Here is a 72,089-nt window from a genome sequence, read left to right as displayed (position 1 = left end):
GAGGGAAAGAGAGGGAAAGAGAGGGAAAGAGAGGGAAAGAGAGGGAAAGAGAGGGAAAGAGAAAGAGAGAGAAAGAGAGAGAAAGAGAGAGAAAGAGAGAGAGAGAAAGAGAGAGAAAGAGAGAGAAAGAGAGAGAAAGAGAGAGAAAGAGAGAGAAAGAGAGAGAAAGAGAGAGAAAGAAAGAGAGAGAAAGAGAGAGAAAGAGAGAGAAAGAGAGAGAAAGAGAGAGAAAGAGAGAGAAAGAGAGAGAAAGAGAGAGAAAGAGAGAGAAAGAGAGAGAAAGAGAGAGAAAGAGAGAGAAAGAGAGAGAAAATATTTCTTTCATTAGTATTTTGCCCTGTTGCTTTTAAGGCAGCCTCATCTTGAAAAAGATGCAAAAAGGCTGAAGCAAAATTGTTGCCTTAATCTGCAGCTAAAATATTTCGTGGGCAAAACCTCCAGCTGTTTCAGGAGTGATTGCTGCTAACATGTCAGGGAAATCTAAAACAGTCCACCTCAAAAATACAAATTTATAATCATTTGGGCCTCAGGCAATGCAGTCTAGAAAATTTGTAGCAGGACCTGACAGAAAATGTCATGCTGCTCTGTGTAGGGAGAACAACTAAAAATAAAGTAATATCAAAGCTGAGACTACTGCGTCATGCTTTTTGGATGTTGTTTTGATCCTCCAGTGCACCAAAAGTAAGGCTCATAAATTATAGATGTTATTGTGAGCAGCATGTAAATACCACAAGATAGAAACAGGTTATTAGAAAGAAAGCAAGGAATAAAGACGGAAAAACATTGAGATAGCAGGGGGAAACCAGTAAAATCTGTTCTTGGCTACAACTGTTTATGCAGAGAGGTTTTATTGGAAGAAGTAGCTTTTTTTGTCAAATAGAGTGCTGTGTTGTCATTGACATCCCACCAACAAATACAAATGCATGAGTCAATGCTCTGAAAAAATGCAGGGCAGATTAATGTGTCATTATCTCCTACAGACCTCCAAAATCATGCAAGTGATCAGAGAAGATGAGATCTTGAAGCCTCCCTCTCTAACTTAGGTTTCTCCTTCTCCTTTCTCCCAGCATCATGACCATCCTTTCAGCACTAAGATCTTGATTCAGAGGTGTCAAACTGCCACAACAAAATTATGTCCATATTGTTTACATTATCAGCAACAGTTTCAACCATTTCCTGGCTCAAGAAGGCTGTATCTTGGCTCAATCTAGCAGGTAGCAAGGAGAAGGAAAATCAAACCAGAAACCACTTGGTGACACTTTGGTACATATGAGTTCTTTGACTCCTCATTTTGACCACAAAGGGACAGCTCAAACTGCTGATCTAAATCTACTTCCTGCCATTTCACAAAGCTAAAAGTATTTGAGAGTGACAGGAAAAAAAGGCACATAAAATTATGAGCTATCATTATTTAATAGCATTTTACTAAATAGCCTAGTAATGAAGAGTCCACTTTTTTTTAAAAAAAGTAAATTCTAAAAGCCCTTGGCTTCAAGAGAAATGAGCAACTGTACTCTTGAAACAATGTCAAAACCCCAAGCTGTCACACAGGGCCAACTGCAAAAGTTTTTAGCTAATAATACAAATTTAAATCTGAAAGAACAGATGATTTAAAAAAAGAAATTTAATTTAGCCCTAAATAAAGGTGATTCAGTTTTTCTGAGGATGCTAAGAAAGGAAAGCAATGCAGAAACTGTACAGCTATCTGTAAAATTAAGAAAATACAGTAGCAGTTGATAGATATTTCTCTGCTACAGAAATAGGTAAGAGAGCACCAGCTCCTAGTATATGGTGATGAAATACCCTCTGTTATAAAAATAACAGGCGAAGGTTAATTAAAGCTAATGTGGATTCAAGTTTTAAAAATAGTTGTCCAAAGAGTTGTTTAGATCACTGAAGCTGAATCTTGAGACCTTTGAAGATCCAGGAGAGGGTAAGAACAGTTTTATTGTACCAGAAAGGCACAATTTTGACCAAGACAAGAGGATGGCTGGTGTGGGACTGGAACTGAGGTCACAGCTCTTACCTTTCTGCAATAACTTCCCTCCTGGACCAAAGAACGATGATGGTACTGACCCATGTGGCTCTGAACCTCGGCAGATATCAGATCTCCAGCAGGCAATACACTTCCAAACACAGGTGGGTTTTTGTGGCATTCTGAACAAATGGTCCTCACCCAGTGTTATCACTTTTTGTCAGCTGAAGCACAAACAAAATCACTCTTGATCCAGGGTTACAAATGACAGAGAGATCTGAGGATCAGGGAGGAAGCAGGACAGGCAGTGATGGCTGCTGGTCAGAACTGCTGGTGAGCCAAGAACAATCTCCTGCTCTGGGAGAGGTGACTGAATGGCTCTGTACCCCTGAGGGAGGGACCCAGGCCATGCGCACAGGGAACCAGCAACTATTAAAGAAGGCTTATGTTGATGGCATTTTTCAAACCAGTGTGACTTACTGTGATCAGCATAATCAAAGCATGCAAACAGGGGAATATCAAGAAGCCAAATAACCTCTCATTTGGCACTGTTGCAGCTACTGCTGTGCTGCATTATGCTATCCACATGCCTAGAAAGCAGTCAGGAAACTGTGACGGGTTCAGTGGATAATGAAAACAGTTAAAGCTGGAGGGATGTACACAACTTAGTCTGGAGCATTTGTGGGGAAAAAAACCAAAACATTGCAAATGTTTTTCTCACAGTTTAATCACCAATTTTCACAACTGTCATAACTAATGGCTCTTACATTCAGCAAACAAAAGTATAGTGGGAATCAACTGATGGAAGATGAACCTAGGCCAATTCATCCTAGAAATAAAAGACATAGCAGGAGTGGAATGACTGATCATTAGGATCATGTATCCAATACCTTGTGATGGATCTTCAGTTGAGGAAAAAAACCTTATCATTAAAAAGCTATGCTCTAGACCAGTTCTGAAGTATACTTTGTGTTATCGTTAAATCTGGGCAATTTTTCTGACCTTTGCAACACCTTTGCTTCTGTGGTATCCCATGACCTCACAGTAGCTCCACATGGATAGATGTTTGTACATCTGTTATGTTGATTGCTGAAAGAGTTGTTTCTCGGAAGTAGAAGACATACACCTGAAAGCCAGGCTATATATTAACCTGTCTCTTACCTATGATATTCCTCAGTGTGATGATGAAAAGAGTAATTTGGTTTTAGAACTTGAGAAAATGCTGCAGATATTTATCAAACCTTATCCATAATCACCACTGTCCATAAGTGTGGTCATTCTGAGGAATAGGTGGATAAACTACCTTTCAGGAGGAAAAGAGCTCACCACCAGCCTGCTGCAAAGTGGACTGATTCTGAGAAAGGTACAGGGAAATGAGGATCATTTTGCAATTCCAGACAGGCAGAGCCTAGAATCAGGTTATAGTCAAGAACTATAAACTCACCAAAAGAAACCAAGCAGGTGAGCATCTCTCTCCAAAAGTGCCACAAAAGGGTGTTGACAAGACAGTGTTGTCTCACTGCTATGGATTTGTCCATGGCAAATTTGTCCATACCTCTATCCATGGCAGACCATGTCCTAGCCACAGTTTGCCCCTCTTTGGTCTGATTGTCTGCTGAAATAACTCAGCTGAGTATTTGCCTTTGGGTTGCTGCAGAAAATAGGAGGCTAAAGCTACCATATAATTGTAATCAGTAAAAAGAAATAAAAAAATTCAGGATTATTAGTTACTTCTAAAGGGTTAATTGGAGATCTTAAAAATCAAGGTTTTGCGGGCAGGAGGAATAATCTAGAAAAGAAGACTCTAGTTGCTTTATTTCTATGTGTGGAAGGGAGAGCAGTGTCTTCAAAGGCTGCCAGTTTAACAGGGGTGTGTCCATTTATATGCACAACTCACAGCTCTCAAGGGTCAGGTATGGGCAGTGTGAATGGCAATGGCAGAGATTTCATGTACACACTCAGCCTACTGCACAAAAGTCTCCTTGGACACTGCAAACAAAGGGGAAGGGACAGTGGATAAGTAATCACTGATCTCTTCTTGTACTATTAATTCAAGAGCACACAGTATGTTGGTTTTTCTTAATGAACTGTCTCTATCTATTTTCTGTGCCCACATATGCTGTTTCTTCTTTTAGCAGGTTGAATTCCTGTCATTCAATCACTGGGAGGGATTTGCCAAGATAGACCCAGCAGACATTTCTGTAGTCTGAAGAGGGAGAAGATCAGGATTCCAATCCCCATTTTATAGTGGTGCTTCTGCTATTTTCAGAGACAAGAAACAGCTTTATGATTTTCTAAGATCACCACAAAGAGAATTCTGCTCCAAATTTTTATGGACTCTGCCCTGTTCAGGCTGCAAAATATGCCTTGTATATCCTCTGATAGTTCAAGTGAATTAAGTCCCATTTTACAAATGGAAAATACATCAGTCAGCAAAAAGGATGAAGCATGCATTTTTATGTAAAGCTTAATTTAATGTCCTTTGAAACCAATGCAAAGCACTGCATTGACGTCAGAGAGCTCTCAGTCAGATTCATACCACTGTAAATGTAAATTCAAGCTTTCCAGTAGTAGAACTCATGTAATAAACCCCATTTTTGATGTATTGAACAGTGCCATCAGGCTCCCCTTTGATCATCCGCCAGCAATCTCCTTCTATGGGTTTTAAAGTACATTATGAAGGAGGAAAGCAACATCGGCCTCAATTTACAAGTGAGAAAGAAGAGGCAGGAGGAGACAAAATGATTAGCAAAGCTGGCTACTATGTCAGTACAGAAATGAGAACACAGCACATGCTTCCCGACACCAAAATGGGCTCTTCTAACATAAGTAACACTGATAAGAGGATCTAATTTATTACTGATATGTTAAACAATCCTTTCTCTTTTTCTTCCTAAACAGACCTTTCTGCAGAAATGAGCTCCAAAAGCTTCCAACACAAATTCCAATTGATACGGGGGTCAAAAACCCCCCAACCAAGCAAAATGAACCAAGAAAAAGGGACCCTCCCCAAGTCATAAACAAAAATGAAACACTTCAGAGTCCTTGTAAAATAAAAATGAAAAATTCAATTTTTTACTTGAAAATTTCCATATTGCTTTGGTCAGGTTTGACTCTGTGCTGGCCTTATACAGCTCACAGGTGCAAAGAGGACTAAAGTTTGGTCCATTTTTAATTTTAGGTGAAGCAAACACACGATTAACCAGTTCTTCTGGAAATCAGATTCATTCAAATAAAGCCCTTATCTAATATTTTATGCACGATTTCCCCTGCTCAAAACCTACAGCACTGTCTTGCACCACTGACAGTGACTAGCAAGTAGCTTGATTTCCCTAGATTTCAATGGACAGCATGAAGATAGCAGTATCATATTGCTTGCCAGAGATCCTCATCATTTATGCAGAGAAAAGCTTGAGTAATTAATCAGTCTTTATTTAAGCACAGAAGAAGGAAGGAAAGCGGAGATACACAGGCACTCCAAAAGAGACTCTGTAAGGAAGTGTTATTTTTAATATAAAAGATTGGCTCACAGTGCAGTGTTCAAAGTCAGAATGACTTAAAAAACGCCTTCTATTTCTGTGAGCAGAGCAGTCACAGTCAGGAGAGCTGGAGCCCACTGCTGCTCAAGCATCAACAGCAAGCCTGTTTATGTAAGCTGCCAAGCATTAGTGTACACAAAACCACAGTTTGTAAACAGGCAGGGAATGCTGTGGTGCCAGGGACACACACATGCACATCCTCCAGCTCCTCTCCAGAACGAGTGGGAATTGCTGTGCGCTGAACTACCTGAACTTGGCATTCAGAGGCGCCTCCACAAGTCGAATCCAAAGCTGCCAGATAAATGTTCCCTTGGATGAGTCCCCGCACATTGGTGTGACATCTCCTAGCAGGTTCAGTTAGGCTCAAGTGCTGGGTATTACTTATGTCCTCCCCCTGCAGCACCACAGCTCCTGTCCTTCCCCCTCTCCCAGGCCATGGAGGAGAGCAGCTGCCTCATCACAGTGAGCTGTGCTCAAGGCAGGATCAGTCAAGGGGTTTTCATATCCTAATGAAATTAACCTCCTGGGTTAATTAATATCTCCCTTTTCTTGTTTGGTGGGCAGATGTACCCCTTTTGTAATCTCCTTGCCGGGGGATGGAGGCAGCATGCCAAGCCCTCCCTGCTGCTCTGCCAGGCTCTGCAAGGGGACATAGGGCACTGCCATACAGATACCCAAACAGCAGTGCCTTTTTCCATGTTGCAGGACATATAGCACATGGCCAAGCTACTCCTACAGTCCCATCCCCCCCACATCTCCAGCAATCTGTTTCTCTAAGGTGCTGTCATGTTTATCCCTAAAATCCAGTCCCTTTCCTTAGCTATTTCCTATTCATCTAGATGACCACAAGCAATAGGATTCCTCTGTGTCAGAGGAAAACCTTCCTTTAGATTTTTTGTGCCTTGCCCCAAAGAGGGTCTCAGATGGCTCAGAGACCTGGCTGACAGCTTCACTGGCATGAAACACATGAGGATTTTTATGTAGCTGGCATCTGAGATAACACTGTCTGTTTGGACCTAAGGAGGTTCAAAATCTTAAACTATTTTAAAAGAGGTTGTTCAGATGCAGCTAGTGGACTAACAAAATCTGGGGAGCAGGCCTATGACCCTTTCTTGCTGGGTGGTGGTGATGGGGCCTGTTCACACCTCACAGATGAGCAATTCCTACATTAAGACAAAAAATTATAAAGGGCATCTGTATTTATTTGCAGCAGCACTTTCATAAGAACTGCCTGGAGCAATACTAGGATTGTGTCTCCACAGAATTTAGTAATCATCCATAAAATACATATGTTTCTCCCCTGGGACTCATTGAGAGAGCTGGGGGTAGATGGGGCTGAGCCTGCCCTTCTTCTTGGTAGGTTGGAAAGGGAACTTTGCCTACTGGAAAGGCTTGGGAATCACTGCCAGAGCAGGCTGTGATTTAATGCTAGGAAAAACTGTATCCCCTCAGTAAATGTACTTGGACTAGATTTTATATAAGCAAACTCAGAAAAACCTTACTCATTCTTATGTCACTAATCCAGGCACCTCATAATTTGCAGAGGGTGGGGGAAGGAGAGGAAAACTGACACACTGCTGCTTGCCAGCCACAACACAGCACTGATTTCCCACTGCTCAGATTTCATTAATTTTCTGTAAGACAACAGCAGAGTATCTACTAATACACAGGAAGCCACACACACCCCCTGCAGGCATTTATTGCCTTTGCTCATCAATAACTGCTGTGTCTAACTGGACATCTGTGCTCAGGCAGGTGGAGGGGCACAGTTTTCATGACATGCCACATTTTAATGGTCATAATGAAAAGAAAGCATGCCAGTGGCTGCTCTTAGAGACATCATCTCTCTAATTTCTGTATTGTTGAAGCTCAAACATTTTACAGATCAGAATGTAGTGTCTTAATGTATCCTAGAGACAAGTCAATCTTCCTCTGCATCCCTGTGCCTTCCCAGCTCTTACCAAGACAGCAGAGTCATTATCTCCTCCGCTTTTCTATCCTTCCCTCTTCAAACAACACACTTCAGAGGCATTGAGTAATTCAGGCACCAATTCTCAGGGCTGCCTCCTTACCCGCTGTGAGAGCATCCTTCTGAAGAAGAGGGAACAAATTCAGAGTGTCTTTGAGGAAGCAAGACAGCCTGAGTGCACAAAATTTAGGGTTTCTTGATCAGCAGCAGCACACATGGACCGAGCCCCACATACCCCAACACACACCAGACCAACAGAATCCCACTCAGGGACTTGGTAAGCTTCAGCTTCATGAAGCAATGGATGTGTTTTTATTGACCACTGGCAGGACCCAAAAACTGTCTCTGCATGAGCAGAAAAGTAATCAGTTGCTAAAACCTTTCCCAGGAACCACATTACCCTCAGACACAATGACCTCATCATGCTGGTTGCTGGCTTTGTGGTTCTCCTTAACAACTCCTGGTTCTCTCACTACTCTTTCCCTAGGAATGCTGCATTTCTCACACACAGGCATGTAATTGTCAAGGCCAAATGCTGACATCCACTCTGTCCAAAGTTATTGCTCCACAAGCACACCACCATGTCATGAAAAAGTCCCAACACCCACAAATCTGTCTCATTTCTCCTTAGTCAGGCCCTACAAGACTTTAGGACCACAGACAGCAGGAAGGAACTAAGCAAATATATCCACCAAGCAAGCCAAAACAGAAATATTCACCAAAATGTTTCCAAATGTTCTCACCTTTGGAAACCTTGGTATCAAGCTGGACACTTACCAATTGTGGAAATTAAAAGAAAATGTCCTGACCTTTCTGCTCCATCACTTGGTGTTTGGTCAGATGGTCTCCCTGCCTCTTCAGCAGGGAGCAGTCACCAACCAAATTTTGCTTTAGTGACTTCCACACAGAGCTCCCTCTAACCAGCATCTGCCTCACCCATGCAGGGGTGGGAAATGCCTGTTGTCCTGTTCACAGCAGCATTTTCACTCAACATCCACAGCATTCCAGCTGGAAACAGCAGAACCTCCTCCCTCCAAGGAAAGGGGAAGAGGAAGGTGAGAACTCCTCACTCTCTGGTCATATCCTGTTATAACCCTCCAGAAAAACCCAGTATAAGTTCAGGGGAGTTCACCCTGCATATTTACCTGTTTGGTCTCCACTAAGCAGGGGAAGATGTGGACTTGGGATCATGAGAACCTGAAGGATGGTGACAAATGCTCCCAGCTCTGCCCAGCCACAGCCAGAAAAAGAACAAGCAGAAGAGGAAAAAGTCACTTTGGACATCCTCTCGAGGAAGCCAGCTCCTTGTTTTTTGGTGTATGATCAAACCCCCAAACCCAGCCCCAGTAAGTCACCCACTCCTCTCTGTCAGGAATGTTTCACCACGGCTGCTGCTTTAGCCATTTCCAGCAATGAATGCATGAACACTGACAGCAAGTTTCATGAGCTTTAGCTGTGCTATGATTCACACTTTCCTGCAATTATTGTAATTTAATGATATTGTTATATTTTTAACCCTATTACATCTAATTAGATGAGACAGGGCCTTATGATGAGACTGTACCTCACACCAGTCAATAACTATTTAGTTTTAAGTGACATCCAGCATTTTAATCCACATTTAATTTCAGCTTTACTCCAAGTTCATATCACACTTCTAATGAAAGGCTGGATTCTGGTCTGCCTTTAGGGCTCCCAGTTATTTGGCCTGGGGCACACAGACCCCTGGGAGCAGAGGCAGCACAGGAGTCACATCTCACCATTCTTTGTCACTGAGGTTCAAGTCAGGAGTGTCTGCAAACTTGGCAGGGGACAGCAAAGTGAGGACATGGTGACACAGACTTCAGTAACTCGCTATTGGCACCTCATATGTGCATAAAACAGTGTCTTACCCTCACTGCACACCCCCCTTTGCAAGGGAAGCCATCAGGCATGTCAGGATCTCTTGGGAAAACCACCATTACGTTAGAATGAACTAGAACATTTCTCACAGTATCTGGTGCAGACATTCTCGGGCAAAGTACAGATGTCCTAGACCCAAGGCTGTTTCCAAGTCACTGTTTAAGCTCTGCATAACAATTCCATCAACCCATCATTTCCTCCGGTGGAAATTTTCATTCCCAACTGCCCACTTCCACTCTCTCCAATCAGTTAGAAAATGTTATTTCTTGAGCAATCTCAGCCATAACCTATGTCCTCGTAACCAAGTCCCCGCTTCATTATCAACAAGGGACAGATGTGCAGAGAGAATTGTGGTCCTGCTTATTATCCAGAAAGCTACTTATTCTTTAAATGTCTTAAATTTGCTTCTTTTGAGGTATTTAATTCAACTTTTTTCACCCCAGATTTTATGCTACAAAGAAACACTATTCAGTCCTGCCTGGCAGCAATTACTACGGCCCAGTTTACTTCAGGATTTATGAAAAGGCTTCTATAGATTCTGGCAGCAGATTTTTTTGATATTTTTACGGAATACTCATAGACTGCAAGTGATCACTGCAAGAGTGTTACTGCTAAGGAACTTCCTTCAGGCTGGCAGCAGCTCAGTTTCCCTGCCCATGCACACAGACCAAGAACAGCAATGCTTTTAAATTGAGACTGTGAAGACTGAGCTGCCAATCATCAAATTCCTTACAAATAAAAAAAAAAAAAAAAAAGAAGAAGAAGAAGAAGAAGGAAAAAAAAAAAGCATATTTGAGTAGAGGACTGCAAGTTCCAGCCCCCATCTGGGATTTAGTGATGATTAAATCTATTCACTGCTGGCACATTTTTCATATGCCACAGGTATCTCTCAGCTTTTAGGAAAGTACCTGGCAGGACTGGATCTGAGAAGTGACCTGACAATACAGATGGACTTACCCTGTCACCCTTCTGCCGGGCCACACAGTCAACAGGAGATCCAGAGTTAACACTCAAACTCAACATCAGATTAGTTTCATAAGGACAAATTTAAGACTATGCTGTCTTATGGACTTACCCTGTCACCCTTCTGCCGGGCCACACAGTCAACAGGAGATCCAGAGTTAACACTCAAACTCAACATCAGATTAGTTTCATAAGGACAAATTTAAGACTATGCTGTCCACTAGGGAGGAAGGAGACCACAGCAAAAAGATGCTTCAGAAATGAATTTGTCAGGTCAGAATAGCTTAGAAGTCAGGCATAAGTTTTACTTCTTTCTGATTAGAAGTTAACTTAAGTTGTTCACTGGAATTTCAAAATCCAGTGGTGCCATCAGGACTGTAACGCATTAAGTATATAAAAACCTCAACACAATTATGGTAAAAAAAGTCTGTAAAGTATGTTAATAAAATAATTACATTAAATAATTATCTCTTTATTTGCATTCAGAAAGAAATCCTTTAAAGGTTTACTGAATAAAATTAAATAATAGAAATAAAGTTAGTCAATCAGCCAGCTAGGAGGACAGAAAATAGGCTGGCTAAGTGCTCGTGGAGGATTATTTCCGTGGCATTCAACCTCAGCATCAGGTAAGGAGAAGACGATGAAGGAAGAAAGCTGAGCAAGTGCATAATAAACAGGATGAATTTCCAGTAGTGGGAAAAATACATTGTCAGTGGATTGAGGTGGGTCAGATTGTGAGCATGACTGATGCTCACCACCAGCCATGGAGTCAGGGACTACAGGAAAATGATAAAAAGCTGGTGCTAAACATGGCAACGCTTAAAATCTGGATTTATTAGTAGCCACTTTCAAATAGACAAAAAGATCTTTGCACAAACTGCCAACATTAGTGAGTAATTTTGAAGGCATGGGTACAGAGAGGCAAATGTATTTTGTAATAACTCCAACACTGTGATTTTGATAACTAGATTGGAATTTGAACGTTCACTGATTTATTTTCTGGGTTATAGAGGGGCTGATAAGGAAGAAGAAAGGCCATCTCTGAGAAATATTGCATCCTGCCTGGAACAGGATAAGCAAGTGGTCAAAACATAATAGGGGGGAAAAGGGGAAAGGAGAAAGATCCTTATCTCAGAATTTCCATTTATAGAACACAGAACCTGGGGAGAAGAGCAAGAGGAACCAGGTGTGTGGAAAGAGAATAAAAACTTACAGGTCCTTGAGAGCTGCAGCTTCAGGCAGCACCTGCAGGGCTTTTGAGATCAGACATTTGAGAGGGTTTCACTTTGCAGAAGCTTAGAAGCATTGGGGACCTCAGCCCCAAAATAGTAAAAACAAAAATCAAACATTTCAAAATAGGTTAAAAATTTACTCAAACTGCTAATTGCAAGGATGCTTTTGAGTAAATTAGATTGCTTAAATGCTGTGATGACAGGTCCATAAAAATTTTGCTAACAACTTCTAAAAAATGCCACAAATCTCTACAAAATAATTCAGAGGAACCAACCTTAGTATCGTCCATGAAAACCAAAGCTGTGCATACAAGACATGAAATTCTGAAATTTTAATAAAGAAAAGTTGCTGAAAAGTTATTTAAGATAATACTTTTTACGTCATCAGTGGAATTATCTGCATGAAATGAAACCAATGTCTTTGATACCTGCCCTGCAGTAAGGGGGTAGATGCTTTTATAAGAAATAAAAGGTAAATTACCAACTAAATTATATATCTCTCTGAATTACCAAAATGTTAAAATCCCTTTGAACCATAATTTGCTTGCTTCTAACTCAACCTTAGATGGCAGGTTTTCACAGGATAATGGTCTTATGATAATTATGAACCATTTTGCTCTTTCCAGCACATTTTGGGCTGATTTTCTCACAGTGTGTTGTGGGTCTTTCTACTAGCTTTTACTGCTTGTTCTCCTTTACCACAGAGAAAACAACTTCCACGTGTTGCTTTCTTCCCTTCTTGACTATATTATCAAGCCTCCTTTAATTCAGCACCAACGTTCCCTGGTGAATACTTAAACCCCTTTGCTTCATCTCTGAATGTTCATGCTCTAATAAAAAGCATTCCCACCCCAAGACCTCATGCAGCACATCAGGTGTTTTCAGGGTGAATCCAGAGAGCTGCACCAAGGCAGGAGTGGAAATAGACGATCTTTAACATCCCTTCCAACCCAACCTGTTCTATGGTTCCATTATTTGCTTCTAAGGCCACAGCTTCTCTTGAAGGACTTCCAACCTGTCTTCTTGCACCCACACTTTCTGCAAGCAGAACTGAGCCCTGAGATGTATTTCCCTTCCCTCATAGAACAGACGAAATGCTGAGAGTGAGAATTAAGACCATGCTTTACCACATAAATGCCTGCCTGCTTGTCCAGAAAGAGGAGCAGAAACAAGTAAACCTCCCCTGACATGGGTGTAAGGTGACATTCCCAGGTCAGGGAGATCAGCCCCAGCTGTCACCGCTGCCCTGGCTGGTGACCAGCCCTGGGTCAGGAGCTGTTTCAGGAGCCCACATCCCTCAGAGTGTGGCACAGCATTGCTACAACCACAGCAGCATCACTGGCTCTGTGGTTTGCTTTTGATATTGGCTTGGAGTTGACAGTTTCCATGGCCTCCAGCTGGGCTAGATCCTCACAGGGATATCCAGCAGGGAATGTCCAGCTCAAACTCAGTCTCAGCTCAACTGCAAATGAGAAAGTTCACTTGTCAAGACTGCAAACATAAAACTCCCACACCCATAAGTCCTTCTCTTACATTTTCAGGGTATCAAGTGAAGGATTTTCCCAGTAAGCACAGCTGAGTGCTTCTAGTCTGAGTCCTCCCCCAGAGGGGATCAGACAAGCATTAGGAAGGAAGAAAATAAATACCTGCATAAAGTTTGTTTTTAGAAACCATCATCTAGAAGGGAAGCTTTACTTCCTTCAAAGTCTGGCAGGCTGAAGAGACTGAAGTTTTGTTTGGGAAAGCCTGAAACTCTGTGGAGTCTCTGTAAGTCAATATTTTTTAAGATCTCTTATGAGCATGAGAATATATCATGATTTTCTATAAAAAGAATTCCACCTTCATGTTAAGACCCAATTCAGAGATATGAGTCTACTTGTACCCCTTTTGCTGCCATAGTTGTTCTTGGTAGAACAAATACATTGCCAACATCCTCCAGGGAAGGCACAGAAGCCTTGCAAGTGCTGCCCACCACTGACACAGACATTTTCCCATTTTCCTTTCCCACCCATAGCCCCATGAGATCTGATTTAGCAGCAGCACAACTTCAGAGTCCATGCTGCCTGAAGACAATACAAACCCAACACTGGAGCCCCTTTCTGTGTTTTCCCTCTCACCATGGCCAGGCTGGACACTTCACACAGTTGAAACCTTGGATTCCTCTGGAAGAGCAGCAACCATATTTCAGGATGTCAGCACACCACTCTGACATCCTTTACAGACCTGGGTCACACTCATGGCACCAGTGCTCCTGCTGGTGACCCACACCAGCCCCTGGCCAGGCACCTCCACACCCTCAGGGGACTTCAAAGACTGTGAAACAACCAAGGCAGGCAGACAAAGCTCCCCTCTCTCTCACATTTACTATTTGGGATTATGATCCACTGGGAAATGTTAGCATACCTTATTGGAAGAAACACCATAGTTTCAAAAACTACCTACACCAAGCCATTTAAAAAACTGTTCCTTCCCAGATGACCAAAAAGTTTTGAGGAAAGCCAAAACTCGTTGGTCAGTTCTTTTGACCAACAACTTGATTTCATTTTAGATGTGCATTCAGAAGATGAAGCCCTTTTAGGGGGTGAGCAATTGAACAGTTTCATCACTAAAAATGTTAAAGTGACATATTCTGACCTTATCAAAAGGTTTCTTTCCAATTATTTTCTAAACAAAACTCTTAAGAGAATTATGCATTCTATGCAATGTCTTGCTGTTAATGAAATTCATAATTTTCCTAATGAAATTTAAATTATTTTAATCTTCCTCATGAATAAAATCCAAACATCTTATTCCAAGCACTCTTATCAGTTCAAGTTAAAAGAGAATTACCTAAGAATACAATGGAAATAGATTAAACCAGCTTCAGATGTTCATAAAGGGGTGCTTAGCCTTGGCACCTACCCAGCATGGAAAATTTTAACCTCAATAGCTCAGGTTCAGTCAAATTACAAGGAACAGACACCTGAGCCTTCTCATGATAAGTGCAAGGAAGCCACAGTGAGACAGGGTGAGCAGGGCAATGACAAAGTGCCAAGTCCCTTTCGTGAGGACAAAGAATTTAACCTTTACGGCAAAAGGGCTGCAGGGAAGACAAGATGGACCTCAGGCAGGAAAATCTGCCAATGGCTGGGCATCCAGACTTGTCTCCCAGCATTAGGATGCCTGTTGGAGCCAACCAGCTTTCAGCCAGCTGGCCCCAGGCCCATCCTGGTTCTCAAACCCTTGAATGGACACACAATTACTCCACTGCCTTCTTCAGGTGCCTGATCTCAGCCCAGCTATCACCACTGCCCAGAGCAGGGACTAAGGGGGACTTTTGGCCACTCAAAAACTCCCTGCCTATCTGGTCACTGTTTCCATCCCTGTGAACCAGGCCAATATCATAAACAAATGAGTGAAGCAAAAGTAGTGGGGTTTGCTTCAGCCCAGCTTCTAGGACTCATTTCTATCCCTGGTCAGCACCTCACCTCAAGAGGTCCTGCTATCAACTGCCAGAAGTGGCATTCCCAAATCCCCACCATTTAAGAGAGACCTGTCACTGTCCCTCAAATCTGGGTGATGGGGACTCTCACTTCTGTGCCCAATTTTCCCTGTCCATGCCTTCCTCTGTTTCTTCACATCTCCCTTACTTTTCATCAAGGTGATTATGCCTTTTCCACCCTTCAATCATTAAAAGACTGTTTGGTTTTTTTTTTTCACCTTAAGGGTAAAAAAGGAAGCAAAGAGAAACACCATTTCCAGCTGAAACAGAAAGGAGAATTTCAATCAGCAAATCATCATTATTCTGTGGTGCGTAGCCTGGAATGCTACTAGAGGCACCTGACAGAGAGAAACGTAGAATAGGAGAGGTTGAAGAAGCAAAAATACTATAGTAAACTTCCTTGGGATGTTAGGTTGATCCAGAAACCTTTTTGCTGAGTTTCCCCATATGTGACCCTTACTCTGACAGATTGCACCAAGCCATGGTTCCTCTGCTTCCTCATGTACAATGTACAGTCACCCCAGTGAAAGCAGGGCAAAGGTACCAAGAGTTTATTTACTTAATTCCCCAGTGGTTTGTCCAGCCACATCCAGCCCAGCCACCTCAGGAATTCAGCTGGGAGGGCAGTTAGGTTGGATGGTTTTCAAGATGCTCTTGGCAAGGTGGTGAATGGAGAAGGGCTCAGCTCTGCGGGTGCCCATCTTGAGATGTGCTGGCACTGACCAAGTGGTCCCAGCCAGCTATCAGCACTCAGCTGACACATCCCACCTCAGCAGTGTGCTGTAGGATGCTGCTAGCTCTGCAGCCTTCAAAGCCAATACAACATGCACAACTAAAATGAAGGAAAAAAGATGAGGAAAAAACTCACACCTTTCAACAGGCATTATTAGCCCATCCCCAAAGCAAATCTCCTGCCTGCACCATATTTAGCAACCTGCACATCACCCTCTGGGCCACAGGAGATGCCAGGGCAATGGTTCACCCCTCGCCAGTGGCAGTTAACGGTCAGACTCAATCTCAGAGGACTTTCCCAACCTCAGTCATTCTGTGATTATCTGAGTGCCTGCACTGCAGCACCTGCCAAAGCAGCGCTCTCCCTCAGCCTAAGGTCAGGGTTGCGCAGACGTGTGTGCACCCTGGCAGCCTCCCGAAACACCACAGAACCCCTCATGCCCTGGGTCATCTCTGCTGTGGATGGTCAGCCCAGCCAAGTGGAAGTCCCTTTGGGGCTGTGCTGGAAGCTGGTCTTTTCCAAATACGTCAAAAACAGAAGGCCAGGGCTGGATGCAGGTTTGCTGAGATCAGAGCTATTCTGGTGCAGACAGGCTATGTGCTGCTGATAGGGAGGATTAATGAGCCAGGCTGCTCATCCATTGCAATTAGAAACAACACTACAACTATTTTGGTGCCATTTCTCTGCTGAGCAATCAAACAGCTTATCAGCTCCTTCTATATCTGCATGTAATCACAGCTTTGTTAAATATGGGAGGGTAGCAGCCATATATACACGCTGCTCTGCCCCTGGAGCTAAGGTGTGGGGGACCACTTGCTAATGCTCATACAGCACTAGAGAGAAAGTGAGAAAGGGGTTTGGTGAATGGCACTAACAAGTGCCACTGTGGTGAACGGCACGATGAATGGCACTAACAGTGTCACTTTGTGGCAGCTAAAGTTCCTCCGGCATTTTCAGTGCTCATAGGACAGCTGGACACAAGGAGCACCTAATTTGCTCCAGCTGCAAGGAGAAGCCCCCAGGTGTCTGAAGCTGTACCTAATCACCACATTTATCAGCATAAGAAATGGTTTTGTGACATTGATAAAGGAAGAGGGATTCTAGCTCCTGCGCTCTGTCCCTCACTCTGACCATGGAGATCCCTCTCATCTGCCCCAGCTGCAGAATGGGAGAAACAGCACCTGTCTAAAGGATGAAGTCTTGCCTCCTGCTTCCATGTTGTTATTTACAAGTGTGGGTGATACTTCAAGGCAGAGAGGACTTCTAAATATACCAAATCCTTTCTTATGTCCAACATACTATGTTTCATACATCTCCTATGGAGCAGTAAATGTTTCATCTGCCTAGATTCCCTGACAAAGTTTATGTATTTGTGACTGTGAATCCAATCGTCAATATGCTTCAAAATTCAGGGTAGGAAATGGACTCTTCAAACTTCCTGAGATTGTTACTGTTGCTACACGCATCAGAGTTCAGCTAAGTCAGCTGGAAGAAATAGCTCACACACAGGGCACTGGAGTTTCCATCTCAGGTACTGTCACAGATCCCAGCCCAGAAAAGCTAAGCCCAGAGGAGTTTCTCCAACAGAACACACTCCAGCAGGTGAACAGCCAGACTCCATACCATGTCCTGATGGTCACCACAGCCCGCACCACTCAAGAGGCACAGCTGAAAACAGAGGAGGAAAATAATCCATCAGTGTGCCCCTCGGTACCTGTTTGCCTCACACTGGAAACAAGTCCCTACAAGCTACTATCAGTAACTGCAAAAGTTCAGTCACAGGTGTTAAAAGGTTACAAGACAGAGCAAAACATTGAGGCAGATGCACAACACTGCATCAATGCTGGATGCCTTTAAAGAGCTTCCAAATGGGTGCTAGCAGGGCAAAGCTTGGTTCAGGACAGCCAGACCTTGTTCAGATCTCTGAAAATATGAACAGCTCCTTAGCCACCTGCCAGTATCTGTTTTTCACACCAGAATCCTCTTCCATCACCCCAACAGATTTTAACAACCAACATGCTCTCATTGAAGCTGCTGCCAATGCCTCTGAGTAGACATTCTGTACCTGCATGTGTCCTGGACCAGAGAGAGATTCTAAAACCCAGCAGCCCTCTACCCAGAGTCCCTGCACCACAAACAAACCTCTGCCCATCCTTATAGCAACTTACTATGCTGCTCGACAGTGTGATCTTCTTTAAATGCTCCACTGGTGTCTGCCAGAAGCGCAACTCGATATGAAGCTTACAAGTGCCAGACAGCTCCTTCATCCCTCCATGACAAATAAATCTTCAGGATAAATCCATGCTCTCCAATGTCACTTCTTATATATAGACAATCAAAGAAACTAAGGTACAGAAGTGTGAAGACAAGGCATATGAGTCAAATTATATTTAACCTCTCATTTAGTGATTAATCTAACAGAAATAGCTTGCTACATTTTTAATTTTACTCTCTGGTTCACATGAAGGTTTTTTCAAGTGTTTCATGCGTTTCTGTACCGTGCTGAACTTTTCTCCTCCAAGATACAGCCATTCTTATCCTCAGGAATAAACCTTTAGGTTATTTTTCCTTGCCAATGAAATGGACCCAGCCCTGAAGTAGGAGCTCACAGGCTCTTGGCTCAGTGTGACAAACTCCCGTCACATCCCGAAAGGACACTGAACAGATGGGCATCTCACAGGGCAGGATTTAAGCCAGACTGGATCCAGCCAAATTCAACAGGACCTCAGACAGCTTCCAAGGCCAGGGAATGCATCTCCACATACTGCAGGATACAGGATACTGACTCCATAAAGATGCAAAGAGCTGGGCAGCTCAATCACCAAGTCAGCAGTAGGGTTCCTGGCTGCTCCTTGGGTAAGTTCTGCTACTGTTCCTCACTCCAGCTCACCTGAGAGGCCTCTCCACTTGGGCAGCACCAAATAGAGATGCTCAGCAGGTGATTGAAATACGCGATTTTGCCATCCCAACAGTGCCCCTTGTTTCTAATAAGGAGGCAGTTGCAAGCTGGAATTGCTGCAGGACATCTTGAGCTCTGGGTTCCCAGGAAGAGTTGCTGCCTGATAATAACCGAGTCACACCAGAAGTCCATCAAGATCATTGCAAACATTCATCCTGCTGCAATGCCTTAAAAATGACTGACTTTAAGTCGCTTTCCTCCAGTCTGAGGAATCACAAGACTGAAAAAGATGCAGAAGACAGCTAAAGCAAGACAAGAAAGAAGCCTGCTCCTCCAGCTTATGCTCCACTGGGAAAAGGGCCAAACAGAAGGAGTGGAGACAGCAGAGACAAGAAACCCCTCAGCAAAAGGAGCTCTGGACTGAGCAGAGGGATTAATACTGCACCCAGCAGTGGGAGGATGATGGGGGCTGGAGCACTGAGGATCACTCTTGGGAACACAACAGGACCTGAACTCTGTTTCCAGCAGCTGTATACTCACTGGGAAAACAAATGGCTCTGATTATCAGCTACTGATCTCAGGCTGGCCCAAACCATTTGAAACCTGCTTATTAGTAACATCTCTGTGGTACCTACAGGAACAGCAGACAAACAGGCCACAGGAAAGCAGATACCTGCTAAGGAGCCAGCCCTCAACTACTAATTATCTCTCTTTGATTCCATCCTTAGCTCAGTCGAGACAGAGCAGGCTTTATTTTTATTCTCCCTACTGAATCAGCATCTTCAATTCCCAGAGGCTTTTTTGTCCTCCTTGCTGAATCAGCATCTTTAGTTCCCAGAGACCTTCCTGCTGCTGGTAGCACACATGCCAGGAGTCAGCTTCACCAGGGCTAAGCAGGACTGGAGGCCAAAACACTCCCCCTATCTGCCTTTTCCCACACTCCTTGTGGCTCCTCAGCCTTGTCAGCTCCTGCTTATGCTTTTGAACACACCTCCCTGCAAGGAGTCCTTGGCAGAGCTTGTGACTATAAGACACCAATGCAATTCCCACACGTTTGCTTCAGCTCAAAACACTCCAAGTCTGTATCTGTCAAGAGAGTAGGGTAGGGACCTTTCATCTTTCTTTTTCCAAAGGATGCTGGCACATCTGCGAAAGATAAAGCCATAGGAAGCCTCAGAAAAACATCTGCCAAGACAAGAAGGGGGATTCTGTTATCCCCAGTGTGATCAAGAAGAATAAAGCATATGAGCTGCTTAGCGTGGAAAGTTAAACAATCTCTTGGCTCTGGAAGTCCAACCCTAATTCAGGATAGCTTTCAAGATGGATTAATTGAACAGTTTTACCTTTAACAGAGCTTTATAGCAGGTCTCACACATGGCTGGGTCACCATTTGTAAAGAGAAACTAAATTCCCAACAACAAGCAGCACTTGCTCACAATATCTGCCTTGCTTTGCAAGATAGATTTCAGGGAGCCACTCACAGGACCTGGGCAATATTCTCAGAAACAAGAACTCAGGGGAGAAATGGAAAATGAGTTATGAAGGAATCAATTTTCCAGAACCGTGCCTATTTTAGCACACTTCACACAAGAGCACAATGCTGACGCCAAGCAGGGAAAAGCGGGTCTTGGTCTCACTGACACTCATGTGTGAATAAAAGGAGTGATTTTCCCTTTTTTTTTTAACCATGCCTTATCTTGGAGTGGCTGACAAGGGTGTCACAGCCATCTGTAAGAGCAGGGGATGAATGATCAAGCCTCAGTTCTGTCCTTAAAGTCCTAAATACCTTTCTGGTGTTCCTGTGCCACAGCAATAACAGTACCTGTTTAAACCCTATCACTATTCTGGCCCCCATCCCTTCAGCCTTGCTTCCTCCCAGAAATGAAGGCAGATCTTGAATTTTTTCCAGCTAGAAGCATGTAGTGCTCAGGCAGAGGCTTTCGACTGACACGCAGGCGCATATTTGCAGTGCATCATACTGGGTAGCAGAAAAGGATCCAAAATGTGCACACAGGCAGGACTCCTCAAACCCTCACCAAATTTCTCCTGCCCTTAGCAAAAAGATGCTATGTGATCATTTACTAGCTTCAGTAAATTCTGCCTTAAGAAAAAAAATCAGCATTACCCTCCAACCTGTTCCCTGGTGAAGCAGTTCTCATTTCCCAGCACTGCCTTCAGTGGGACATAACCCTCCAGAGCTCCCCTCCAAGGAATGGTCTGCACAAAGGAGGGGTTTGATCAGCCCACGTCCACTATCAACAAACCCACAGCAAACTCTACTCACTCACAGCCTTACACTGCCCTGCCCCATCATTTCCAAGACCATCACACTAGAGAATAAAATCAGGCACTGCTCCTCAGAGTGACAAGAACAGGCTGTCAGGGCTCCTGCACCAGAAACTCCAGCTCCACACCCATGCATGGAGCAGCAGCAGCCAAACTGCTGAGCCTGACTGAGGCAAACACATCAAATCCTCTGCTACCAGGAACTCACTCAAGGCTGCAAGAGCTACTCATTGGCTCAAATAAGAATTAAACACCAGTACTTACATGTCTACAAACTTCATCCTAATGCACTGAGCATGCAGTGACCAAGGCTGAACCAAAGAGAGGATGCTGTGAGTCGTGTTGGTGCAGCACAACCTTCCTCCCTGTCAAAGTGTTCGAACAAGAAAAGGACTACCATGGAAGATAACTTTGAATCAAGTCCTCCTTCCCTTCATGCTGGGTCCCAAATATGCAGCTTGCTTAACCTCTATGCAAATATGCAGCACCAGCTTACCTCTGGTGAATAACACAGTGTTTATAGCCACAAACAGGCTGCAAGGACCAACTTTTCAGCCAGCCTCCAGCCCTTCTACTTTTGGTTCTCTGGTAAGAAAGGTTTTCTAATCTCCTCCCTCCTTCCTAACCAGGGGCACCTGCAGCTCATGGAGAACAGCTGGAAGAGGTTGGGCCCAAACATGAGGAAAGGGGGGAGGGAGGGAAGAAAAGTAGCTTTGCTAAGGGACTTCCTTCCTTCCCAAAGCACAAAGGTTCCCAGCCAGCAAATGGCACCCTCTCTGTCCAGCCACACTCTCCCTTAGCTCCAGGAGCAGTCACAGTTCAAGAAGTTTTGCTTCCTGGGCAACTATCACTGCCAAGGATGTTTTCAACAAAAGGACCAATAATAATCATAGAAAAGAAAAAAAAATTAAAATTCAACTCCAGTAGAAAAATAATTTAATAAAGGAATAAGTTTCAAGAAAGTATCGGTATAGTAACAATATTTTAAGTAAAATGTCCACAAAAATATACATGTCTAATGTGACTATACATTAAGTTTTCCAACAGGTCCTGTTTTACACGTGGTTCAGTCCATGTAGGTTTTCATCTAGAAAAAGCCTTTACTGCTATCAGCCTTCCTGGGATAGATCAGTTTGCACAACAGAATCACATGAAAAATGTTTTTTTAACTCCTTTTAGGGTCATACAAATAAATTTTAGAGGTGGTAACAATCCAGAACAGATCAGGTCATACCATAGCATTAAAAAAAAAGTGAGTACAAACAAGGAAAGTGTAAGTCAGCTGCCCAAGGGACACAGGCAGAAACATTAGCCCTACAATACACACCACACAACACTGACACAGCTGGAAAAGGAGTGGCATGAAGGGAAGAAGGGCAAGAGGGAGGGGAAAATCCCAGGAGGACAATTCCCAGGAACTGTGGAACTGCTAAACAAGGGGGCTATAGAGAAGCCAGGGAAAAGAACATGTGACCAACATATGTCTAAAAACTGGACAATTTTGTAACATAGAAGACAAGCTAACTACAGGAATATGAAAAGGAATCAGTGGAGATTGTTTATTTCTTATTTTTCCAAATGGCTACTGAGCTGTAGAAATAACAGGTCTGTTCCAAAAAGCCCTTACCAATAGTGCTAATTCAGCTGAACCAGAAAGAAAAACCTGGTTATAGAGAGATGGAAGAGTACAGCAGAAAGTAAAGACAACATGTTCCACCAGCAGAGGACAGGAACACAACGCTGAAGGGGAGATGCCAAACAAGAGAGATCAATGTTGTCAATGGGAGAGGTACAATGCCACAAAAAAACAAACCAAAGGGAACAAAACAAAAACCCCATCCCATAGAAAGAAAATGGAAAATGGCTAAAGAAATAAAAGGACACACACTTTCCAAAAGATTTTTTGTTTTATAATCAAATTTCTTTTACATAGACAACTGAAACACACCAATATTTTGTGCGAAAAATATTTTTAAATAAACTTTGCTTGTTCTACATTTTTGTACATTCTGATATACATATGTAACAAGGTTTATGGCACTGTAACCAGGATCAAAATCATATAAAGGAAAGAAGTAATTGCTCTCATTTATCCTTTCTGAATCAAGCTGGCTGCTGTTGCACTATTAGACTTGAAAAATTATTATCTTATTATTAGTGGGCAGCCAACTCTTAATTGGTTTGAACACTCAAAACAAACCCCAAATTATTATTGCACAAGAAGCCAGTGAAGGCATATGGCATCGAATGATCGAAGTCCCTTGCTGTTAAAACCTAACACCCCAAAATAGAAAAATAGAACTGGAACATGAAACACACCAAATAAACTTTGTTTTCTTTTTTAGTTTGAGTCAGAAGTGTGAAAAGTGCCTTGCAGACTTTTAAGCTGCTCTGATTTCCTTTGCATCAGTGAGCATTTTGCACAGTCTTTGCAGAACGAAGGCCCTTCTGTTTCAGGGAGGTTTTTTTCTGCTTTGTTTTGGCTATTTGTGTTTTGTCTTCAACTTAGGTTTCTTCAGTCTATGAACCTGCACAGACTACTTAGCCATAAACTCTACAAGTAGCTGGAGAGGAGGGAAAAATAAAACTTAAAAGAAAAAAATCCCAACATTTCTTCTTCCTGTTGTTTTTATTTTAAAAAGTACTCTTTTTCTCTGAAGCCTCCCTGCTGTGACGGTGTCTGAGAAGGAAATCACAACAGCATCCCAAACCCAGCAAAGTTCTTGGATCTTTTAAAAACCTTTCCTTACAAAAAAAGGTTTTTATTCACAAAAAGTTTGCCACTAAACTCCCCTTTAAAAGCTAAAAAGAAAAACCCCACAACCACCCATCACTGCCCCAAATCAGGTGAAGAACACATTCCACCCCCTCGCAGCATGGCCGTCACACGACAGTCTCGACACCGATCAGCTTTGGTGTGAGGATTCGTGGGGTGACTCCATTGTTCAGGTCTTCTTCAAACTCCAGTAACTGCCCCATAAAGTTAAGGTTGGGGGAAATGATTGGTCGTTTTCCTTTGACAAATTTATAGGCATCTGTCATGGTCATGCGTGTGTGCTTCATTAGGTATGCAATAACGATGGTGGCAGATCGGGAGACACCAGCCTGGCAGTGGATGAGGAGACCTTTTCCACACTGATGAGCTTCCTCTGCAAACAAGACAGACAAAAGAAAGTAAGATTTCTGCCTGTTTGTAAATCAGAACAAGCTCAGTGCAATTAAGAGTAACTTAATGAGAAAAGTTCCTTGATTTGAACTTTTCACGGTGTCTCTTCCCCTCCAGCACATCTTCCCCCAAGGTTTCAGAGCTACTGAATGTGAAACCCCCAGTCCACTCTGACACTGAAAATCCTCACATCCATTCTCTTCCCTTTATTAGTGGAACCATGCATTGAGAGATGCTGCTTCACTGCCATGAGCATTTTGTGAGGAGGGCAAGGTCCATGATGAGGAATCTCAGGCTTCATTTCCACCTCAGTTGCAACACCACTGCATTATGTCAGCAGCTCAACCTCCCTGTTTTTCAGAGCAGGGAACCACTTCTAGAAACCAGATATTTTCAGATTCAATTCATAACAATACATGTGTTTCAATGCCCTGTCCTCTGAAGCTTTACAAAAGTACTCTTGAAATGAGCTTCAGTGGGTGTCTCTGCTGTGGTGTCTCTACAAAAGGAGGAGCTGGATATACACACACACCCCACCAAGATTCATCACTTACAGGGAGGGACCCTGGGCAGCATTTAGGGAGGACAGAGTCCTTCTAATCACATGCTAACATGACATGAGAGAGGACAGTCACTACCATACCATCCTCATCTGCCACAGCTTGCTGTTAAAACAGGAGATTGAACTTTCAGGAAGTCACACTTCCAACTACTTCTTTTATTTCAATCCACAGGAGGAACATGAATTTAGTTTGCAGGTTTTGGCACGAATCCAACCCCACCAAGAGTACAGTTCAACCCACCCCACATGTTCAACCTGTACTGTGAGAGCATAAATGAAGCCAACATCCCTCTAGACATTTTTGCCAGTTAGTATTTCAGAAAGCTGAAACTCTCTAATGCATTTTGCCACACATTCCCAGAGATGATTTCACTTCCTATGGCTTTAGTCTTAGCTAAACCTGGGGTTGGTTGTGGTTTTTTGAAGACATATTTAAAGAAACATAGGCCAACAATCCACAGTTTAAACATTTCCAAATCTTCTCAAATGCAATTTAAAGTTTACCCTGAGGAAGGGAAAGCTTTGGCCGGTTACTTCCCCAGCTGGTTAATTTGAGAGGGAAGAAAAACTCTCAATAGAGATATATTTGTTTATTAAAACAAAGACAGACCCTCAAGATGCAATTATTAAAAAGGAAGTAAAATGGGTTTTGAAAGGCTTTCTAAACCTTTCCAGAGCAAAGCTGCTTTCACTGCTCTTGGTAAACACTATCTTTCAGTGGTTTTGAGAACTCCAATCCTGCAATTCAAGGGGATGAGGGGAGCAGAAATCTCTCTCTTGTACCTCAGAAAGACCTGAATGGAGCTTCACAGTCTCTTCCTAAGCTTAGCCTATAATATCTCCTCATCTTGTTGAACTTGAAGTTTAAGGTTTTACTGAATTTCTTGATACAGCTGTTTTCCTAGAGGATCAAAGCAAGGTTTCCTTTTCTCTGCCTTTCACCCAAACAAGTGTTCACCTTCCCAGGCACACAGTAACCAGCAGCTTGGGAAGCTGACAGCACTACTGGTACTGCTGGGACTGGGTTAAGAAAACAAGGGAAAATTTGAGTTAGAGATCCTTCTTCACACTGTAGAAGACAAGCCCAAAGGCTCAGAATGCTAAGATTCACCTGAACTGCAGCATAAGCAGTGATTTCTCTATTCACTTCACTAAAGCAGTGTGGCTGCAGAGCATAGGCATCAGCACACTATGACCCCCTGCCAAGACACAGCCAGGCAAGGCTGAGGAGCCATCTGCTTCTGAGCTGCCAGCCCTGCCCGGCGCACAGCAGGGGTAGATGGGCTCACAGCAACCTGCTGAGCCTGGCCCTCCTCCCTGGTCCCACAGCTGGGGCCAAATCCTTGCTGAGCCTGAGTGCACCTGAGTGCAGAGCCAGCACAAAGGAGGGGAGGGAGGAACATGGCTCTGCACCTCCCTGCCATTATGGGGTCAGTCAAGGACCTACACTGTGCTGCACACACAAACACACATCTTTCTTTGTCTAGTACTCCTCCATCAAGCATGAAGTATTGGTAAAGGAATTAGCTCAGTCTCAGCACAAGAAAATAGAATTTTATGTCAGTGGTTCCCCTGGCATATTTCACATACTTGTGCTAGCGAAGCCTTTACTATGCCACAAAAGCAGTGTCAACAAAGACTTCTAGAGGGGCAAGGCAAGGTCTTCAAAAGCTTTCAGCACTACATGCTGAAGTCGTCTCTGACCAGCCCTGCTTGAAGTGGCCATCTGGCTTTAGCCTAGCTGAGCATGGCCCCAAACTTGGCTGAGGGCTGTGCTGTGTTGATTGTAACGAGGTCCAGAACAACGCTGCTGGGTCACTTCTTCAGCAATCTCCACAACAAGCGGCGTGTCTGTGGTGAACTCTCTCACACAGCCTACAGGGTTTAGAGGCTTATTAATGCAAGTTTTCATCACTATCTGCTCAACCACACATACACTCTGAAGCTACAAATCTAATGGTGGAACAAGCCAAGTGTGAAAGTTTGTCAGTTTTCTCATTAAGTTAGCAAAGACTGAGAGACCATTAAGAACAGTCACTATGAAAAACTTGCTGAAAGCCACTGTGTGGAAACTAGGAATTCAAAGGAATCAAAACAAGGGGATGACGGAAGTCTCAATTTTTTGGGGTTTCCTGAATTTAGAAGCCTGGAGGTAGGCGTTAATAGCACAGGATAAAATTTGTAACCTCGGGCTACTTAACCAGATGGGCCAGAGATGAGAAAGGACAGAAATATGAGGTGCTCAGCATTTCTGACAACCCAAACTAAAGGAAATATGGCCTTAACCAGCCTTCAGAGTTGCTGGCAAAGCATAAAGTTCACTCTAAATTGTTATAACGGGTAAAAATAATAACAATAAAAAAACAAACAGGAGTATTTCCAGGCAAGGGTAATTACCAATGAACTCAAAAGCCTCTTCAAAATACTGCCTGAGATTCTGCTTGTTGCTGTCAGTGGCTGGGAGCCGCTTGTAGTTGAACATGCCTTTCTCATAATGGTACAGGGGCAGGTGAGTGGTCACGTTGATGACGTAGCCAATGTTCATCCTCTGCATTTTCTCCAAGTCCTGAGCATCATGCTCGTTTCCGAGGAAAAGGAAAGGCAGGATGGGGGTGAGCTCAGCGTTCTCAATGTCTGGCGTGGTGGGGATGGACTGAGGTAGCACGGGGGGCACAGCGGAGGCACCACTCCCTCCTCCCCCCTCGGGGCACTCTTGCAGCTGGAGGGAGTTGTCACAGAGGTTTTCATGGTTCTGCTTGAAACCACTGAGTCCTCCTGGGAAGAGAGATCAAGCAGATACTTTGGTTAGATACCCCAAGATTCCTTCAGAGCACACAGTGGGGCCACAAGGACTGGAGCTGGTTCTACTGTCCCCACCACCACTGTAACAGTGCCACTGGGCTGTCGACAGCAAGGGTGGCATGATTCAGCAGCAGGCATTGTCCTCCCTCTGCGCAGTGGATGGTGCCAAGGAACAACAGGGCTCACAGACAAACATGCCTCTGTGCAACATCAGCCTGCTGAGGCTGCCTCACCTACCAGCCCACGTGACAAGGAAGGAGTTTCAAGAGAGAAACTTCACCAGAACTAAGGGCCAAGGGGCTATCAGCGCACTAGAGCAGAGCAGCAAGCCAGCTGGGACAGTCTTAGCTTTACCTGCCCTTTAGCAGGCCTGCAGGGCATCTCTCCACCCAAAAGCTCTGAGGGGGATGGGAGCAGCTCACCCCGGCATCGCTCCAGGGAACAGCATGTACCCATCTGTGCACCCAAACAAAAGAAAACCACTCCTTGTAACCTAACAGCAACTGAGGGGCTTGCTTAACATATGGCAAACAGCTCTCCTTTTGCTGCCCCAGCCACCTGAAAATATCTAGCAAGAGTTATTTTTAGGACATTAAAATGGATTGGGAAATGGATCTGAGGGGGGAGGGAGAAGTCAGTTTTTCAGTGAAGGAAGCTCATGCCTTCCCTGCTCTATTGCTGGCTTTTTCAATAACCATTTCCCTTCCCTTACTTTTTTCTTTTTTTTTTTTTTTCGAGGAGGGTGGCTTCACAGAGCTGGAGCAAGCAAAGTGGACCTTCTTTCTACACCTCATTCTGCACTGACATCAGCAGCAGGCTCCCCACCTGCCCAGTTTCCATGGCGATCCCATAAAGCACACAATGACATCAGCTGGCATGACATCAGCTCTTTGAGTGCAAACAATACAAGAACTACTACTTTGTTCAAGGCCTTTGGTAGGAGGCAGCAGCGTTCCTGGGAGTCACTGATGTAATGCTAACAGGTGGCTCCTCTGAAAGAAAAAGGCAGAAAGAGGAGAAACGCAGGGATGTGTTCCCCCCCACCTCACGCACGTTGCTGTTGAACCAGGATACTTGAAGTCATGCTCAGCATCAACATGAGCCAAGTGCTCAGGCTCAATTGCACTTAGTTAACTGTAGGCCAAAAAAAATCCAGGAGAGCAGAGAGCGAATCTGAAGTTACTAGAAAGAGCCCCACTAGCCAAAATAAATGCGGAATGTCACCCTCCCAATAATGTTATTTAAAAAGAAAAAAAATAAGAGAGAAGCTATTTGTCTTTTCCATGCTCTTTCACAGTGATCCAGTGAAAGTGTTAAAGTGAAGCAAAATATGCCCCCACTCAGGCTCTGGATCAGACACAGCAAAGGGTTTCAATGCCTACTGTTGAGGGCTGCAATTCAAATGTCCAATTCAAGTGTCTGTGACATGCTTAGGGTGGGACCCACCCAGGCCCATTTCAGTGCCCTGTGCTGTATTTCAAGGGCACAAGGCACCCAGACTAGTTACAACCATCTGAGCCCCTGTAATGAAAGTACCCTTTTCCACATCCAAACTTGTGTCCTTCACGCACTGCTAGTAACGTAATTTCCCTGAAATCCTTGAAATGCCTACAAAATGCAGAATATTTCCCCTGCCTCAAAAATGTGCTTGTCTTCAGCTATTTCTGCTCTTTATAGGACAGAGCAAACAGATTTGCCTTAAAGATCTCTATTCTGTAAATTGTTATAACAGGGGATCAGAAGAAGATCCCCTGAAGATCTAGAAAGAAGAGCAAGGACAAAAATTTGACCTCAACTGCACCACCTGGCCTCAACAGGGCTTGAAAAGTCTTCTCAGTCCACTCAAGAAAATAAACAAGATGATGGTCCCCAAGCTGAAGATGTTTGAAGTCTCATCTAAACCAACAGCCCCAGCCTACAGTCTAGGCTAAAGACTAAACCCTAACCTACATTCCCATCTTTCTGAATGGGCAAGCAATCCATTCAGCTTGAATATTGCTGTTTAAACAATAGCTACAGCATGCTGGGATTCCCAAGAAAACCCCTGAAAAAGTTTTTTTTTTAGTGACTCCAGAGCCAACGCTCATTTTCCACCTCTCCTGATGACTTTTGGGAATAAGCAGCCATAGCTGGAGGTAGAACCCCACTGGTTCATCACTCAGGTGGGGACACACTGATGGTGTGGCAGACATCATCTTGCTTCACCAGCTGCCTTGTAAGACACAGCAGAATATCAGGGCAAAGGATGGGAAGGGACCTCAAATACAACATACGGAAGATGCCCCAACAAGTGGAGTAGCCAGACATATAATACCTTCATTCACAATTTTTTACAGACATTTGCCAGTGTCACCATTCCCAATGTCAGTTCACATCCCCCTCTCTCCTTGTTCATCTCCTCATGTGAGAGGAGAGTTAAAAAGTAATTTCAAACAATATTTAAAGCAACTCTCAGAGCAAATGTTCCTGAAAGAACACATTACTGGGGAGAGGATTACTAACCTGCTCTGGCTCAGACATGTCAGCAAGGGAGGACTGGACAAGAACACTGGTACCCAGGAAATGATGCAGCAAGATGCAGTCATGGCATCAAGCTGAACTCTAATCGAAGAGCAGGAGCTTAGCTTGTATCTGTGCTGCCATATGAGTCATGCAGGTCCCAAAAAAGGACCCAGACACCTCCTGAGTGCTGCTCCATTCTCAACTCACATGATCCTTGCACAAACTGATTTATGAGGCACTAGAGTAATTTAAGTGGCACTCAAGCACATATAATGCTCAGGCTTTTCTTAAGTTTGAGACTACCTCCCAAAACAGGTCCAAGCAAAATTAATAATGATCAATCAGAAAGAGAGGGATGGATTTTCCACATGAAGGTAAATACAACATACAAAGTATTCAAATGCATCTGTATTCCCTTGGCAAGCTGCTGCTATTTCAGTTCATTTCAAGTCTTCATTTAGGGAGAGTAGAAAAGGTGGGAGAGAAGAGGCTGCTCCCACACCAGAGGCCAACACAAATCTCTTGCAAGCCTGGTCTAAGAGTTGATTCATTAGACTCAGTAAAGTGCAAGACACCACTGCTACTGACCACAACTCCAGATCACAAGGAAGCTCAAGGCATAGATGCAGAGACGCAACTTGGGGTTGTAACAAAAGCTGTTTTGTGATTCACCCTGCCCAAGCCTTTCCAAACCTGGGGAATGTAGGAAGCACTACAGAGGGCAGTAACAGCACCTGTGGCCGAGAAGCACAATTTAGCAGAAGTCTCTTACTAGCACAAAAGCTGCATTTTAAAAGCAGCTTTTCAGATACTGTTTGCAATATGGGAAAAGCCTTCATCATATAGAGACAACCTAAGTAGAGAGGCAACATAATATATCCACCAAGAAAGTCCATGGGAATGCATGGCAGTCTGCTGGAACCACAGCCACGGAGTATGGACTCAAGAGTGTAGCCACCTTCAGTGACAAACCAAAATGCCAGCAGGCAGATGAGCCAGTGATGGATGTCCATTTCAACACTGTCCTGCCTGCAGCCCATCTCTCCTGGCTTTAAACACTCCACAGAGCTTGTAATGACTAAAGCATGAGGAAGTATGCCCAGCCAGTGGGATGCAGCTGTGTGCTGCAGATGTGCTTGGGCACGGACAACATCCCAAGTGCCTTTGCTCTGTTCCAGAACGGCTGCTGGGCAGGTGTTCAGAGGGCTGAACATACCCAAACCGAAACAGAGATGGACATACAAGGACACTCAGCACTCTGGGGAACCCAAGGTATTTCTTCCATGAGGAAATCAATCAGTGAAGTAGAACCCTTGCTGGCAGATGGCCTCGTGTGGTATTTAGCAGAATACAACAGAACACCAAGGGCTCTTTGCTCACCACTGATGCAAGACCCAAGCTGCAGAACCATTCTGGCAGTTATAACTGTATGACATTTTCCAACATCCTGCCCTGCCAGAACAGTTAGTAAGTGACAACAGACTTTGAAGTGTCTGAGACCTCAAAAATTTTGGAGAAGTTTTAAGTCAGCACCTTACGTGCTCCAGCTATTCCCATTCATTTGTTCAAATTCTCTGCTGCCATCTGCCCATAAACATCTCACTTAATGCTCCTCAAACTCTCCCATCAGGCAGCACCCAAGAAGCAGCTGCACACAGATTTTCCAGCTCCAAAGCCACCCAGGACCCCAGGGCTCGCACCACCACTGCAAAACCAGGTGAGCAGCTGAACAGCAGCCAAAGCAGCTCTGAACAAATAAAAAAAGACAAGAATCATGGGTCTGGCATTAAATTCATGCTTAACACAGTGTCCGTCATTTGCCATCAGAAGAGGGCAAATACGATGCAAAACAAGCACAAAAGGTACAGCAAGAATGAGGCAGCCAGCTTTTTATGAGAGACTATGGCCTTGAAATAGCATCATCTTCAAAGAAATCCAGAGAAACAAATTTATAAAAGTGGCTGGTTGGGGATTTGTTTGTTTGAGGGGATTTTTTTCATTTGTTTGTACCACTGCAGCTTTTTAGTTTAGGGTTTTTGTTGTTTGTTGTTCGTTGTTCAAGAATATTGAGAATTTAAGTACAAGGAGTACAGTAACACCTGTACCTGGCCTCCTCCTCTGTCTCTCCTTCAGCCACCACTGCTGCTCTCTGGCTGCATGACTATATGCAAACTAGGATTTGAGTTCACAATATGCTTTGGCACATTTGCAATATGTTTCCTATCTGGAAACAGGCTCTTGCCCCAAAGTTAAGGAAGTAAATGACCTTGTTTCCAGTGGGAGAGCTTAGAGAGAGGCAGCTACAGGCAAATACCCGCACCACAAAGCAACACCTTTGCATTACCTCATCGGTGTGGATATACTTTGTTCTGAGTGTGGCAGGTACTGGGTGTTCCCGCTCGCACTGCAAACAGGAACATACTTTTATACATGACAGACTGCAGATGTGGGAGCCATATTTAGACTACGCACGTGGTCTTAGGAGACAACCAGACCTTTTATATGGTTTTCAAAGCCGTCCAGGCAGATTTCTGGATCTGCTCATCCTTGATTACAATACCACAAAGCTATCTCGGAAAAAAAAGGGGGGAAAAAAAAAAAGCAATGCACACACAAGCACAAGAAGAACAGAAATCCCAGGACATTGGGAAGTATCAGCGAAAGAGATGTTCAATCTGTAAATTCTCCTCCTCTCGTGTTGCTGGGCTCTTGTGGAGTGCACAGCAGAGAATCTGGTGATACCACAGTTCTGGTCACACAAGCTTCAGTCGCTCAGTAGTGAAGCCAAGCTTTAAAACACCCACTCAGCATGTGCCCTGTCAGTACCATCACAGCAAACCCTGCAGCTGTGTTTGAGTGAATTTAGGGCTGAAATTTCACAGGGAGCATTTGGGGTGCAGGACAGAGACACTCAGACAATTGGTGTGTATCTGTTTAAGACAATGCTTTGAATTTGTGCAATACAGCCTGTTCCTTTAAACCTGTGACCTCATTTATTTACATTACTGCAGAAAAGCACTGCCAGAAGCAACAGCTGATGACAGTCTCATGTATTTTTCCACTAAGACAACAATTAAACTGCTCCTGTGTTATTAATGAACAGATGACTTTGTGTCAAGTTGATTCAAAGCACAGGATGCCTCAAGGTTAAGCAAACGTGACTCCAGCATGTAAAAATAGAAGTTAGGTACTGTCCAGATGCTTCACCCACCAAGTGCTCTCCTCCTTCCTCAGCCTCCTGAGCAGGAGGGCCCAGGTCTCACAGCTACCCCCTACCATGCTGCCCACCAGTGTCTAGAGGTCCTGCTGCAGGGTGGCGCACTGGTGCTGAGCCACCACCACTGCAATGCCACCATGCGGGCTGCTCCTGTACCATGGGCCTTCTACCAAGGCAGATGCTGCTGTACAGGTTGAAGCAGAATTCTGCCATTATAGGCCCAATCCACTCCTAGGATATGGACAACAACCTAGACCATCTCTTCATGCCACCAACACAGCTATGGCTGCAGGTGTAGGTCTGCTGAGCACCAAGGAAACTGTCAGGGAGGGGATGGAGGCACTGGGGTTGCATCCATCATGCACAGGACCTAAGGCCACCTTGCTATAGAAGATGCAGCCATAACACTTGCTCACAGATGTTGCTGGAGTGATTTTAGCCATAACAAAGATGGTTCCTGGTGTGTCCTGGGGATTATGCTCTATCCATCCTGAGGCACTGAAAGAAGGGATGCTCAGATCTCAGAACAACACAAGACACACACTTTCCTTGCCCAAGCAGGGCTCTGCTTCCCAAACTTCTTCTAGAGGAACAGGGCCAATCCAAGCAGATCACTGTAGGAGTGTTCCTACTCTTCAAGCAGATGGCCATCTCCTCACCACAGCTACAGCTGAGCAGTTCTCAAGGCTTGCCCTCACTTGCTGCAGCAACTTTGACATGGCTGGAAATACTGTATTTGCCCACACAGCAGGAAGGACAACTCCCTTATATCCACAGGGGTGGGGACCTATTGGACCACACTCAGCCAGGTGACATTAGTGAACTGCTCACCTGCCTGTGGGATGTTCCAAGGAAACCCTGCCATGGGGCTTTCCCTGTCACCCACACAGCATTCAGCAACAGCTGTGCTGCAAAAGATTAAGCTTTGAGCAAACATAAAAAAGTAAAACTAAACAGCACACACAAAGAACAGCTTCCACCTCGATACACTCAATCTAATCTAGTCTCTCCCTTGAACTGAGCTGCCAACAGCACTTCAAAAAAAAGGCAAAACTTCACATTCCAAAGAACTTGCAAGGTCAGTTTTTTTCCACGTGGGAACTATCCCGAGAGGTCAGTTTGTACACAAATTCTGGCCTAGAGGAGTCACAAGGACATCCTTGACACAATGGCTTTGAGGTCCCTTTAGAAGTCAAGAGTGCAACGCTGGATAAAGACGAAAGGTTTCCCCTCAGCATCAAGGGACATGCACACATGTCCCTTGCATGTTATTTCTAATTTGCATGTTATTTCTAATTTTATCTCACTATGGTTCACACCCCTCGTCACAGCACATCCTCTCTCACTGGCTTTTGAGGTCCCTGGCCTCATCCACTTTTATTTTTTTCCTCTGACACCAGGCACAGCAAAGCTGGCTCTCCCAGGGTCACATCCTGGGGAGGCAGGTGAGAAGTCATCCAAAACCCCATTCCCTGCCAGACTGTACCAGAATTGCTGGCTCTGTCCAGCTCCATTCTCGTCTCCTCCCATTCCGCCACCACCCATTTTCAACCACACCATCACTCCCCAGGAGCCTCCCACACCTCAACACATGACTTGCTTTTTTCCACCATCAGCTTTCACCTCGTCACTTTTCCTCTTCTCATGACTACTAGATCATCTAAATCCATTCGAATTAGAAAAAACAATCTTTCTTCCTTGACCTGCCACTAGAAAACCTTTCTTGGATTTCAGTTTAACTCTTCTTTATACTTTTTTGTGTCTTAAATTTAGGGTTTTTTCTCAGACCCTGAACACCCAAGCAAACTCACATATCCCATCCCTTTACCTGTCAGCTTTTCCAAGAGATGCTACTAACCTTTGGGCTCATCAGCCTGTCCAGAAGCCACCCTGAATAATTTGGGACCCCCTCTCTGTACTCAAGACAGTGGTTCCAGCTTGTAACTGGAAATCTGCCCTATGTTATGGGAGTGCTGATTCTGCTTATTTCAAAACAAAAACTCAAGTATTCACAGGAAAATAAGCTAGCATTCTTCAAACCACTGTGTTATCCTTGGGGAGTGGTCAGGAAGGTGAAAGAGGAGAAGGCCTGCTCTGAATTTTGGTACAAGGACTAAACTATACAAGAATGTAAATAGGAATAAGGCAAGAAACCCCACAACCAAAACACGCTATGGTGACGACTCTGCAGCCACCATGGAGGAGTGGACGTACCCTCCCTGGAGGGCAAGCGTTTATAGCAGAAACTCAAAATTAGTCACATTACAACTTCTCATGGCAAAAGTATGTGTTCCCATGGGGATGCAGGCTAACATGAAGTCCAATTAAATAATCACTGGAAATGTCAGCATAAACCCTGAAGGAATACATACTTCTACTGTGAAATGCTCCCACTGGAAATCATATTAACAAAAAGGTCATCAAGAAATGCTAAAGCTATGTACAAAAGAGGCAGGAGAAGTAAGAGAGGAGGGAACAGAAACTATTTTAATGCAATACAATACCACAAATGGTTTTATATTGACAAAGAGCTATGGGTCTGTTTTCCCAGACAGAGGTAGAGCTGAGCAGATTTGCCCAAAACAGCAAGTTTCATTTGTTTTCTAATCTATTACCAGTTCCCTCCCTGGCCATCACCATATGCATCTCTCAAGCAAGTGGCCCGGAAAGAGCCAGCACAGGAGCAGGATGCGGGCAGCTGTGGCTCAGCACGTCTGAGGAGGTAGAAGGGTCCCAGCACTGTGTCAGACATGCGTAATCCTGGATGCGTAGGAGTAGACCTTTCTGTTTAATCTGAGCATTTTAGAGAACACTGACATTTTCATGCTTCAGCCACCCATTTATTCTTTTTCCCCTTTTAAGAGCAACCTCTCCAGGACAGTTTCTTTCTAAAGAGAGGGCAGGCTGCTTTGTTTCTCCTGAGAATAACACAGGCTCTTTTCCAGTCTAAGCCACAGCTCCTCTACATCAGAAACATCAGCACCATGCACATTAATATGAAAGGAAAACAGGGTGCTGATATAGCACACTCTCATTTGGGAGTACCATCCATTCCTGATGAATTTAAACTCTTTTTAGACTGAAAAGTTTCTACCCTTTTATCTAGAAATAACAGTATCTGGCTCTGATTTGACATTTTCTAGCAAGGTATTCCAAAACACATGAAGGAAAAACAAGGAAAGCAAAGGATGGTTTCTTGACATATCTCAGTGCCACAGAGTCCAAATTAAAAGCAGCATACTACTGGAACTAGCATGGTGTATGCTAGCCCCCACTTTGATAAAAGCTTCAGGGCCAGCTCTGCTGGCACATACATCCCAGTCTAAATGGTCAAGGAACCAAGGCTAGCCCCCAAAAACCCCACAGGCAAAGAGAAAGTTGACCAAGATTGCATCCATATTCTTCAGACTCAAGGCAAGAAGGAAGCAGGGAGAGGGGGAAGAGAAAAAGACATATTAACAGAATCCAGAGCTAAACAGCAGTAAAACAAGGAATATTTCCAGCTAGATGAAAATCAACCCTTGTGTCCAAATAAAATAAGTCACTGTCTCCACTAATATTTCCCAGGAAACATAAGAACTGTGTTGTCCCTCAACAGAGATGATGCTCTGCCTTCCTGGACTAACACCTATGAATAATTTCATTGTAAACAATCAGAGTGGTTCTGTACCTAAAATATGCCAGCAAATTTTAAGCAGCAGCAAAAGTCTTATTTTTAGCTCTCATCCACTGTACAGACAGATTCCCATTACCTTAACAGAAATAAGAATAATTAAGAGCCCAGCATCAACATAGTGCAGGTCAACTGCTCCAACAGCAGCTTTTGCTTTAAAGCATTAGTGTTCAACTGCTTACATAAGGCTTAATATCACACTTTGGCATAATGAACTGGAGACAACCAATTTGACTGGTATGACAGAAGCTTGCAAGTTTTCTTCTATTTTCTTTAAGCCATTGTAAGAAAAAAAAATATATGATAATTCATGTGTGGACAAAGAGTAACATTTGTTCTTTTTATTACCTTTAATTAGAAGCAGCTCTTCTCTGTTGCAGTGAATCAAGTGGGAATTTATCCAGGCAGGCTGTAGACTTTTTAAAGCTAGGGCATAGTAAAAGAGTTGGAAACAAATGTGTTCACATCTCTATTATTATTCTCTTAATTTATATTTTCCAATTTACTCCTTCAAAGCCCTGATCTTGTAAGCACGGTGTTGCATGCACACAAAGCAGCACTTAACCCTGGCAGGAGCAGTGGTTCCCAAACCCTCCCACCCAGTAGGAGCATTCCTGTCCTCCAGCAGCAGGGAATGACAGATTTACAGTTCCCTCCTGACCCCACCATGCCCAGACCCTCCAGTGGGGACAGCCCAATGCAGAAGCTCCCACTGCAGGTGCTGTGGGTGGATGTAGCTGAGCTAGACAAAGGGTGGCATTGCTCCAGGCAGCAGCAATCAGAAGCTCATTCTTTCAGGTCAGAGGAACTAGGTGGCACCTAGACCTACAAGGTCCCAGCTGCTCCCTGCAGACTGGCCAGTTTAGGTCTCTCTGCACACATTCTCCTGGGACAGGCTCACTGAAACCAAGTGCCAGGAGATCAGAAGCTTGTGCCCCTTCCTGATCTCGCTCTTTTTACTGGGAGCAGAGCATTCCTTTGTAAAAGGAGGCAATTCCCTCACCCAAGCAGAGAAACACATGAAGATGAACCTCTATTTTTAAAAAAAAAAAATACCTGGAGGCAAATCAGAGCCTAAAATTTGCAAAATTATGTGCAAAAATGCACAAGGGAAGAGGATGCTCCTAAATCCATCTCCCACTCTCTGCAGCAGGTAGCTGTGTTCTCCCAGGGCACCACTGTGACTGTGGATGGAGCCAGGATCAAACACACTTAACACCAATGGCAACAAGAGAGATAAGCTCTGTATAACAAATGGTGCAAAGGGCATTAAAAAAAAACAAAAAAAACCAAAAAAAACCAAAGCAACCAACCAACCAAAAAACCCACAACAAAAGAAAACAAAAAAACCACATCCAAATCAGATGAAAATAACTTCTCTACACCTCATGGCAAGTTTGTCGTGTTGGCTTAATCAGAGCTCCCCTGGCCACAAGACTGCCCTGCTATCTAGGCCCAGATTTATACCTCTAGTCTAGTTCCTCCCTTTTTGTACCACATGGTGGACAGACTTGCTTCTCCATCTCTTCCCCTTTCCTTCCAGCCCCCAAAATGCTGCTCCAGAACTAGGTCAGAGACCACCTCTGGGTAGGACACAGGTCCATGGGGAATCAAAATCTTTCTAAGCAGCAGAGGACACACCAAAAACAACCTTCAGAGTGCTCCCAAATGTGAGGCTGCCTTCACCATAGACATTAATTGAAGCAAAGAGCTTCCTGTACTAAAAAGTCACAAGATGTTTAAATGAAATGAAACAACAAACCCCCCAAGCTTCACTACTGAACCACAGAGCATTTATCAATACACTGTGCAGAGACCATGAGCACCCCTGAACTTTCCAGCTGCAAAAACACATCCCCTGAATCCCTCGTGCCTCCTGCCCACAGCAGTCCCAGTTCTGCCTCATCACAGAGTGTCCTGAGTGGCATTGCCAGGACTGGTGGCCAAACCCAAGAGCGCTAGTGCACATTTCAGCTTTCCCACAACCCTCAACACTCAATGGATCAAGAGGAGGTGAAAAGCCTGCCAGAGGAAGCTGAAGCAAATGCAATGTTCAAGACAGCACCTTGATCCAATCTCCTCTCAACCGGGCTCTTTGCTGCCTTTACTTTTCCATGAGGCAGGGAAAGGTGATATCCATGATATATACACTGCTCTGCTTTAAGCCCCAGCTTACCAAACGCCTTTATGATAACAACAAATTAACTTTTACAGTACAGAGGTGTTTAAAAAACTGCTACACACTGATTCAGGTGAGAACTTAGACTCAAAGCTTCAGAAAAACAGCTGCTCACAGTAATTCAGGTCAGCCTTGTGACTTCTGTAGCCAGCACTCTCCCAAGCCCACCAGGGACTTCCCAACAAGGCCAAAGCACCACACAAATCTCGTCTCACACACAGAGGGACAAGGCATTAGGTTATCTTCAGATTACCATAATCTATTTATTTAAATAGCATGACTTGACAGCCCTGCAAGCTGATGGTGAATATTTGAGAGGTGTTTCCCTCCTGACTAGCTGGCGAAATTGCAAAGCAGGGAAACGTTGAGATGTCTGCATGCTGCTTATATTTATAGCATTTCTTCACTTCTGAGTTGTTTGCATAAATAAAAAGCCCTAAATATAATGGGGCTTTTCACAGAGTAAAAAGTCATAGCCTAAAGACAAGGGATGGGTCCCCTCTTCAAATGCATCATAAAGCCAAGGCAATCTCACTAAAAACCTCTGTGCTCATAAGTGTAGTGAAAACTTTGGCTGCTGCTTTGGAAGCAAATCACACATGTACAGGTCTAAAAAACATTTTTTTAAATAGCCCAGCTGTATTAGTTAAGATCCAGACACCACTCAAACCTCAAACACAGCTACCCTTCCATTCTGAGCCTCTCCAAAAGGTTCTGTTCACCTCAAGAACAAAAAGCCAGAAGACAGACGAGCACACCATCCTAGAGAGATTTCAGTCGAGGAAATTTTCTGGCAGGGCAAGGGTAAGGTCAGCACATGAGGCATTCAGCTAATTATAATCCAACATCTACCTACCAGGAACATCATAGGGAATGCTACCCCAGTTTACACAGAACTGGATTTTTCTTTACAAGCATCAGAGAGGTTTGCCTAATGTAACATTTTGGTTCTTAATTCCAAGGGCATAAGAAACTGGGGAGCAAAAACTAGGGGGGGAATCTCCTTTCTATTCCTCCCTTTCCAAGGCACTGTCATTGCTCTCTTTCCAAGGACAGTTAAAATGTGATAGGCACCATGCAAGCCAGCACAGCAAACTCTCAGATGCCATAATCTCAGAGAAAAAGCCACATTTACCATTACTGTTGAATAGGCAAAATGTAGAGGTAACTCTCCTCTGCAGAAGTATACCCTCAAAATATGTCAAAGACCCTGGTCTCCAGCCACACCATCATCCCAATTTATCTATATGCAAAAGGTAATGACACATACAAACAATTTTCTAGTGTGATGGCAAAGAATATTATTTATTCCAGTAGAAAAATACTTTAAGCACCAGCAATCAGAGCCTGAACACTGAAGGTGAAATCTCAACCTGACAGAGCTAGCAGAAGCTTTTCCCCCAGTGAATGATAGGGCCAGCTCTCCTCTGCCGCACAGAGGGAACACATTTTATTTTTAAATGTTAAGTGACTCGTGTGAAATGTCCTGTGTTTTTAAAACTACACATTTCCCTATTACAACCATGACCTAATACTTATTCAGTGGAGATCTCTGGTGGAAATAAGTGCCAGGCACATGTTTTGTTGGTCAGCTGGATTTGTTGACCATTACATCAAGTTTTACTTTCAAATACATTTGCGCAGTGTAATCCAATTAGGGTTTAAAGCAACACTGACAGTGCTAAATTCTATAATTAATCAAAGTAATAATTAAGGTATTTGTACAAGTGACCAGGTCAGGTATTCCAAAGGCAGCTGATCACAGTATTTACATGAACGTAGGAGAATATAAAGCAAATAATTATTCCTTTTGTAAGGAATAATTACTTGCTTACAAAGTCCCTTTGTAGTTGTTTCAACTTTGCTGATATGTGACTCTAGTGTGGTAAGAGATCTGAAACTATTCTTAGACCATGGCAGAAAGCATGAAGTGGTTTCTTGGCAGGTCTTACACTCCCCACTATAATGAGAGCAAGTCACTTCATTTATTTCCCCGTCAGATGAGCAGAGAGAAGACTGAAAGGCAGAGCATAAATAAGTCCTCAGACTGTGAACAAAAACAAAAAAACAACCAGGTTTTGTGGAGGAACCAGCTGGTTCCTCCCCATCTCCTTTGCAGAAGTCCAGCCATGAGTTTACAGCATATAGTGGGAATTAAAAGAAAAGCCAAATCATATTTTTCACCTCTCCTTTTAAATTCCTTGAAGTCAAACACAGCAGCCCTTACAAACTACACGCAAGACTTAAGCAGGTTCACAAGGCTCCTGCTGCTGGGTCTTGAGGGAAAAGGAAGAACAGCAGGATGGAGACAATGCCACTGGACCCTGGTCAGGGAGACAAAGGCAACTCCTCTTGTGTTAAAAGCTGCCAAGATGTGCTGGCATAGATGCTTCAATTTTTCATTTTATTTTCCTTTGTAGAGTGAATTTAGCTTGTGAAAAAAAAAAAAAAAAAAAAAAAGCTGAACTCCAAGCCTAAATGTTTCAGTCATGGAAAACTAGTACTTTTCATCTGAATGCAAATGTATTTCCCACTTTCCATTTTGAGGTCCTAGTAGCAATCTTAAGCACACCAGCTCCCAAGACTCAAGGAAACTTTTGCTATGAGCTGAGGTGCTCAGGGAAGGCAGTGATGCCTCACTGTTGGGTTTGCAGGACGGAAAGGGGTACAGCCCTACCAAGGAGGGCCAGGGCTGCTGACCCAGCCTGGGGTCACAGCACCATGTTCTTCCCCTCTCCAAATTCAGCTTTGACATTGGCCTCAAGCAGAAGGGACATCGGGCTCATTTAACTGCCCCCAACTCCATTCCAATGCTAAGAAAAAAAGAACTAAATTAAAAAAAAAAAAAGCATCGACAAAAAGCAAGGCCTTTAGTTTTCAGCAAACATGGAATAACATGGTCATGGGGTGTTGGGGGAAATATGATTTCTTCCTATTTTGTTTATAAACAGACTGAGCAGCAGCTTTAGCCAGGACAGCTCAGGCTGCTACTGCCCGTATAGCAGGACTACAAAATACAGGATCCTTATGGGTTTATTTTTTGTAAAAATAGACGATTAATGCCTGTCTCAAGTGTTGCTGTGCCTCGTGGCAAAAGAAATAAGCAAATCTTTCTTAAGAGCTTAAATCAAAATTATGCATGTGTTACATTTATGACCAAAAAATGTTAAAGGAAGTAGCAAGAAGAGGAATGGATAGAAAGGGAGGAACTGAAGTCTTAAAATCTTCCATGCCACAGCGTACATGAAACCCTCTCTTGTCACATCGCTAGTTTATACATTGGTCTGCTACATTAAAAATAAACGACACCATGTCTTTTTAACTCGTGCCTCATAAGGCACACTATACATACATTTATCTGTAGATCATGGCCCGGCCTTGGAAAGGTTTCTGTGCTGCTTAAAAAGCCTGGGGCACCTCAAAGCCGCTCGCCGGCGGGGCCAGGCAGAGCTGTAACCCAAGCCCCGGCTCGGCGATGGGACCGAGCCCGCGACGTGCCAGCGTGCCCCGAGAGCGGCAGCGGGGCCGCGGGCTGACAGGCAACACCAAACATGGAGAAGGTGGCACCGCATCGGGGGGACGGGAACTTGGACAGCCCGGCTAGCAACCAGTGTTTGCAAAAACAACACGGGGGATCAGATGGGCCAGCAATAAATTAGGGCCGGGCAGTGGAGAGAGAGAGAGAAATCACTAAAAGTAACAGACCCAGGCAAAGAGGGCTCCCCGGCCACCCCCAGTTTCGTTTTAGCGCCTGAACACAAGGATGGGGATACGCCAGCTCCAGGGCGGCTGAAGCACGACGGAAAAAACGCTATCTGTCAAGTGAAACTAAATAACGAGCGCTTCCAGTGCCACGCCCCCAGCTCGGAAAGTTACCCGTAGCCTTCCTAAATGCTGCTTTATCCCATGCTCAACTCCATCTGACCCCAGCTGGAGCACCACTTCAAGGAATGGGAGTGGAGTTACGGTGATGGCCCAGCAGCTCAGCGCTGCCCAATTACTGCTCTGCAGCTTCATCTCAGCCATGATCTCATTCCAGGTACTGAAGAAGTACTATGAGAGGTTCAGAGAAGGTGCAGTATTTTCAGAGAAACACAGAGAACACCTTCAGCACTCCACTTTTCTAAAGATAGGAAGGCTTGCAGACTACAACCACATACCCAGCTGCAAAGGCTGTACAACAGAAGGATTACCACCAGAAAGGCACAACTCCAGTGGCAGCCTCGCTCTGCCAAGCGCCTCATTGATGACCCCAGAGACTCCAGAAAAGCATGCTGGGATCCTGTAGCAAGTATCAAAACAAGCCCAGCATGACCACACTCTTACCAGGAGCAAGGGGACAGTTCAGCAATTTCAAGCTTCCCCAAGACACACAGAGGAGTATCTCACAGGACCCCTAGATCCTACAAAGCCATGAAACTCAGCTGAGGAAAAGGGATAAAGTACCAGCCCACTCCATTCTCCTGCCACACTGTGCAGGTTGGAAGTAGCAAGCTGCACAGAAAAATTAAGCAAATTAAATACATACAGTATGAGCTAAGCAGCAAATCCTTCCATAGTTTCCCCCTGCCACAGCCAGTCTCTGCCAACCATACCTCCGAATGGCATAAGCACCCAGGGGAAAGGAAATTTAATCTAGAGGACAGCATTGTTATAAATAGGATCTCGAGAATAAAGTGAAGTGTCCTTGGATGATGCCTTAATTGGTGGGGCTCATCTCCACCAGAGCATTAAGGGATAAACCAAATTCCATATTAAAACAGGAGCCTTTACAGGAAAGCCATATACATAAATAAGCACTCATACACAGAAACACACCACTTTCAGATCACTCTTTAAACAAATAATTTCCCCCTGTCCATTATTCTGACCCCGTATCACCAAAACTGGGCTTGATTGCTCAAGTTGTGCTGACTGGTCCATGATACAATGCCTCAGACCAAGTGACTTCCCTTATCTTTCCTCCCCCCTCCTTCTACTCTCCCACTGTCCATCTCCAGCGCCTATGAGTCCAGTTTTACATGGACTAAAATAAGGCTGCTAAGTAAAGGTCAGTCTGACAAACTAAAAGGGAAGTATCCCCTCCTGGACCTCTGCTCCTTGAGCTATAAATACTCAGAATAAGCACTGGGGGAAATTCTTTGTTTGCACAGACAGACACCAGGAAGCACATTTCCTCCTCCTTGCACTTCTCACCCCTCCTGCTACTCAAGGACAACATCCAGAGAAAAGCAAGCACCTCTCTGCTACCAGCACCATGATTTGTCCATGGAAGGCATTTGCTTTGCCACTGGTGACTTGAGACATCCAGGCCTTCCCAGAGATAAACAGATGCTTTCAAGGTGCAACCATCAGCAAGGCTAACAGCAGAGAGTACACACTGCAAAGCAAACCAACACACTGTGTCTGGGCAATGAGGAGGATTACCTTTTAGGACTAAGGGCTCCTTGCCTTCTCGCTTGAGTGACTCCAGCACTATGTGGAGTGGCTGGGAAGGCATCACCCTGCTTGGCTCATTGGTATTCTCATCATAAACTACAATTTCTTTGGAAAAGATTCTCTTGAAGGAGTCCTTGCCTTCCCGGCAGGAGATCAAGTCCAAGACTGTGATCTTGCCCTGCTGGAGCCTTCTCCGGCTGATCTTGTCAGAACAGTTAATGTGGACAGCCCCTTGAATGTGGCTCTTATTATACTCCATGAAGGGCCTGCAGTCAATGATGACAGGACCTTGGTTCTGTTGGTGGCTCTTGCTGCATTTGGTCATCTTCTTGGCCAGATCATTGGGGTAGATGATTTTGATGCTGGCGAGTTGCTTGGTGCTGCCCGAGACAGGGCTCCCCACTCCGCCCAGCGGGCTCAGGCTGCCGGCGTTCTCATTGCTGTTGACCATTTGGTTGGTAGGGCAGGCGGGGGAGGCTCCGGTGTGGGTGCTGCCGGTGCTCGCTTGAGTTTGGGCCTGAGTGTCCTTGTCGTAAGTTGCCACAGTGCAGCAACTGGCACTGCTGCATCCACAACTCAGAGAGCGTGCAGAGCCGTTGGATGAGGGCATATACGTGAGATTAGCAGTCTTTAGGGACACGACAACTCCGCCGAGCAGACTGGAGTGGCTCTCACCAGCAGAAGAAGCAGATTCAAGGAAGCTGGAGTCTAAACACAGGTTGAGATCCTGAGGTCTCACTGGCCTCGAAAGTGCCACTACTACCCTGTCGTCTAAAGGAGATGGAGGCATGAGGAGGCTGAGCACTAGCAAGCTAAGAAGAACTCAAGATCACCCTGAAAAAGAAAAAGCAGAAGGGAAAGGTGATGAAAACAGATCATGAAATCACATAAACCGAGAGATCCAGCAACTTATTTTGCCGACACTCATTACCCCTACACCCCTTCTGACAGTTACCAGTTCACAGTAAAAAGCCTTTTCAGTGCTGCAGGGAATACTTCAGCTATCTGCATGTGCGCCCATAGCACGCAGAATCCACACGAGCAGCTTGGACTGTGCAGGAGAAGGCATTTAGCTACATGCAGACGGTACTGAGCTATTCCGAAACCCCAGGCTGCAAAGCTCACCACTGATAACGACAGAGGCACATTCCCTTATCCCGTTGCTCACTGAAAAGGAAGCAACTACTGGGCTGAGTCCACTACAGGGAGAAACGCATAAGAGCTGAATAGCTGAATGTGTCAGAGGTGATATGCAACTTTTCCAGCATGCTGGAATAAAATTAGCCTGTGAATAAATTTTCTGAGACAGTTACAAACTTGAACACATAAGGCTAAACAAAAAAATACCCAATAGAAAACAAAAAAATTAGCTTCTGGAGATCCTTATAAGCATGCACCTTGCACTTCCCTCCCCCTGTTAGAGGTGAATCCAATCCCAGTTAAGCCCTTAGCTCCAGGCTCGGGAAGTCGGCTGTTCTCCAGCAGTCCGTGAGGTAAATTCCCGCTCCCCACCACACTTCACAGCTTCTTCAAAGAGTGGTCCCCTCCGCCCCAGGCAAGGTCACTGCCTTCCCCACCTTTGCCTTCCCATTTGCTAAGACGCAGCACACAGGATTTGAATCCCCCCGTTTCTACTCGGCAGACAACGAAGACGACAGGAACAAAATACCCAAAGCCAGCCCTGACAGTGCGTCACCTTCACCAGCAACTTCGGGAGCAGCCGCAGCTCCCTCTGAAAAACCCATCCCAGCACCAACTTCACCAACTCCACCAAGACCCCGGAGCGGGGCGAGCACTCGCAGCTCCCGTTTGCCTCCCCGGCCGGCTCTGCACCGGGCCGGCTAGGAGATGTCCATCCCGAATAAGGGATGGCCGGGGGGCACTGCCACCTCCAGCAGCCACCGCTCTACGTAGCAAACCCGCGGGTACCTCCGGAGCGCGGAAAGGTGCCGCGACCCGCCCGCCCGGGCACGGGGGAGGTGCCGCGGCTGGGCAGAGCGGGGCCAGCGGCGGCTCGCTCGAGAGGCTTTCCCAGCCCGTTCTTTTCCCAACCCTCCCCTCGCCCTATTTTAGGATAACACCTAGAATAAGGGCGCCCCGAGCGCATTCGCCTGACGCAGTTAAAATTGTTTAATAAACGAGGGAGACAAACCAGTTACCCAAGTGAGGGGAGACAACGAAAAGAGCCCAGGAGCAGAGAGAAGCTAAAGTTTTGCCCCCGATCGCAGGGAGCCGGGGCTACCGCCAATCGCGCGGCGGGCCGGGCCGGCGCTCCCCGCCACCGCAGCCCTGGCGCGGGCTCCCGCAGCCGCAGCCCCCGCTCCGCACCGTGCGCCGCACTCACCGGCGCGTCGCGCTCCGTCCCGGTGCGCAGAAGTGGCGGCGGCCGCCGCGGGAGGAGCCGCTGGTGCCGGTGCGTGTCGCGCCCGCTGCCCCGCGCGCCGCCCGCCCCGGACTCCGCGCGCCGCCCGCACCATCCTCGTTACTTTCTCTTTTGCTACCGCGTAAATGTACGGCCCGGCGGGGGCGGGGCCGGCGCCGACGGGCGGCCGAGCCGACCAATCGAAGCGCGGGGGCCGGCCCGGAGGTGGGGCGGTGACGTCATTGGTAGCCAATGGGGAGGGCGCGGCGCCGGCCCCGAGCCCCGGGGCAGCCGCCTCTGCCCGCGGTCCCGCGGCAGCGCCCCCGCAGGACGGGGAGCGTCCGGGAGCGCCCCGCGTTCGGCCGTGGCCGTGGCCGTGGCCGTGGCCGTGGCCGTGGCCGTGGCCGCGGCCGCGGCCCACGGGAATGGGGCAGCGGCACCAGCCACGGAGGCCAGGAGAGCATCATCCCCGCTCCCGGAGTGCGGCGGCAGCGGGCAGTGCTGCCTTTCCGCCCCAGCCCCGCCGCAAGAGGCTCAGCAGTGAACCAGCGGCGCCAACCCGAGAGGATGCTGTATAGATGCTTTTCCAAGCAGTCCTTCCCTGTCAGAAACAAGACCTCATGAGGTACTTGGGAGGAGGAAAACCCAGGAACCACATCTCCTCCTGGGTCAGTCCATCAATCCGCAAAGGCAGACACAGGGAAAGTGGCATCTCCATCCTACCAGTCCCACCCTGACCATGGGAGCACTGGAGAGTTTCATCCACAGCCCAGCATGCAAACCCGCTGAGCTACAGGAGGAAGGTTGAAGTTGGAGCAGATAAGAAAAAGCCCACACTACCTTCTTGGGAGTAGAAGAACAGTAATTTCCTCACACAAAATCATTAAATCACAGGGAGAGCAGGAGATGTGCCCTACACTGCCCAGAGACAGCCAGGCCTGGAGGTCCCTGCCTGACCCTCAGATGGTGCGTGTTATGGAAACTCAGATAGAATCCAGCTTTGGCGCATTGTCCAGTAAAGATCCTGAATGTCCAGATTAGATTGGACTCTCCCAGTCCAGTCAGTGTAAAAAGGAAAGCAGCACAGGCTGGAGGACAAGATTTTGAGGATAAGCATGAATCCCTTTCATCCTTTCTGTCAGAGGCTGACATGGGCAAGATAATGAGCTCTCACCCTTGTTACGTGAGCACTACAAGGTGAGAATTGATTTTCAAGCCACATGGATCAGCTCCTCACACATACTAGGAGAGTACCTGGCAGCAGCACAGGATTTCTGTGCCCCTTCCTTCCTCACTGTGCAATCTGTTTACACATTTCCTGGTTCAGCAATCACATCTCATCATGTCCAGTCCATCACATATCAATCCACCAAGTCAGTGACAGGGAAAGTGGCATATCCAGAGCAATGCATCCTCCCATGTCCTTCCTAACCATGGGGGTAACAAAGCATTTCACCAGCTGGGAATGCCAACCAAGCTTCGAGCTACAGGAGGAAAGATGAAGTTAGAGCTGGTAAGAAGTTGTCAGCATGATAACATTGAATCTAAATTAGCGCCCAAAGATTTTGGTTCTGGGATGTATACCGATAATTTATTTTTCAACTGGGATTTTCAAGCTGTAACTACCAATCCAACTGGGTCAATTGAAAAAAAAAAGTATATATATATATATATATATATATAAAATGGAGTAATATCATCATCCAGAAACTCAGTTTAAAAAAATTATGAAAACAGAGAGCAAAACTTTAGAAGCCCTGAATACCTGATTTTTTTTTTTATTAATAATTCTGAGGTAAACAGCAAATCCTTTTTCTCACAGCCATTCTTTAAACAATCAGTTGCTTCTCCTTAATGTTCCTTGTAGGACAGCAACTCATCCAGCACAAACTGAGGCTTTTGGTTTCAAGTGTTGTGATACCACAGCAGGGCACCAGTTTCCCTGCACACTAGGAAGGAAGGGGAAGTGGGGGAAGGCTCCCACTTGTAACAGCTTCACCTCCAACAATCTGCTTCTACTGAGAACAAATGTGGGGAAAGACTTCGAGCAATTAAGTCATAGAGTAACTTCACCCCACAAAGACCACAGTCTGGAGGTATTACCTTCTGAATAAAATATTCATAAAATATAAGTCCCCACACTACCCAGCAAAAATGCAAACCAGCCTGCTGCATGAACAGCTGCCCTCCCTAGCGAGGGAGCAAACAGCTCAATGGAGAAATGCACTGGTCTCATTCTCATTCAGACTCCACAAACACTGGTCAGTTCCCCAGAGGTGCCACTGTGAGACACCACTGGAGCATTTCCATGCTCTCTATTCCTCTTTGTCCGTGGCTTGCTGAGGTTGGCACTGGGCTCACAGCAGAGGAGGGGTAGTTCATGCTTCCCTCAAAAACTTCCCTTTCAGGCCATGTTTGCAATTGCGGAAGGAGCTCCCTATGGACAGTGTTCAGTTCACCACCTGAAATGGTGCCCTCCACCCGGGCAGCTGGAAACTGTGTTCATGTTTGTGCATCTCCCAAAGCTAGACATCTCCTAAGGCAAATATTTGCTAGAAAACACTTAGAGTCATTGATTTAGCAACCTTTAACTTTCTGACCAAACTTCTCAGTACAGTACTAACAATGTGCACCAAGAAAATGTGTTGTGACTTGCTTATGGAGGAGTTCTCACAGGAGAGCTGTGCAGAGGTTACTCATAGCAAGCAATGCTCCCTTCTGAAGGATACTCAGCCTTTGCCAAGTTTTCATACAATACAAAGAGAGGCCAAATTTTATTTTGTCTGATATTTTACTTAATTTTTTATTTTTCTAAGAATGTTGACAGTAAGTTGCTATTCCGCACCAGTTTCAGAGGATTTCCTACACGACTTTACTGACTTCATGCTTAATACATTTTATTAGCCTATGACATAAGATTGGCGTTTTTTCCTGCTCTCAGAAACCACAGCCCGCTGTGACTTTTTTTTCTGAGCATATTCAACAAACAGCTTTCTAAATGCTTTTGCTCTCTGTAATTCAACACCCAAAACAGACAATACTTATCTATTCCCTAAAAACTAAACTTCTATTTTCTGAAAAGCACACAAGAATACTTACTATGAAATCTGGCAGATCTTAGTTAAATTCCTGCTTTCAGCAGTAGCAGCACATGGGATTTTGACATTTATTTTCCTCAAATGTTTTTGCCACCATGGTGCACTTGCTCAGACATTTGAAGAAAACCACAGGCAGACAAAGTGAAATTATCTCAGAATTGAAGCAAATCCTCACAAACTCTCACAGTATACTAATTGCATAAAGTCCAATCAAACCTATTCAACCTCACAAAAAGGGTAAAAATTGCTAAAAGCACATGCTGAATATTTAACAGATGTGAAAAAGAAGCCATCACAATTCTTACCAACCCCTTAAGTGCTCTCAAACTCAACAGTTCCTTCTTATTGAAATATTTCTTGCACATCAACCATTCTTCTACTCTACAATCAGGGACGTTTTATCTTGTTTAGGATTAGAAAAAGACCCAGAACATAACTTCCTTTATCAACACAGCCATGTACAGCACCTGCCCTGCACCTAAGTAGAGAAGAAGGTGTGCTGTTCTGTCCCCTGAACATTCAAATCTCTGGGGTCATGCATGAAGAAAGAATTTCACCTGTTGTACATATGACTGCAGAATGGGGCACTCCAATGTTGGCTGCTCTCTGGGGTAGCGTTATTCTGGTTTTAGGAGCACAGTAGCAACCAAAGCCAGGAGTTCACAGTAACAGGCCGAGTGTAAAGACAACAAAGGACAGACCCCTGTCCCTCCTGAGACTGTCATTTGAACAGAGCAATGCAAGTTCCCAATTTTACCAGCAGAAATGGGAAGCAAGAGGCTGAGTGACTTCTCTAAAGCAATACAACAGCTTACACAGTGGAGTAGAAAATTGGGAAACTGGGGAAAACAAAGGTGCTAACCAGCACAGTATTTCAGCTGCAAACCTGTAGCTCGCACTTCATCAGGTATCACATGAACTGGCTAAAAGAAAATGTCCTTGGGGGCTAGACTGAACATCTATGTGTTAACTGCTTAAATTTGCCCATTTGTTTTTTTAAGCAATCTTTGATTCTTGTTCGGTTTTAATACATCACATGGTGCCATTGTTTGTCTTTGCTAGAAATTTCAATTCACTACACAGGCAAAGCTGAGAAACCACTGTTAGTCATTTTGCAAGAAAAGGATATCCCCCCTTCTCCTTTCTTTTGGAAGCCTGTTTTAAAGGCACCTTAGTAAAATACAAGCTTCCCTCTTAAGTGATCATATGATATGAGAGGAAACAACCTATTTTAGACAAACAGTTTATCTTCTAAGCAAGGGGGTGGGATTGAAACTGTGCACAAAGTGAATTTATAAGGAAAATGAGAGCCAGTAGTAAACATAAAGATGCATCCTGGTACTCCTGCGTGCTTTTTATGGCTTATCCCCAGCAGTGGGGAAGCTGCTATAAAATTACCTAAGTGAGAAACTGAAATGCAACAGCTCTGGCACTGTAACTCCATGTGGATGCTTCTGCTGCACGGTTATCAGCCTGTGAGGATTTGGTAAGGCACAAGTGAGGCCAGGTGTCCCTTCTCTGCGGCACACCACAGGAGAGTTAGAGCAAGGAAGTCATGGTGGTGAGCAGCATCCTTTAAACAAAGCAACAATACAAGCAGGCAGACAGGTGAAGTCAGCCCACGTCTCCTGACCATGCCTGCTCCAGTTCAGCTCTGAGTCACTGCTGTGGAACTGTGGTCAGATACTCACCCCACAGCCCTTGCAGGCATCCCTTGTGCTTGCTGGCAGATGACAGCTCAAGACCACCCTGCAAATACCTTGACCTGCTGCAGATGGATGAGTTAGTTTGATGAATTAGGGAACAAGCCAACCTGGGGGAGTTTGCCTCCAGCACACCATCAGCATCCCCCCTTCTGCCAGCAGAGTGTGGGGATGGCTGCACATTCGGAGGAGTGGGAAGTGGCTCAAAACCTTTAAGATGCTGGAGTGAGATGATGTGTGCTCCCAGCCTTGTTTATACAATTTCATTAAACAAATGCAGCTACAGATTGACATTTTAATTCCTCTATATGACATTTACCCAGGGCTTCAAAAAAACCATATTTCCACTTACCTGGCTGTATATTCCACCTTTAAAGCAACAGAGGAAAGATTAAATAGGAGTTTGCTTCAGTAAAGACATCTAATTTTTCAAACCTGCCTGGGTCCAACCTGCTCATTTTTATTTAAGATTGTCTTATCATCTCTGGCTGCAGCATGGCCAGGAATCTCAGCAGGACAGACAGAGATTATTATTTTCTTAACAGTCCTTTTATCATTGTGACTTTCCCATTTAAACTGTGGCTGTTTGAGTGAACAGGCAGTTACTGGTCTCCTCAGGGTACTTGTACCTTACAGAGCAGAAGAGACTCTGGTTACAAGAAATCTTCAGGTGCAGCCTGAAGCAACATGAAGCAACACATCAGGAGCACACCAAGAGCACATCAGTAGGACAGGACAAGGCAGGCACATCTGTGCTGCCCGGGAGGGAACAACGGCTTGGGAGGAAAAGAGTAAAAGAGTATGAAAAGAAAAAAGAAACTGCTTTCTGAAGGTCTTTATTTATAAATTGCCTCCATTTTCTTAGAGCTTGGGTGAGATCCCTCACTGTGTCTCTTCTTAGTAGAGCCAAAGGGGAAGACATTGGTGATGAGGAGCAGAGCAAGAAGGCTGGAAAAAGTCCAGTTGGAGTCACTCCCATAACTCTGTTCAGCAGTTTGGGGTCATAAAGGCTAGTCCCTCCTGGCTTTAAAAAGAGATCAGGAAAGGTGAATTATCCAAATTGGCTCTGTTGGAAAACAAGTGCACAGACAGTCACTGCTGTGACAATCGGTGTGAGCTGAGAGTGCTGCAGAGATATTGACAGCCAGCTGGGCCAAATTCCACTCCCGTCACGCCCAACCCTCCCAATCGATGCCTTGAGAGCAAACAGTGCCTTCCATGCACAAGGTCCCCTTCCCAGAGGCACATATCTGATTATCCTGGCCTGGCAGCTGCAGGCAGACATGCACAGGGCAGAGGAGGGCATGCTGGGGCTGACACAGTGGGATGGAGTGCTTCTGGGGATCCTTTCAGGAGAGAGGCTGTAGATGTCATCCTGGGCAGACCAAAGCCTTCCTACCCCCCTGCAAAGCCAGGTGGTAAAGCCTTTGCTTCTCATGCCAGGAATGATGGCTCTCTTCCTGCTAAAAGTGACAACTCTTACATTTGGTGTGCTCTCCCTCCTGTTTTTTCTTTCATGAACCAATGTGGCTTCTCTCTCCTGAGCCACAACAGTGAGACTACTCTGTCTTGCATATTTCTGCCTCCACTACCAGAAACAAAAGGGGAAGCAGGACAGGAATATGACCTTTATGACTTCTCCGCACTTGGAAGTGTGCCAGAACAGATCATCAGAGGTGCTGGTTTCAATTGCCACTGTAGCTGCTTGAGCAGCAGCCCTGTATAGCTCTTATTTGGGAAGGGTAGCTCCTGGTTCTCATCCTCCAGAGCAAGCTTTCACATAAGTCCTTCCACCTGGACCACAGTCATGGTCCTGCTTGCCTGAAAACACTAGTCAGGCTCTGAAGGTCAGGGGTGTGGAAAAAGTGCAATGCAAAAGAAGCCCTTCCAGACAGCAGATTTGTGTCAATACCAGAGCCAAGCTCTCACCAGCCTCACTCACTGACATAACTGACCTGACTTTTGGGGGTCAAATAGCAGCCCAGATAACTGGCATTAGCTGCCCCGATTTACAGGCAACTTTTTAACCCAGGGTTTTGTGCCTGCATCACCTCCAGCTGCTGCTCCTGCCTTGCTGCCTGCCCTCCACTGGCCCACTGAGACAGGAACCAGCAGAAGAGGCACAGATCCCCCTTCCTCTACCTCTTCTTGTACCAGGTGTTGAATTTGCACCAGCCCCTGTGCCAAAGCAGCAAAGGGGCACAGAGCAGAAGAGACCCACAAGCAAACACTACCCATGCAGGCAAATCATCAGCTCCACTCCTTTGCTCAAAGACCACCTGAACCTCCTCAGCCTCTCTCAAGGCATGAATGGCATGGCTCACTCACCTGATTAAGCAGGTGGAAGGACACCAGGCTCCCACCAGCCCACAGAGATGAGGGCGTGGAGGACCACACAAGCAGGCTTCAAGGAAAAGCACTTCAGTCAGCCGTCAGCAGCACTGCACTTTGGCATTTGCAGGTGTTTCAGAAGAAACTAATTGAATTCTCATGAAACCACTCCAAACATTTGTCCTAAGAGAACATCCTCACTTATTTGCTTATGGAGAATGCTTTGTACTATGAGTTGCTGCATTTAGATTAGCATTCAGTGCCACTTTCTACACCACTCCATTTCTGTCTGTATTAGACAGAGCTGTCAGCGTCTTGCCTTCAGTGAAAAGAACATCAATATTTTCTGGAAGCAGGCAGGGGAGGCTCTATGCAAAGCCACAGTTTAAACAGTTTAACAAATGTGCAGACTTGCAAACCTGGAATCTTGTTCTTGGTCAACTAGATGGCTTAGCCCAACTACTTCCCTCCTTCAGTGCAGCTGCTGCCAGAGCAGAAGGAGAACAGGCCCTCTTCTGACCAGCATACCTTCTACACTGATGGGAACAGCTCCTGAATCACACAGACCCTCCCCATGGGCTAGCAAAACCTTTCTTCAAGTATATTTTCAAGCAACTCTTCTTCTCCAGCCTGGGCCTTAAGCAACTTCCCCTCCATGGGATAAACAGCTTCTTCCTCAGCTTGATTACAGCAATCCTAAAATTGGAACTGAGGAGCTAACAGGAAGAAAGAGCTGGGCTCTTATTGAGATCAATTCTATTTCTGTCATATTGACTGAAATAGACAGTTGACCTTGTTCTACTTATGACTACCTCAATGCAAGCCACAGCTTGCTTTATCACCAGCATGGGGCAAGCAGGTACAGCAGAGAGTTCTCGGCCCCCTCTGCCTGTCTCACAAATCCCATTCCTCCCACTATGGTCACCTCCACGCAGCCAAAGCAGGCAACTGGGAGAGTGGAGTTCATGTTAATAGGCTTCAGAATTTCAACTCATTAGTGAATGAGCAAAGTGCTCTGGGTCACAGGACAAGGTTTTCTCTCTCCTCCTCCACTTCCCTGAGACAGTGAGAAATATTTACATTCACCATTTTCTTCATGCTGATATGACAAACCAGTTTAACTGCAGAGGGTGCTTCCCTTGCCAGTCAATTGTACCAAAGTGAAGCCCACTGGAGTTTACACAGCTTTCATTAAATAAATTTTCCCTTTGAAAGGGATGAGATTTTAATTAAAACCATCTCCTGCCTTCAAAGAGCTTCCCTCCAACCAGAAAACCACTCCTCACTTTCCTTCTGCTCTTACAGCTGCCAGCTGAGTCCCACAGCATGCCTGGGATGCCCCTTAATTTTGGCCCAACAGCTGTGATGCTGGGGGCTGCCAAGACTTGCCAGAGTGGGTACAGGAGGCCAAGCTCCTGCTAATCCCTACAGGTGAGGTGATGCAATATGGGACACCAGCTCACATGTTGCTGCTGCAAAGTTCCTTCCTTGATAGATCACCACCACTTTTATCTTAGTGTGATGCTCTGGCCTTGCTGAGCCTCTAAAAATGTTGTTCCAAGGCGAACAGCATGTTCTCTCACTATGGTTTAGGTGTCCCCTCTTCCTTTGTGAGGTCAAATGTACCAAAGCCACCAGGAGATGAGGGAAAGACACTGCTGGTTGAAGAGGGTAAGAGAAGATTACAGATCAATTTGGCTCTTGCCAGGTGAGCCTGTCTCTGTGATGCATGCTTGCGACCAAACTTTATGCAGGCAGACTACACTCCTGCCACATAATTTAGTAACAGCAGCGAGACAGTATAATCAGTGGTTGCAATTGTTAAACATTTTATGGCAAATCCTGTTTGGTTTACTCATGAGATTGAGGGACTTCCTAAAGGACTTCTACCCCTTTGGGTAGAAGGAAAACAACATAATGTAATCAAGGCCGAAGAGGAAGCTGGCTTCCTTGTGCCCCCTTCTGAGAGCACAGCAAGTAAATACAGATCTTGTGCAAAATGCTTTTTCTCACTTAGCAGGGAGATTACCCAGTTCAGGTTAGGCTGACTGTTCCTAATAGGAAATCGCAGTGCCCTTTTCTTATGTAGCAGGGTACTAAATATAAACTCAAGTTTCTTTAGGTTTAATGTCCCAGGCATTTCTCATAACTTCTGTTTTCCCACAGTGATGATCCTGCAGCTGATAGATTGTGAAACCATGGTGCAGGGACGCACACAACAAGAGATGTCAGCAATGGAGATTACATACTATGGGCCTGCTTCTCCAGCCCACTGAGGATTAGCACCACACCTACCATCTACTTAGATACCTCCTTGAGAGATTAATGAGTTGGTTGGTCCAATAATCATATTCCCCCCTGTTACTTGCTGAAAGAAATTTGGCATGCAGCCATTACCTGACTAGTCCTTTTTCTTGGTCCAGGCCGATTCTTGTTTTTCTGACCTCCAATGAGCTCCTTCAGTCTTTGTAAGTATCCTGCTCTCACTAGGCAGCCACATGGCTGCTCCTGAGTTGGCTGTAAAATCCCTGCCAGCACCAATGGCCCTGGCTCCAGATCCCAGAAGAAGCATTTTGCCCTGCTGCAGGTGCAATGTATTGGAAAGACATCTCCTAGTGAGGTGTTCATGTCCCACCTTGGATTACATAGCTCTGCTCTGCCCACAGGAGTCTCTCAGTGGAGCACTGCTGCAGCTCCACTTCAGTGGCTGCTAGTGGGGTTGGTCAGCCTAGCCGTTGTTTCTGCAGATGTCAGTAGCTGGATGGGCAAGCTTTAATCATAGCTCCTTCCCTGCCTCCAAGCAACACCTCAACCAATGCCTGCCATATTCGGTCAGCTGTGGGATTGGCTGTCACTACTCTAAGGATCATCACCCTGCAATACCCTATTGCTCCATCACCTCACCACGGTGCCCTTGGCTCATCCTTTGAGATCTGGCTGGAATGAGTCACTACAGATGAAAACAGTGGTGGTGCCAGTCCTCCATGGCTGAGGCAGTGATGCCTACACCACCCATACGATGAAAACCACACTGACACCCAGGATTTCCTCCTTCCTCATCACTGAAAGGCAGTTGGGTGCCTCATCTGATGCAGATGGTGGTTTGGTGCCTCATCACCTCATCATTTTGCATGAGGTCATAGCAATGGATCTTGTCCATCCTAAGAGAGTTGTCAGCATGCTGACCGGTCCTCTGTGCTGACTGCCTGAAACAGGGAAAGAGGACCTGGCACGCACAGAGGGTGCCATACTCCAGAAGTGGCCCTGCAGGCTCCAAAGTGACCATCTGAGAGATAAGATCCTGTCCAAAGTGGAGGATCATTGGTAGCTCAGAGATCCCAGGTGACTTAAACCCAGACTGTTTAGGACATAAAAGGATGAGAAGCAATCCCAGAAAGAAGAATCCAGGGCAACCCCAAGACCAAACCATTAAGTGCATGCCAGGACATCCATCAGAATTTCAGTTCTATGTGAATTAACAGCAAGACACTAAGATGGGCTGATGGCACAAACAATGCCTGGTGGTCTTCATCCTTGTGTTCAATTCTGCTCTTCCTCCTAAAATGTTGATCAATTTTGCCTTTATAAACATAAAGAACACTGCTTCCTCTCCTTCTTCTCCAAAATAAGGCCATTAATGACAGAGATATAATATCTGCAGAATAATAAAAGTACAGAAAACTCGCAGGACTGCATGTAATTTATGAGATGGCGACTCAGCCTTAAAATGCTGTGGAAGCCAGTGTAAGTAGCTGTAACCTAGCAAAAGAGAAAGGTTCTGATAGCAAAAGCAAGTAAAACAATCAGCTGTACACCAGGACAGAGCACTGTGCAAATATTTCTGGGCTGTGCTAATCAGGAAAATCAAGCAGATTTCCTTGAAAATAAAAAGGATTTTTTCTAGATGAGGGCATACATTTACTATTAGTCTGATTAAAGTAGTTTTCCTAATTTCCAGACTAATCCTATGTGGCCAGCAAGATAGTAAACAGATTTTTTTTTTCCCCTGCCCAGATGCAGTGATACCATGGTGAACACCATCATTCCAGATATCATACAGGTCTGCTCCAAATCCTGTCACAGGACTTTCAATCAGGATTTTAGTCCTCTTCCTTTCTAGGTAGTCATACCATCCAGATGAGGCAGCCAAACCACCCAGATGAGGCACCCAACTGTCCCTGCCTAAATTAGACACCACCCCCTGCATCACTGGAGTGCTCTGAGTCACCTCCCTGTCCACTGCTTATCCCTGGAGATCTAAGAGGAGATGCCAAAGTCAACCGTGTGTGTAATTACTCAAGGTTTTTATCAAAGGAGTGTAAAAATAAAAAGTGATGATATAATAAAGTGAAAGATTCTTTCTTGATGAGTGTTGAGTGTAATTAAGCCATGTGACCATGTGGGAGCTGGGACTAGATTATTGTCTTCAGATAGGACAACAGACCCACCCTGGTGTGCTGGGTTATTATGAGATTAATGTTCCGTGATGAGCAGTTACCACACCGACCCTCATAGAGGAGATTACGCACTTCATCTGGTGTAAGGTATCATAGAAGGCTTGGGTTGGCAGGAACATTAAAGATCATCAAGTTCCAACACGTCTGCCATGGGCAGGGAAACCTTCCGCTAGACCTGGTTGCTCTAAGCCCCATCCAGTCTGGCCTTGAACACTTCCAGGGATGGGGCATCCACAGTTTCTGTGGGCAACCCGTGCCAGTGCCTCACCACCCTCACCAATTCACTCACAAAAGATTCACCAAAGAATCTCTTCCTAATATCTCATCTAAACCTACCCTCTCTCAGTTTGAAGCCATTCTCACTTGTCCCATCACAACACATCTGACAAAGAGTCCCTCTGTGGCTTCCCTGTGGCCCCCCTTCAGATACTGGAAGGCTGCTATGAGGTCTCCATGCAACCTTCTCTTCTCTGGGCTGAACAGCCCCAACTTTCTTAGCTTGAATATCCTGGTGGCCCTTCACATCCCATTCCCATTTTGCTTCACTGCTTGGCTGGAGAAAATCCACCCCATAAGCAGTGATCAGGCACACCTGGTGTTTCAGAAACACCACAGAGGATCACTAAGCAAAAACAGTTGTCCCAAGAAGTATTTCCAGAATATCACACACATTGACAACAGCAGCTACCAGATCCCTCTGTGTCAGCACAGGCATAACGCATATTCAACACATCTTCTCTATTTCTTTACTTCCTACAGTGCAGGATGACCTCTTCAAAAATAAGCACTCCAAAGGGACTTTTCTCCTTGTATACCAAAGATGTACTTCCCTGCCCACATGGGAAGCTTCACAACACAACTATTAGCAGTAGCAGCACTGTTGGGAGGACAGAAAGGGATGAGAACTGGACCTTCATTATCCTTTTAAGTGCGCACCTCATCACCTAAACAGGTTCCAAAAATAAAAATGTAAAGGATTAAAACAGAGTTTGCATTATCTTCAAATTAAAAAATTTCTTTCTTGTATCGTGGCCAGACAGAAGCCAGCAAATGTCACAACCCCAGCTGAGTGTCTGGAAACAGAAGTAAGCACAGCCAAGTCCACCACTGTGTGTTTGTGTGTTGCTCTCACTGGCACACATGGAGAAGCTCTAGGGTGCATTACACATTCAGCCATACAGCTGCCTGCACATTTTGAGGACAAAGCCCTGAGTTTACACCTGGGTAATTTCCTATGAAGGTCTGTGCCCTGTACCTGCAAAATGTACATGTAAGTCTGTGCCTGCAGCTAACAGAGGAGGCAAATCTATTTACTCCTAATTTTGCCAAGAATGAGAAATCTTCACTATAAAAACCATTCCTTCTTTGTGTTCAGTTTTAGAGATAAGCAATTCAAGGTCAGTTTTTAGTTCTGAACTAATTTTAATGGTTGAACCGTAAGCACTCAAGCAACAGATTAATCGAAATCGTCATAAGCCTTATCTGCAGCAGCTCTGCCAGCTGCTGCTCTGATGCTGCTTCTGACTTCTGAATTTTCTTCTTTTTTTTTTTTCTCAAAAGTCTCTGCCTGTCACCTAGTTATCTGCAGAATGAGCAGAACAGGGACTGAGAAATGTGCAGTAAAATTGTTTCAGACCCATGGAGGCTCTGATAATGAATCACCAAAGCTTTCCCTGCCAGCGAACACATTTTTAATCCCAAGTACAGCCAGAGCACTGCTTCTCCTTTGCCCTCATCCTCCCACCACTCTCCCATCAGGGCATCAAGACCAGAAGAGAATCCCAGGTTCATCCTGTTCTCTGGCTGGCCCCCTCCCAACTCTTCAATCACACCTTCATTCCCAGCAGGGCCTGGGATAGCACAGGGCACCTGGCAGGGAGAAAGTCTGTTCCGGATGAAGGTAATAGTGATGTTCCTACCTTGAGGTTTAGCAAAATCAGCAGCCCTTTGTATACTACTCACTGTGGTAGTCTGACTCCACTGCTCATGATTAGCACTCATAGTAAATGACAGGGGAGTGAGCAATGTCCTCTGTGTTCAACATGGAGCAAACACAAACAATTAGTGCTCAATACATAAATAACGAATTACTTCATCAGGCAAAAGATGTATGTAACTGCCACCATGGGCCATAAACAACAGGTCTCTTCATCTGTTCCATTTGTCACTGTAAATGCAAGTCACCTCTCATCCACAGCATTTCTTAAAAGACTGCCTTGTATTATAGGGTTATACATCCTTTCAAAATAGATGAAATAAAAGCTTAGGAGGACAGTGATCTTATGGATATTTAATTAATGACTAACATTTTTCTGACTAACTGTGTAAATAAAACTTTAACTTGGGCTCAGGAGAGTGATGGGAGCTTCCAAGCATTCTGTCATCCTGGATGGCTCAATGTCCTGCAGCCTGGCCTGCTGGGGAGTAGCAGGGACCCTGAGCCACTGCTCAGAGGATTAGGACATGCACATTTCACTAAGGTATTCCAAAGAAACACCGATATCAGGAAGAGCTCAGAAATTTTAGTTTAAACGGCAAATTTTGGTGTGAAGATCTTAGTGCACATTTGGGTATGGAGTGGGAAGAGGAAGGAAAAAGGAGGTTGTTTTAATATAACTGCTTGTTCAGCCCAGTATAAAGAAAAGATTTTACAAAACTCAAACCTAGCACTCTGGAGGATTTGGGAACATGCATGTGTAAGCAGCCAGGAAGCTTTGTTTTGATTTTTTTTCCCCTTGATATTGCTGTCTTCATTGCTACGGTTGCTGAGGTCAGTATATAAAATGGACTGCAAACAAAAAGGTGATAAATGCAACATTGCTCCTTGACAATGTCATGGCTTCAGACTTTTGGCCATTAAATTTAGTGAGCTCTGAACAACTCTGAATATTAAATAATTCCAATTAATGTTGTGCGCATAGGCACAATTGCACACACACAAAATGCTTTTGGCTGATTCTCTCCATGCCACACAAACAAATCGGCATTATGCGCAAGCCCTGTGACCAACTACTCCATTTTGAGCCTCTGACAGCAAAGAGATCCAGAAAAAAATTGACTGAACCCCTCAGTGGACAACCAAGGAACAGCAACAATATCCAAGCCTTGGCAAACACTTGTGAAGGCGAAACTCCTTAGTGCTTCTGATTCCTTCTAAAAGAGCTGTTAGGAGCAGCCTTATTAGCCTTCTAAGTGTTTCCTTCACTCTCTTAATTCCTCTCTCCTGCCTCTTGACCTGGAGACTCTCTGTCAAAGGAATTTCCACATGTTAATTATATCGTGTGTAAAATGTGAGGAAGTGAGTGTGTGGCAGAGTGGTATTACTCTCCACACACTCACTGCCTCTTGATTTTTCTGGGATACTCCCACACTGTGAGAAGCACATAAAAATTTGGTGAGCTAACTTCAATTCACGTGCTAGTTACTGAGTGAAAAGGGCGGTGACAATCTCAGGTGGTTTCAGTGAGCCATTCCCAAATCTTTGGGTTTGATCTTTCCCATTACAGGAGCCTTCCTCCTCCTCTGTGACTTTAACCCCTGCTAATGAAGAAAATACCTGGGAGAAGAGTCACACTGGGTCCTAAACAATGAGGTCACCGTCACCCCTTTTAATCAAGGGACAAATTTTCATCAAGGGACAATATTGCACAATTTGCAATCATTCACAGCAGTGATGACTGGAGTTCATCAGTCATGGCTAGACTTTAAGGAAAAAACATTAATTATCAAGCTATGGAAAAGAGAAACAGAAGGTGACTCACAAGCTTTAACCATTCAGAAATCAAATCTGCCACAGGGGTGGTAATTACACCAGGAAGGTAGTGAACACTTTCAGTGACTACCTTCCAACCTGCATGCAGCTCACCACCACCTTGCAGAGAGAGGATTTCTATTCTGAGAATAACCCCTGCTGGGTGCAAGAAGAGAGGTTTTGCCACCTTCAATGGAAGATGTAACATGTTCTCAAGGGTTTTGTGGTGCCGCAGTTTCTCAGCAGTTTCTCAGGTGGATGTGCCATAAAACACAGTTGTTCCCTAAGGACCCTGCAGTTCCTCCTGAGATTCGAGAGACTTCAAGAACTCAAGACTCCCTGAGCTGCAGAACACCTTCCTGCTGGTACAATACTGTAGCTCCATAACCTCCTGAGCACATGCTATGCATGAATACAAATTCACAGGCAGGATATCACAGGATCTTGACTTTTCAGCTCAGATCTACAAGACAAAATCAGCCAGTTTGTTTTCGTTTACCTCTGAAGATACTTCTCTTTTAGCAGAAAAACAAAGGATTCCTAGTCTTTTTCTTTGCTAACTAATTTTCCCCAGCTTTTTAGGCCCACAGAGGCAAATGTATACCAGAAAGCTGTTCCCACCAAGGGTGTAAAGCTGGTATTCCAGTGTCAGAGGAGCACAATAACCTGTCAGTACTGCACACCCACCACACAGCAGAAACATCAGGGACAGTATTTCTTGAGACAGCTGTGGACAAGTGTTGGCAAATGTCTCAGACCACTCCTTTCTGTACAGACATTGGGAGCTAAATATTATGGTGTATTTAAATGCCTTTTTATGTCCCAGTTCCCTCAGTGCATCATTTAACATAGCCCCATGGAGCATTAAATCCAATTCTATATGGTTGCATACAAAATAGGAAGCACTTTCAACTGCCTGAAAGTTGATACAACAACTGTATATATAATATACAGGATACTGTATATCCTGTATATAGTATATTCATATATAATACCCATCCTCCCCCAGTATATATACTTTTCATAAACCAGTGCATTAAAAATAAGACCTTATTTTATCATAAGATATCATGAACTGTCCTAGACTCATTCAACTCTGCTTAATCACCACAAATATCCCATTTGAAAAAGTGGTGTGAGTAATTCTGAGTGGAAATCAGAAAAAATGAGTAACAAAAGCCAACGGTAACAATCAGGCCAACACTCCCCATCACACTGGGCAGAATAGCTGCAACAACTCCAAGGCCACTTGAGGCTATGCCCTCATTTACAAAGGGATAGTGGAAGCTATTGAGAAATCCCTTTAACAATCCAAAGAAGGGCAGATATTTTGCCATTGCTACCAGACCCATTAGTCTGCTGACTGAAGGCTTCACTCCATATAAGCACATCCCTCGAGCAATTCTGACAGGCCAAATGTTTAACATTTTGTTGCCTCAGAGAAGCAAGTAGTGAACTCTGATATTGCTTCAGTGTCCTGATACATTGACCCTGACCACAGGAAAGAGTCTTCCCCTCCCCAGCTATTTCCACTGCCATGGATAGAGTAGATCTGCAGCCAGCAGGGATGGGCATAACAGCAGCACTGGTCTATCCAGGCTTGCCTGATGAAGCTGATGACAGAGCCAGTACCTCCAGCTCACATGCAAAGTTAATATATGCTCAGGTTACCTGAATTCTGAGAAGAAAAGCCCTGGGAAATCATTACAAAGGTTATTTAATAATGCATAAGTGGTGCCCAGAATTCAAGAATCTCTATTCCAGGTATGGCAGTGAAATCAGCATCCTGGCCCTACTGAAGGTGCTGCAGATTTAAATCCAGTCTCCAGATAAATGTGGAAGAGCTGAACATCATGCAAGAGCAAGGCAAAAGGAAAATTTTACTAAGTGTCATGCTGGGAGATTGCTATGTCAAAGCCTGGCTCTAATTCTGACTTTCAAGTGACACTTTTGTTAGCCCTAAGGTTTAGCCAGTGCTACCATTCTCCCCTGTGCTGGTATGCCAGGAGAAGCAGTGCCCTGCTGAACGAATGAGAGATGGAGGATGGAGATGGCTGAACAGCCTTCTAAAATAACATATGATATGAATAAAATTGCCTACAAAGCTCAAGTATTTTCCCCATGCCTCCTCAGATCTCATGTACCAAACATGCAAGAGACGTGCAGCACTTGCATCAAGCAGGCTCTAGCCACATCATGCCCCTTCTCCTCAGAGCCCCAGCTGCTATAAAACCTCTGCCACTCCCACACATCTCCCTGATGCACTCATGGTCATGGGGCACCCTGTGCCTGAGCTGCCCTGGCCTGAACAGTCACCTCCATGGAGGTTCACATGTGCAGGGGAACAATCTCTGAGTCCATCAGATGTCCCTGCACCCATCTACCTTCTGCTGAAGATCTGGCCCCTTTCTATCTACCCATATCAAGGTCTGTTTCCATACAGGGCATTTCTACACCAGTGCTTCTGTCTCTCACCTAGAAACCGCAAAGAAGCCCATCAAAATAAGAGGGCAAATAAGGAAGAAATCTGTGTTTCAAAAGAGAAGAAAGAAAAACCCTCTGAATCCAAAACACTAATATTTTCCTGCAATGTTTTGTGATACATAGGCCGTGAGATACGACCTACCCAAACAGATGCAGTGAGGACTACTCAAGGCTTCCACTTTGGATCATCCTTTTTGGAAAATCCGCAGTAGCTGCAGACAAACCTTGCCTCTGGAAATCCCCTGCTCACTGCACTACTGTCCTTTTTTGCCTAGGGACAAAACCCCAGCTGTGCACTTTACTCTCCTATGTGGGTAGTGAGAGGCCAATCTTGCATGAACAACATTTGGACAGGAGGCAGAGGTTATTTTTGGCTGCTCTGATAAGGAGAGAAGTCCAGGCTGAGAAAGACAGGGAAGAATTAGACATGTCTGAGGTGGCATTTCCCCTACCAGGGGTAGGGGAAAGTTCAGCTGAAGAGGCAGCAAATGGGAGATTCACATGGATTGGAGCCAGGTCTTCCCCATGCTCCCAGCCCTTCTGCAACCCAAACCAGGCAAAGGGGACATATCCTGACCACAGGAACCACACTATGGAGAATGGTTATTATGGAGATTAAGGCCATTCCATTATGGACAATGGCCTTATCCAGCATAGTGCTGGAAGACTTGTTCCTTCATCTCACAGGGCAGGCTGGAACAAGCAGCCCAACAGAACGCCATGGCCTGAAGTGACTGAGTCCCTCCTGGGTGACCTGGAAGGTGCAGCCTCCATGGTCATTCACAGACTATAGCAACTTTAAAAACTACCAGCAAACCTCAGGGATAGCTGCAGTTCCTGACAAATACCCCTCTCTCCTGTGCCAAGGAGATCCTGACACAAAAAAAAAAAAAAAAAGCTTGGCACTGCACTCTGAAAAGCTTGGCACCCCCAAGCTTTTCAGAGTGAAAAAACTGAACTGAGGGCTTCCCTTCAATGAAATCAATGCTGGCAGGCACAATGAGCATGTCTGAGGGCAGACACGGGGCTGGCATCACACAGCAGTGATGTGTTGGACCTCAGCAGTGAGGGGAGCTGACACCTCCCTGCACAAAGGGTTAAAATTATGCCACCTCATGCATGAAGAGGGGGCCCAGCATGGTGCCAAAATACAGCTCCCTGCTGCCAGCCTGAAGCTGTCCCACATAAGGGACCCAACTTCTGCTTGGCCAAGTCACTACAGAAGGGGGCCTGCAGGAAGATAACCCATAACAGCTCCTCATGGGACATAAGGAGGTGATTTTCACTTAGGATAACATTGGTTGTGACTCATCTGCCAAAACTGGAGTAGTGACATTTCTGGGTTTCAGTACGTGGATCAGACCAGAAGCTCTTCTCTCGCTTCCTCATCAGAAATGGAAATTGAAAAAACCTGAAATGTCCCAAGAACTGCTACCTTACAGTCACATCCACAGACTTAAGGTCTCACACACAGCTGGAGCCAGGCTGAGTTGCCCTCCAAATCCTGTGGAGAGGGGTTGAGCAAGAAGCTGAACTGCCATGACCTTCCCAGTGGCCTTGCTTTGTGATGAAGCAAATACAATCTCCTTGAGGACTGCATGATGCTGCCACAGTTAGTGCTATCTCTGCTTCTTTCCAAGCCTCTACTTCTTTAGCTGTTTAATGCTTTGATGGCAAGCCAATAGAATCACTCCCAGTTTCTAGAGGGAGAAAAGGGATCAAAAACAGGAAGCAGAAGTCCACGATAATTTAAACAGATCTCAGCAGGACTGAGTTAGACCTTAGACTTGCCTTAGCAGCAAGTCCAGCCTTCCTGTTTTCCCTGGCGCTTCTTACAGGTCTGAGCTTGGAACTCTGAAGGCAGGTGAAAATGAAAGGAGGATGTGGATCTGTAATTCGAACAGAAAGAAGAAGTCAATAAAGTCTACAGAGTTTTGTTAAATAAGCTCTAGGTCAGTCCAAATTCTGCATCTTGTATGTGTTTGAATAACACCCTTTCCTTCAAAAAAACTGTATGAGACATAAAAGAACACTGATAGTTTTACCTTACTGAAGGTGGGGAAACAATAAGACTAAACAGCGATCAGATCATTTTCTGGTCACTGAGCAACTAACTAAAACACAGGTAAAAGGGATAAACTCTTACTGAAACAGTTCGTAGGCAGGTGGATGCACTTGCAGCCAGCTCTGTACCGGTGGGTATATCCTGAGGGACCTGACACCACACTCATACCACTACAAACCTACTGATTTTGGTGATCCAGGTGGAATCTCTGGGGATTACCTTGTGCAATCACCTGCTCACAGCAGGGCTTGCCTCAGAGATGCAGCTGAATCTGCAGCCTGATCCCACTGTTCAGTTTTTCTACAGAGTTTGGTAATTACAGAGAAGAACAGGGGAAGAAGCGGGAAGCAATTCCCAATCCAGCCATCAGGCTTCAGAGACATTCAGGTAGTTGGTTCATCACCCTGGAAGGGATGTGATAGAAGGTTCATGCTGGACCAGCCATTTCCTACTGAGCTGCTGCCAGTGCAGTCAGAGCTGCGAAAACCCCACCACCGCAGTGTTGCAAATCTGGGTCAGCATCTTGAGGTACCCCGTGGAAACAAATGTTTCCTCCCTCCCTCTGTCCCGGCGCTGGCCAGGGTGTGCACTGGCATCATCTTTTCTCTGTATCCCTTCATCTAATGAGGATTTCCATCCACTACCCTTCACCCACGCAACATACCCACCCACCATTTTTTGGACATGTTCCCAAATTCATTTGAAGTCCAAATTCATTGAAGCAGGCACAGAGCAGGCATTTTTAGCGGATGAAATGCAAAGGAAAATTCACATGGAACAACAAGCCTTGCAGCTGGCATCTCAAGTGAACAAAATCAGGGCATGCTCCAGATTTGCTGCAACTGCCCTGAGAAAGGTTTTTCAAAAGCCACTGTTGTGAGAGTGCTTCTGCTGCACTGTGCTCATTAAATTCTTCTCCTAATCTCCAGTGAATATTTGCCCTAGGGCCCTCAGCCTATGTCTTAAAATTGACATGAGACTGGAAGTCTCTGATAAAAGAAGATGCGAGACAGTGGCAGCCAAAGATATCAAAGGTCAAAGTTGAAATACATTGTGGATCCAAACAGATTTAGCCTGCTCAGTTTTAGCTGCTTCCCATTAGTGCACCACACTTCCCCCTAAGTATTACAGACAGAAAATAAGTGCAGGCTGCACTATCCATGTGGCAAGGTCCAAAACAGAGTGGAGACTCCACTGCAGCCGCACCTCTCCTGCAACAGCCTTGGGTAGGATATTCAGAGCATCCCAGTGGATCCACAGAGGCATCCCTGCTCCCATCCCTTGAGTTGAGAGTCTTGTGGCTCCATTGCATTTTCTCCAAATAATGGCATTTTCCTCACTCGAAGGTCAGATGGATCATTTATATCTAAACCATCTGAGAGTCAACAAAAGCCTTGAAATCTTTATTCTAAACTTTCAGTGGGCTCATAGTTTAATTTTCAGGTCACAGTCCTTTCCATCTCTTGACTCCCTGCTCTGCATCAGAAACACCAGTTACACAGCCAAACACCTCCCTGCTGTTCCAGGCTGCATCCTTTCCCAACTGGGAAACACAAATGGCCACCCTTTGATCCTGCTGGGCTAATTTATGCTGGATAGGAACAGGATTGGGAAGCAATTCAAGGGAAAATTGTATCTCACTCCCCACTGTCTCAGAGAAAATGTCCTCCGAAGTCAGCACTTCAGATGAAAAAAAGGGAGACATTGAACAGACTTCCACTTAAATCAGAGTAGCAAGTAAATGTTCAGATAAGTTTCATAGCAAGGTAATAGCAGACAGAGATCAAGAGCTGCACACAAAAAGGGATTTTTTTATTCTCCTTGGGTTCAGGGATGTGGGCTGTACCATGGCTAGCAGCTCTGTTCTCAGTTTCATCTCATGAAAGTGAGTCCCAAAGTCTGACTCGGGGTACTGGCTCCTAAGCAAAATCAATTCTTTAAGTTCATTAGGCACAGCCTTATCTAGAGTTTGGAGAAATTATTTGCTCCAAATGAAAAGCTTTTTTGACGTTACATGAACTAAAACATTATTTTAAGGAGTATTTAATTTTGTAGAAAATAGCCTCACAAAAAGAGGAAACCAAAACCTGCACTAAATTTCTGCACAGCCTGCAAAGCCTCATTTCCTATTTCCTAACAAAAATGCTACCATGAAACAGCTTCAAATTTTTAATACCCTGCAAAACTGTTAACAGTTACTGGCCACGTGCAATTCAAAAGAATCTCATCTGATAATTCTGAGTCATCAAAAGTGTAGCAAAAATCCTGAAAAAGCAGGCATTTTGCAAGGCTATCATTATTCTGCCCCTTAAGTAAACCATATTAACAGGAAGAATCAAGGTGGCCCCACAATAGCCTGCTGCATGGAAGTTAATCAGAAGGAGCTAATTTCGGATCCAATGTTCCTGAAACATTTTGCTGGAAATTCTCATAGACCCATTTTAAAAAGGCTTTTTGTGAGGAGCCGCTTGTCAGTTTAACCCATGTTTGAGATTATTATTTTGCCAAGCTGAGGAGTAGAGCCAGCTTGCACACAGCAGAGGGGTAGTGAAGTGGAGGGCTCTCATGCAAGACAAGTCCAGATGAGACTTCCAAATCAATTTAAAAGGACTGCCTGAATATAATTTCCTTCTTTACTTGGGAACTGCTAAAAGACAATCAACAGCTACATGGCCCTTTGTTTTAGATGATTTGTGGGTGAGGAAAAACATTGTTCTTAGCACAACAATCCATCCAAGCAGAACATGTTTGAAACAATCCCAAGGACTAAAACTATTTTTATTAACAAGTTGCAGTAGTTCATTCTTCCTTTGTGCCTGTTGGATGACATTAGCAAGACAGTAGCTCATGGCAGGGCAACAATCTAAGCACCATGGATATTTAAAATCTTTCCCCTACTAGCAAAGCTGAGTAACTTTGTTACTTATGGCAAAAATTTTAAAAAGTCTTATAAGTGAAACAGAGGATAAAATTTTCCTAAGCTTTTTGGTCTGGAAATTTAATTTTTCAGACACTGGCATCTGGCACAGGTCAGAGCAAGAAATGATGTCATTTCAGGGACACATTCAACTCCAGCCTTTCCAACTCTGTGTCATGATAAACCTAAAAAGTCCAATTTTAAACTTTTCCCTTAGCTAGAAATTATTTTTAAATAAATCAATTCAAAAGTGCAGAAATATCTCACATCTACAACACCACAATATGAATGCTGTTGCCTTTGTTAGGTTTTAATGTTAACATTCCTTTCAACTTAAATCAACCAAGTGAAAAGCAATTGGAGTACTACTGGTTGAAACAAAATGCCTTCCTCTTGTCACATCAATCCAGTCTGGCACCACTCAGAACAAGCTGAAGATGCCCAAAGCATCCATGTGTCTCCCCCTTCTACCCCCAGGGAACTGAATGCTAGTGCGAGCCCACAACATGTTATATTTTGACAGACTCCATTTTCCAATGCAAATGGGGTTTGGAGAAAAGCTCTGATCCATCTTTGGGGAAAACAGTTCCAAAGGCTCTGTGCTGAGGCACACGAACACACAGGCTGAGCTGAGTGGTCTCCTGTCAAAATACAGGCACAAATTCAGCGCAAGAAGGTACAAAAGACATTTTACCAGGGGTGCAACGACCTCTTCCTTGCTTTTAGTATCCTTGTGTAATAATTTCATTCTCAGATTGCAAGGGCTTTTATTTTCCCTTCTCTGTGCTCCAGGCAGTGCAGATTCTACCGCAATGTACACGTTAAACAGTTGCTGGCAGTACTCTATAATCACCCAGGAATGCAATGGGTGTCACATGGGGCTTTGCTCAATACAGCTGTTCACTGGCCCAGCTGAACAATAAACATTTGAATTATGGCAAATGTTCTTTGAGGGAGAAGGTTTTTTATTAATATAAATACAAAAGGACTCTTGAAATGGCCCAACGACTTCAGCTTCACTTCAGGAGCGCCCAAAGTTATGAAGCTGGAGAATACAGAAGTTGAAAGCCAAGATATTATTTTCTTGTTATTCAAGCAGTGAGAATTCATTTAAAAATATCGCTATGACCTCAGGGGAGTCACAACCACAGAACGCAGAAGATTAAAGAAAATAAGCTTAAAATACCTTCCTCAAAGAGTCATGCATTTCTTTCTTGATTGTAAGAAGTGATGGGCAAACCTAAAAAGGTCCAGAGGTTTGGATACTTCTCCAGAGCAGCTGATGCCTTGTTAACATCCCCCTCAGGGAACATTTCTGCTCACATTTATTAGGAACGAGGAAGCTGGTAAGGTTCAAGCTCATGCCTTTGCACTGCCAATCTGAGTCCTTCACTATCTGCTACTACACAAATAATTGAGTCTCCAAATCCAACACCAATAGCAACAATGTTGGCCAAACCACAGAAGAAGTAAGAAGCTGCACAGAGCCCATAGAAAGTTGTTCAGATTATATTTTCTATGGGCAGAGAATTCTGTGAGAGATTAAAACCATAAAGTAACAAAACAGAAGAAAATTAAAGCTGGAGGCTTTCTCAGAGAGTGCAGTTTCCCCCATCAGAGATATTCTTCCTGTTATGACAGACTACGCATAGCTGACTGCATTTGCACAGCAACCAGCCAGCAACTTTTTTTTTTAATTTATATTTGTTTTGAATTACATGTTTTCCGGTGTCAGCTTTGGAGGAAGATAAAACCTAGCTGCAGCAACAACTTTTAAATCAGCTATCATCTCTGTTCAGTCAACAGAAACCTTTAATTAAAGCATTGGGTTACAGGGGTTCTAGTTACCATATAACTAGCAACATCTTCAAATATTTGGATTGTAAACAATCTTCATAACTTGGAGACAGGCATCATCTTTCCTACTTCACATTGAAGGCTTTGCAGGCATTTTGTAGAGGTCTGGCAACAGGGAATGACAGAAGGAAGTACTGATAAGGTGCTGCAGCTCAGCAATAAGGTACAGGGAAAATACAGCAGATATGTAATGGTTTGTGATCTCTTCTTTTCCTTACTTTGGGAAAAAACTCCAGGATCTTTGCATTTATATTATCCCAGACCTGGATTTGATGGTGCACCAAGGCATGAAGCTCCCTAATGCTCTGGTGAAAGTATAAAAGGATGCTAATTTTACAGTACTTACTAGCCAGCTGCTTTCAGCAGTATAGAGCTACTTCTTTATAAGTGATATTGTAAGCATCCTCTTTACTCTTGCTCTTCACATTCAGGAGAAAGGACTTGCATATTAAAAAAAGAGCATTGGACATTAAAAAAGGAGCATTGGACATTAGAAGGATTTATGGAGGAAAAGAACAAGTGAAGAGATTCCTATTAGCTAGATG

At 44.8% G+C, this 72,089-nt stretch overlaps 1 protein-coding gene across 1 annotated transcript; it reads right to left on the bottom strand.

Moving 5' to 3' along the window:
* Window positions 1–21,898: 21,898 nt before the first annotated feature.
* On the bottom strand, window positions 21,899–46,966 carry DUSP10 (dual specificity phosphatase 10). The gene is made up of 4 exons (XM_066568469.1): window positions 46,864–46,966; window positions 44,508–45,353; window positions 27,105–27,482; window positions 21,899–24,128 (listed from the first exon to the last, which is right to left on the bottom strand). Exons 2-4 carry the CDS (start codon window positions 45,307–45,309, stop codon window positions 23,863–23,865), a joined length of 1,446 nt encoding a protein of 481 aa, XP_066424566.1. The 5' UTR covers window positions 45,310–45,353; window positions 46,864–46,966; the 3' UTR covers window positions 21,899–23,862.
* Between the last annotated feature and the right edge of the window lie 25,123 nt (window positions 46,967–72,089).

This window comes from Molothrus aeneus, chromosome 33, assembly GCF_037042795.1.
Source record: "Molothrus aeneus isolate 106 chromosome 33, BPBGC_Maene_1.0, whole genome shotgun sequence".
Classification (NCBI taxonomy): Eukaryota; Metazoa; Chordata; class Aves; order Passeriformes; family Icteridae; genus Molothrus; species Molothrus aeneus.
This window is presented reverse-complemented; position numbering and strand designations above follow the sequence as displayed.

Coding starts and splice junctions, on each gene's coding strand:
- DUSP10 (XM_066568469.1), bottom strand. CDS start 45,309: ATGCCTCCATCTCCTTTAGACGACAGGGTAGTAGTGGCACTTTCGAGG. Junction 27,483..44,507: donor GGAGCCCTTAGTCCTAAAAG/GTAATCCTCCTC, acceptor CTCTCTTCCCAG/GAGGACTCAGTGGTTTCAAG. Junction 24,129..27,104: donor AGAGGCTTTTGAGTTCATTG/GTAATTACCCTT, acceptor TCTTGTTTGCAG/AGGAAGCTCATCAGTGTGGA.